Raw genomic sequence first — 72,089 nt, 5'->3', positions numbered from 1 at the left:
TTATAATTCATAATCTTGTTATTTATCAAAGCCTATTTATTAATATTAGTTTAATATCAAAACGTTTTATGACTAATTTAAATTAAAATTTATAATCTTATACATATTTTTGAAATATTTATCTAATAACATACTAGTTATCCTTTCAAAACTAATTATATAATTTAAGTTCATTTACATAATCGAAAATCCTATAACGTTTGTGCTTTAAAACTTAATTTTTGATTTCATTCTTTTATGTGTAAAAGTTTAGTTTAATTTTCTTAACTATTTAAATAATATATCTTAATATAACATATCAAATGAGTTTATCTAGTTAACGAATCTTATCCCGATTATTCCTTCTATATGACAAATCGAGTATTATGAAATTCGATTCTCCACTAACTTTTGTCTAACTCCCAATAAGTGATACTTTGTTCTTACTTGTAAATCACTTTACCATTTATTCCGAATACCGTTAAAAAAGTAAGGGTTTCCTAATTCAAAGTGGACCTCATAACAGAGACTCATAATCATAGTTCAATGTATCCGATAATTTAATCATTTGATATTATCTTTTAATCTCCTCGATAAACTTACATCAAACAAATACGTTTATGTAACATATTATTCATTCAATACCTTGATAGCATTTACAAGTTCATAAAATAGATCTCATAGCATATATTCATATTAACTAATCCGTTTAATGTTTTATTAATATATCTAATACCTTGTTTACGTTTTCAACTGATGAATATATATTATATATACACATAAATGTTCGTGAATCGTTAGGCATGGTCAAAGGGTAATTGATTTACATAAATATAGATTTCAAAACTTTCGAGACTCAACATTACAAACTTTGCTTATCATGTCGGAAACATATAAAGATTAAAGTTTAAATTTGGTTTGAAATCTCCGGGTCATCACAGCAACCATATAAGGTTCAAGTTTAAATTTGGTCGGAAATTCCCGGGTCATCACAGTACCTACCCGTTAAATAAATTTCGTCCCGAAATTTGAGTGAGGTGGTCATGGTTAACGATAAAAATGTTTTCATGATGAAAATGAGTTGATAAATAGAGTTTTTTTTTTTTTTTTTTTTCATTATTAGTTAATATAGATAAAACAATTCGATTATTCGTAGCGTATGAGTGAAGTTATCACAAAAGATTGAAATGAGAAATAAAGATTTGCCTTAATTTTGACGTAGTCACAGTTAAATTCCGGAATTCAAGGGATTTAAAAGAAAATCTTGAAGATCTTTAAGATCTGATTCTTCGGCGAATATGGAAATTAAGATCTCTTGAATTAAATGCGGTGATCTGCTTCAATTACTCTGTCTGATATTTCCATTATAAATTAAACTCTTCCGTTCCATTATTCTCACCATTCCTATACTTTCCTTCTTGTTTCATATATTCAAAGGATTTTGAGAATGCTTAATCCAGTTCTGATCCTTGTCCTCATCCTTATTATCGCAACAATCATTCTCATTTTCCAACTTCCACCAGAGGAATCTGCTTTCTTCTACTTCGCCCTCGGGATTATAATGTTTTTAATTCTCCCGTGTCTTTATGTTGCGATAAATATTGATATACACGGTTTGTAATTTATGTGTTGTTATCGGGCTTTTTATTCTCTCTTATATTTCAAAGCTCTATGCTTTTGTTTTCTCTTCCCGATTTCAAGTCAAGCGATTAATGGTCCAGAATTTGTAGATATAGAGTCTCGAATGATGATACTGTTCTAAGCAGGAAGGAACGTGATAGCACAATTTGATTTTCAAATTTATCAACATCACGGAAGATAGAACCATCAAGAATACATTTTCTTGATTTGTTCCGGAGTTAAGTAGGATGAAAGAGTTATGTAACATGGCACATGATGACGTTATGATCTGTGAATCATCACGTTTCATTTAGAAACTCAGTATGACTTACTGTAATATAATCACGTTGATCAAGTGTCATTATATTATACTAATTCATGCATCAGTTCCCAACATTACTTCAATAACATTCATATTTTAAACTCGAAAGTTTACAGAATATAGAAACTAACAGTTTCTATATGATGTAATACTGATTGCACGAAGAGATTTATGATTTCAAATAAGAATAGCTATGAAAATATCTTCAGAAATATGGAGGATATTTATAATGAAAGATACGATAATATCTCAGAATATCTAAGATCGGAGGATGATAGAAACTATTGTCTGCAAAGGTTTAGAGTAAGGAGCAAGATATTCACTAAAGACTTTGGCAGACATTGAATCATTTGGATTCTTTGAAGTCAAACTTATTCTTTATGATTTGTCCACGGCTTCCTTCATAGTTTCGCATGATCCGCTTTTCGGTACTAAATTTTCTATTGAATGTTTCCAATATAATGTTACACAGGAAGCACGAAGAGGTATATAATTTCGGATGAGAATATTTATGAAAATATCCTCAGAAATAAGATATTGATGATGATATTTTGAAATTTCTAAGTTCGATGGTTGATGGAGAGAGATTTTCCGCAAGATTTTAACATGACTTCGGAACAAGATATTCTCTAAAGATTTCAACGGATCTAGATTTATCTGGGTTCTATGAATTTAGGGTATGTTACTTGTATTTCTCCTTGGTTTCCTTTATGGTTAGCTCAATCTGCTTTTCAGTACCAAATTTTCTATCGAGCGTTCCTAACACTCCCTTATTTATCATCAAACTTTTGGACGTTTAGACCATCTACAATTTTTCTGTTTCCTCTGCATTTAATGCTACGATATCTGAATCATCGGTTATCAATCCGAGGTGGTTTCAGGAGAATTGTGTTTTTAGATGATTAAACGCTGATGGTAATATGATGGAGTATGAAAGGTTCCCTGATAACAATAAAAGAGCACGCGTATATATCAAGATTATAATAAGGTTGTTTCGAGCGAAAAGTCGAAGTTGACTTGCTGGAGCTGTGACAAAATTGACTAATTTTGAAAAGGAATTGCAAAGTTATTTTCGGTAGTAATAACGCTAAAGGAATTAGCACAACTACGCGTTAAACGTTTACTCAGTTGCCGATAGTTTCTCAGGTGTATAACTATACGCATCAATCTTTTCTTTCTGTAGCTGAAGTGTGGTTGGTTCATCTTCTCGATTGAGATGTTTTCAAGAATCATGAAAGGTTTGAACGCAGATTGTAATCGTCAAGATACAGATGAGGTTTAAGATGAGATCAAGTGGCAAACTTGAAGATATGTTTAGTTTCATATGTTATAATCAATATTTTAATTCATTTTAATTGTCCAATGTTGATAGTCCTCAGTTGATAATCCACAGTTAACAGTCCAATAATTCATATATAGTTTAGTATATAATATTTGATTTAATTAATATGTATCGTGACCCGTATACGTCTCAGACTCGATCACAACTCAAAGTATATATATATTTTGGAATCAAACTCAACCCTGTATAGCTAACTCCAACATTTGCATATAGAGTGCCTATGGTTGTTCCGAAATATATATATAGATGGGTCGATATGATATGTCAAAACATTGTATATGTGTCCCGATATTTAAAATGCGTAGAATAAATAACAAAAATTAAATGACAATAATTAAGTGCGTAAAGTAAATAACAGAAATTAAATGACGATAAATAAAATTTGCGAGAATATAAATTGCGATAACTAAATTGCGATAAAAAAAATGTAATACGGAATTAACAGTTAGCTAGGAACAGTTAGCTAGGATTTTGTTAGCGTGGTTTCTTAATAAAATTTAATATTGTTAATTAGTCTGTTTCTAATCAATTTTTATTGTGTCCATTTTTCTTTATTATGCCACTTGTTGGATTCTGATATGTCAAAATCCTAATATGAAATTGAATTTGAATGAAAATAGTTATTCTTTGGTGAACGGATACGTATATCGGTGGATGTAAGTAGGATAGTATATGACTGTTGAAACAGATTCGAAGAACGTACAATGTGACTTATTAATGTGACATTTAAATATTCCTTGGGTATTACCTACCCGTTAAAATATTTTCACCATTAACAGTTTGTACAAGAGAATTTTTAATTACAATCTTTATGAAAACATATATACATATATATTTTCTTCAGATGTATTCATGGATTTAATGAGTTAATATGATATTAAACTCATTTGCTTTACCGTTTGAACAAGAATATATAATCTCTAAATCATTAGAGTTTACATAATCATCATATCGAACGAAGATAAACGATGTAGAATGTCATGTAGAACGATGATTATACTCGAGGTACAGAATGAGATGTCGAAGCTGGTGATGCGGATGTTGTTGTTGGTGGTACTAGTGCTGTTGGTGCTAAGGTTGGTGATGTTACTGGTGTTGGTGATACTGCTGGTGATTGCAAATTGTGTACCGTGCTCTCTAAAGTTAACACTCGAGCTCGGAGTTCTTTAACTTCTTCTACTAACCCTGGTTGGTTATCAGTGTGAGGTAGAGATCGGATATCTCCTCTATTTCCATTAATGGTAGCCTCAAGACGAAAAATTCTTGCAAAAAGGGTATAAACGGTGTTGCGAACGGGTTCGCCGGTGAGCGGGTCAAGTACTCCAAGGTTAGGTGGTAGATTCGGTTCATGATATGGAGTACCTTCTTCCCTTCTCCATAGGGTGAGTATGTCGCGAACCCACCCCCATTTTCTCCAGTAATCACGATAGTTGATTGGTTGGTGAGCTCCTGTCATGCTATCTTCGGAGTCAGATGAACTTGGTTGGTTCGTAGAGGCCATCTTACGCGATCTCAGAAAAAAAAAAAAAATTTGGTATGAAAAGTTTAGTGACAGCAATTGATAGTTGGATGGTATTCTCAATGCATAATATGCATAGATATATAGTACCAGGTTCCCTTAAATTACGGAGAAATTTACGGAAGATATCAGGCAAGATCTACAGTAACAGATACGCTAAGATATGAATTTTGTCTATACACTATTTATGCAGTCAATGCAGTAAAACGTGTCTAGACTAAGAATGATAAACAAGTGATTCTCTAAGAATGATAAGCAGGTAATTTTTGACACGAAATGATAAGCAAAACTTTTGATATGCAGACACGGTCGAAGTCCAGACTCAATAATGCATCCTAACGACTTATCAATTAGACACACTAATGCAGACATGGTTCGCTAAGACCACCGCTCTGATACCAACTGAAATGCCCCGTCCTAATCCATCCGGACGAAGTCCATATCGATTATAAATGATTCACATCAGTTGATTACATCGCGAGGTACTTGACCTCTATATGATACATTTTACAAACATTGCATTCGTTTTCGAAAAGACAATCTTTCATTACATCGAAATTTGACGGCATGCATATCATTTCATAATATATCTAACTATAATCGACTTAATAATAATCTTGATGAACTCAACGACTCGAATGCAACGTCTTTTGAAATATGCCATGAATGACTCCAAGTAATATCTTTAAAATGAGATAATGCACAGCGGAAGATTTCTTTCGTACCTGAGAATAAACATGCTTTCAAGTGTCAACCAAAAGGTTGGTGAGTTCATTAGTTTAACATAAATAATCATTTCATAGTTTTAATAGACCACAAGATTTCATATTCCCATTTCTCATAAACATACGTCTCATGCATAGAGACAAAAATATCATTCATATGGATTGAACACCTGGTAACCGACATTCACAATATATATATAAGAATATCCCCATCATTCCGGGATCCTCCTTCGGACATGATATAAATTTCGAAGTACTAAAGCATCCGGTACTTTGGATGGGGCTTGTTGGGCCCGATAGATCTATCTTTAGAGTTCGCGTCAATTAGGGTGTCTGTTCCCTAATTCTTAGATTACCAGACTTAATAAAAAGGGGCATATTCGATTTCGATAATTCAACCATAGAATGTAGTTTCACGTACTTGTGTCTATTTCGTCAAACATTTATAAAAGCATCGCATGTATTCTCAGTCCCAAAAATATATATTGCAAAAGCATTTAAAAAGGGAATAATGAAACTCACATACTGTATTTTGTAGTAAAAATACATATAACATCATTGAACAAGTGTAAGGTTGGCCTTGGATTCACGAACCTAAATTATTCATATATATTTATGTATTTGTCAATATTTTTCTAATACATTAAGTTAAGTCATAGTGTACCACAATCCTAATGCTCGAGTCTAATATGCAAAGGTCGACAAAAATTAGTTTGACTCAAAATGATTTCCAAAATTTAAAAATGATTATTATATAATTTTAAATATCGTCGTTTTATATTTTTTTTTTTTTTTAAAAATTTTAAAAGATTTACTAGAGTAAATAATATAATTCATTTATTAATAAATACAATTTTATATATCTTAAGTAATAAAATTTATAAAGTGCATTTAATATCATAAAATATTGTGATAGATTCTATTGAGGTAATTATATAATTTTATTATATTTTTATTTGATAAACTTGCATTTATAACAATAATAAGTAAAAGTTGTGTTATTTTGTAATAATAATTATTATAAACATCAATATTTATATTTACTAAAAATGATATTATGGTAAAATGATAATTCTGATTATGATATCTTTAATATTTACGATACTTTTTAATATTACTTTAAAGTAATAATTTTTATTTATAATGATAATAATAAAAATAAGAATAATGATAATAATAATAATAATAATTAAATAAAATTTAGAACGACGATAATGACGACGATAATAATAATCATTTTTACACAATTTCACGTGACTATAACTTCTAATCTGTTCATCGGAACGATTCGACATCTAAAGGAAAAGTTCTTAATTTTTCGCTAGCTTCCCAATGACATACATATCTATACCTTATCTTAACCGCATGTATATCTAACTTCAAGATTCAGGCTATCCTAACTAAAGGCAATATCAAAAGTACAAGCATGCATAATCCTATTTTCTCGAGCACTAGTCAGGGATACACTATTAGTATGTAAAAATTAAATTATGAGTACTCACGTATCAATATTGAGATTCAATATTGCAGGAAAGGTACGTAGATGCAACGGAGATGATAAACACTAAATTGACCTCACGGGCATACCCATGAACCATACCCATCACCTCCATAGCCATAACTCATAATTTCCTTAGCCCTATCCTACTCGTAAAACTTGTCTTGAAATAATTCACTCATGACCTCGTCGTAGTATTTTATGTAATTACTAATATTAATAATACTCCTAATATTAATATTTATCCTAATATTAATAATAATAAATAATTTAAATAATATACGTAGTATATATGTTAGATGGAGAGATAGGTGAATTAAATCAAACATAATGAAATGGTCGAGCTTTATAGGCGTTTTTAAATTTTCATATCTCCGTAATTGCGGAGGATTATAGTCTTCACATGCCAAGATTGAAATGTGTCCAAATCCAGCTCATAAAGTTAAAAAAGAAAAGAAAAAAAACGTGGGATTGCCATTCATTATATTATATTTTAATATATAATATATTTAATTTATATAATTAATTAAATATTATATTATATTTACGTTCATGGTAAAAATATAATTTTTACAAAAATGACACGGACGTGGTCTCACGACTCATGTATCACTTTCGGTTTTTCGGGCGCACTTTCGTACGTTTAGAAAACTAGCCTTTTACATTACGTGACGTGTACCTTTTACAAAAATTATACTTACTCAACAATAAATTACCTTTATAAAAATATAACTTATAAAATTGAGTGTTGTGGTCATTTGCTTCTATAAATTAAAGTCTCGTTGTTTGTCAAAATATTTTATTTTAAATTAAACATTTTGTGACACGTACCTTTATTAATAACTAGACTTAAATTAATTAAAAACTAACCCACTCAAAGTGTAACTTAATATTTGGAGTGTTTTGGTCATTTACTTTTATAATTCATAATCTTGTTATTTATCAAAGCCTATTTATTAATATTAGTTTAATATCAAAACGTTTTATGACTAATTTAAATTAAAATTTATAATCTTATACATATTTTTGAAATATTTATCTAATAACATACTAGTTATCCTTTCAAAACTAATTATATAATTTAAGTTCATTTACATAATCGAAAATCCTATAACGTTTGTGCTTTAAAACTTAATTTTTGATTTCATTCTTTTATGTGTAAAAGTTTAGTTTAATTTTCTTAACTATTTAAATAATATATCTTAATATAACATATCAAATGAGTTTATCTAGTTAACGAATCTTATCCCGATTATTCCTTCTATATGACAAATCGAGTATTATGAAATTCGATTCTCCACTAACTTTTGTCTAACTCCCAATAAGTGATACTTTGTTCTTACTTGTAAATCACTTTACCATTTATTCCGAATACCGTTAAAAAAGTAAGGGTTTCCTAATTCAAAGTGGACCTCATAACAGAGACTCATAATCATAGTTCAATGTATCCGATAATTTAATCATTTGATATTATCTTTTAATCTCCTCGATAAACTTACATCAAACAAATACGTTTATGTAACATATTATTCATTCAATACCTTGATAGCATTTACAAGTTCATAAAATAGATCTCATAGCATATATTCATATTAACTAATCCGTTTAATGTTTTATTAATATATCTAATACCTTGTTTACGTTTTCAACTGATGAATATATATTATATATACACATAAATGTTCGTGAATCGTTAGGCATGGTCAAAGGGTAATTGATTTACATAAATATAGATTTCAAAACTTTCGAGACTCAACATTACAAACTTTGCTTATCATGTCGGAAACATATAAAGATTAAAGTTTAAATTTGGTTTGAAATCTCCGGGTCATCACAGCAACCATATAAGGTTCAAGTTTAAATTTGGTCGGAAATTCCCGGGTCATCACACGAGACCTCTAGCTTAACACCTAACACTCCAAACCATCGAGCTGTTTATTGTTTTCTATTTTTAATTAGCACATTAAATCTCTTAAACCTATTTATGTAAGCTGTCTTCTTTTTACAACCAAACAAGGAGACAATTAACAACAATAGCAGCGGTTCTGCGTTTGATTCTCGAACAGACAAACAATAGCAACATACACGATCATCATTCTCTCACAAGATCATCATCACTACGACTCATCATCATCTATATCATAGCCTAATTTATCATTGCGTCATTTTAAACTATCCCCATCTTCATGATAACACATCATCATCATACCAATCATCATTATCAATATCATAATCCTAATCATCTAACTACCTTCATCTATGTATCATCTCATACCATTTTAACATCATCACCGTCATCTAAACCGACATCATCGCTACTAAAACCAAACCCTAATAATCATAATAATATCATCATTAACATCTTTATTATCATAAATGTTCATGATCATAATACCTCATCATTATCATATATCATTAGGATCACGTAATAATCTCCATCCTACCTTACGTTTTAACATAAACAGCTTGAAAGATCTTGGCCCAACATGTAAGTCTAAATAATCGAGAACCGGCCCAATACTAATCTAATAGCCCAACAGAAATGTTTAGGTTTGATCTGTAACAGCGAAAAGGAAAAGAAAAACAAAAAAAGAGAATAATCATCGTTTATCTCGACTTTATCAAGTCAGAATGATTGAGTTTGTTGCGTGGGTCTTCAACTTTTCTACTGTCAAATTCATAATAATATTAGTATACTAGAATAAAGGAGCATAGTTCTAATAATTGTATAATTCGATCCACTATCCTGGTTTCTTATTTAATCGAGCATCAATCCACTTGCAAAAGAAATTTATCTTCAATAAAAAATCCTATGCTTTATCAAATTGTCAGCCAAAAGATCCCATCATGTACCACTTGCTCCATTTGTTTAATTTGATAAAGCACTAACTAATATTCTATATTTTCAATTTGACAAAACCCTCATTAAATATGTGGTACTACTTATGTGATGCCCCGTACAAAACCATCGTGTATGAATCATCAACAACAGGATCATTACAAGGTCAAACACTATATGCGTTTTCAAAACAAGTTTGCATTCATGATAAAATGTGACGTCATAACCAACGTCAAATCTTTTACATCAAAAGTATGCTCCTATGAATAGAGGCAAAGATAATAGTACGTGACCCTTAGGTTGTTACAAATCATAGTTTCAAAAGTATTAAAGTTATGAATGCAAGATAAACAGTTCATGCGGTGATAACTCTAGAGCAGCGGGTGTCTACATCAAGACTAGTACACAGTGGAAGCAACCTTAAGCACCTGAGAAAAACATGCTTAAAAACGTCAACACAAAGGTTGGTGAGCTATAGTTTAAGTATAACATTATGTAAGGTAGGCCACGAGATTCAGTGCTACAAAGAGCGTTTCAAAACAGTATGATAAAGTATATGTTTAACCGTGGGCACTTGGTAACTAACTTAACGTTTATACCCCCTGAAAGTACACTTCGAAAGTGCGTATGTATACGAAGTATTAAACACCCATTAAATGCTAGTGCTACTAGCCCGAGTGGGGATGTCAAACCCTATGGATCCATATCTAAGATTCGCGTTCACCGGTTCAAAAACCAATGAATAATCGTTACCGAGCTAAAGGGAATATTTATGCCGTTGTATAACCCACACATATATAAGTTTAAGTACTCGTGCCTAGTATGTAAAATGTAAAATGCGCATGTATTCTCAGTTCCCAAAATAGTTAAAGTAAAAAGGGATGCTATAACTCACAGTGGTAAAGTAGTGGTAAAGTCGAGTCGGGAAATAAGCAAGTACGTAGGTCCGGAAAGTCCTCAACCTAAGTCAAATAGTACTAAGTCAGTAAATCGTCTCAATAGGTTTAAATGTATGTAAATTAGGTCTTAAGGGTCATCATCATTCATCATCAAGCGAAAGGTGGAAAGTAAGTTTCGTTCATGAAAAGAGTTTAAAACAAAGGCTGACTTGGATCAGTCACCACGGCCTCAATACCTACTAAAATAAGGTGAGACCAGTGGACATGGCTCCGTATATGAGTCCTTTAGTTGTGGTAAAATTCCAGAAGTAAACGCGTCTTCATTTGACCGTGGCAACGGTCTAAGTGCGAGTAGGTCAGAATTTTCAGCACAACGTTAAAAGACATAGTGACACTCGGAGGGCCATAAATCCTAAACCGTAACTCGGATTAAGACGAGTCCTAAATGAAAAGTTATCTACTCGAACAGAGCTAACTGAAAATCATCTTTACAGTAGCCCAGGTCATACTGATCAGACCCAGTAACAGTAAACAGTAGGTTCCGGTGGTTCTTGGTGCTCGATGCTTATCACGGTTCTCATCCTTGATGCATATAGCTTCAAGTGTACAACTCGTTGATGTGTTTGCATCATCTTAACCAAGTTTTGACCATCATAACACATGTGCAAGTCTAAGATATGTAGCACAACTCAATTAAGTGTTGTATGTAGTTTGATGAACCAAAGTTACATCAAAGTCTTAGATTTAACACATACATGAAATGTAAAAGTAATATTGAACTACAAACTTGAAAGTAAACTAACTAATCAAGATCTTAAGATGTAGAACATAGTTCTTAGTTAAATCTTGAAGATCCAAGACCCAAAGGTCTAGATCTAAAGTTATTAAGTTAAATCTAACACAAGTGTATGAAGTTATAACTAAAAAGTTATACTTCCATGTTCTTGAACTTTTAAAGTTAACTTTTAGTTCCAAGAAGTATGAGATCAAGACTAACTAGTAATACTTGACCATTTAACAACAAACATGAATTTAAAATATGAACAAATGAAGAAATAAACTAAATAATCTAGTAACAAGTTCATGGTTCTCATACTTCTAAAGATTCAAGCCAAAGTCTTGATCTTTAAGGAAGTAAACTTTTAAGTTTACAACATGAACTTCAAGTATGATATTAACTCATGAACTTACAATCTTTTAAAACAATAAATGTAGAACATAACTAGTAAGTTAAGTTCTTGTGTGTTCTTGTAAATACAAGATAATATGAAGAATAAACTAAAGAGTTTGATTCTTGTAACATGTAAGTAATAATTAACAAAGACATGTAACAAAACAACAACAATGAACAAGTAATTAAACAATAACATAAAACAAGTGATGATGATGATGATGATGATGTGTGTGTGTTTCGGTTTTTGATGAAGAAAAAGGAGAGGAAAAAGTCTCATAATACTTAAAAGAATGTAGAGAAAAGAGAGAAAAGTTTGAAGTGAGATGAAGTGTGTAAAGAGTTAATGAAAAATACTAGTGATAAGTAATCAAGAAAAAAAATAAAACTTGAACCCTTCTACCCCTAGATGCCGTCGGTTTTTGGAAGAAGAGAGGGGGAAGGAAAAACCCACAAGTCACTTGCAGGCTAAAGTCTTAAAAGTTGGTTAATGAAGGGTGTATGCATGGAAACATGGTGTAACTAAACTAGTAACTAGATTCTTTATGTGTTAATCAACTAGTTAAGTTTGAAAGTAATACTTACATGTGGTAATGGGCTAATTAAGTCTATTAAGGTGTGTAGTGTGGGCTCTTAAGTCCATTAATCAAGAGTCCATTAATAAAGATCAAGTATGTAAAAAATAATCCAACAAAGCCCACGTAATTAACTAGTAATCATAGTTAATTAAAATGATTAATAAAACTTAATCATGAATGTAAATAATATCTGAAAATATTATTCGTATAATGTACGTGTGTCACAAAGACGTTTTGGGTATTCAAAAGTTAATCGCGGTAACAAGTAAATGTATATAAATAATACATTCAATAAAACACAAGTATTAATAATAATAATTATTAATAAATAAACGTTGGAAATTCCAGGGTCGTTTCATTACCCACCTGTTAAAGAAAATTTTATCCTGAAATTTTAAGCTGAGGTAGATGGAGTAGTCGAGAAAAGGTGAGGATACTTCTGCATCATTTGATCCTCTCGCTCCCAAGTAAACTCAGGTCCTCGTTTGGCATTCCATCGTACTCGGACGATCGGAATCTTGTTGCGTTTCAAAGTTTTGACCTCACGGTCCATAATTTCGACAGGTTCTTCCACGAAATTAAGTTTGTCATCAATAGTAAGTTCCTCAAGTGGTATGATAAGTTCGAGTGCAGCAAGATACTTCTTCAAGTTGGACACGTGGAAGGTAGGATGAACTGAGCTCAATTGTGCTGGAAGATCCAAACGGTAAGCAACGGGTCCAACACGTTCCAAAATTTCAAAAGGACCAATGTATCGTGGGTTCAACTTCCCACGTTTTCCAAAACAGATCACACATTTCCAAGGTGCAACCTTCAACATTACATGGTCACCTACATTGTATTCAAATTCCTTACGTTTACGGTCAGCATAACTCTTTTGACGATCGCGGGCCGTCTTAAGTCTCGCTTAAATCTAAGCAATCTTCTCCGTTGATTCATGGACTACCTCGGGTCCGGTGATTTGCTTTTCGCCTACTTCGGCCCAACAAATAGGAGATCGACACTTGCAGCCATACAATGCTTCAAAAGGTGTGGCATTAATACTCGAGTGATAACTGTTGTTGTAAGAAAATTCGGCGAGTGGCAAATGCCTTTTCCAAGCCTTTTCGAAATCAATAACGCATGCACGCAACATGTCTTCCAAGGTCTGAATCATTCGTTCACTTTGCTCTTCGGTCTGTGGGTGATAAGCAGTACTCATGTCGAGACGGGTTCCCATGGCTTCTTGTAAAGAACGCCAAAATCTAGAAGCAAAACGGGGATCGCGAACCGAGATGATCGATAAAGGTATACCATGATGAGATACAACCTCTTTGATGTATAATTGAGCAAGTATCTCCATTGTATCCGTTTCCTTCATCGCTAGAAAGTGTGCAGATTTAGTAAGACGGTAAACAATAACCCAAATGGTATCGTATCCGCCCACCCTCTTTGGTAGCTTGGTGATGAAATCCATCGTTATCCTTTCGAGCAAGTCAGACATTTCCCAACATAAGTTGCAACATCCTTCTTAAGATTCGGCCACCAATACTATTCCTTAAGGTCGTGGTACATTTTTCTCACTCCGGGATGAATCGAATATCTCGATTTGTGGGCTTCATCAAGTATAAGGTTCCGTAGATCTCCATAAAGAGGTACCCAAATTCTTCCGGCATAACATCGGAGCCCAGACTCCCTAACCTCGAATCGAGAGACAAGAATGTTCAAATATTCATGAGATATATTCTCCTCCTTGAGAGCCTCATCTTGGGCTACTCTGATCTGACTGTTGAGATTTGAATGGATGGTGATGTTCAGAGCCCTAACACGAAGAGGTGTCGTCCTCTCCTTTCGGCTTAAAGTGTCAGCTACAACATTGGCCTTGCCAGGGTGATAACGAAGTTCACAATCGTAGTCTTTCAGCATCTCGATCCTTCGACGCTGTCTCATATTCAGTTGCTTCTGATCAAAGATGTGTTGGAGACTTTTGTGGTCGGTGAAGATGGTGCTCTTAGTTCCATAAAGATAGTGTCTCCACAATTTGAGCGCAAAGACAACGGCTCCAAGTTCTAGATCATGAGTAGTGTAGTTCCGCTCGTAAATCTTCAATTATCGGGAGGCATAAGTGATAACCTTTGAGCGTTGCATCAGTACACAACCAAAACCACTCTTCGAAGCATCGCAATAAACGACGAAATCGTCACTACCTTCAGGAAGTGATAAGATAGGTGCGGTGGTTAACTTCTTCTTCAAAGTTTGGAATGCTGATTCGTGTGCGGGTTCCCAAATGAACTTCTTCCCTTTGTGAGTCAGTGCGATCAAAGGACGCGCAATCAGAGAAAATCCTTCAATAAACCTTCGGTAGTAACCGACGAGACCTAGGAATTGGCGAATGTGAGTTGGAGTAGTGGGGGTCTCCCACTTGCTGATAGCTTTAATCTTGGCGGGATCAACTTTGATACCCTGGTCGCTCACAACATGACCCAGAAACTGGACTTCCTTCAACTAAAATTCACACTTGGAGAATTTCGCATAAAGTTGCTCTTGCCTCAAGAGTTCAAGCACTAATCGGAGGTGTTGCTCATGCTCTTCTTCGCTCTTGGAGTAGATGAGGATATCATCTATCAAGACGATAACAAACTTATCCAAGTACGGCTTGCAGACACGATTCATGAGGTCCATAAATACGGAAGGTGCATTTGTCAAACCGAATGGCATCACGAGAAACTCATAATGACCATAACGGGTTTTGAATGCAGTCTTCATCACATCACTTTCCTTCACCCTCAACTGGTGATAACTGGATCGCAAATCGATCTTTAAGTAAACGCTCGATCCTTGTAGTTGATCAAAAAGATCGTCAATGCTGGGAAGAGGATACCGATTCTTGATCGTCAATTTGTTGAGTTCACGGTAGTCGATACACATACGGAAGGATCCATCCTTCTTCTTCACAAATAAAACAGGTGCTCCCCAAGGCGAGAAACTTGGTTGGATAAATCCTTGATCTAACAGCTCTTGTAGTTGACTCTGTAATTCTTGCATCTCGGAAGGTGCGAGTCTATAAGGTGCGCGAGCTACAGGTGCACCTCCTGGCACTAAATCAATCTGAAATTCTACCGCTCTCGGCGGCGGTAATTCAGGCAATTCTTCAGGGAAGACATCAGAAAACTCGTTCACAATTTGAACATCGTTCATACTCTTCACCTCGGTTTCTACCGTTTTCAAATGTGCTAGGACAGCAAGACATCCCTTCTTCATGATCTTTTGCGCTTTCACGCAACTAATGAGGTTCAGCTTCGAGGTACATCTCTCTCTATAAATGATCAGTGGCTCACCATCTCCTTGTGGTATACGAAGAGCTTTATCTCCGCAGATAATATCGGCCCTTATCTTGGTCAACCAATCCATACCGACGATCACGTCAAAACTTCCCAATTTGATAGGTATCAAATCAATTTCGAAATCTGCACCAGCTATGTTGATAATAGCTCCTCGACTAATGTGGTCAACTTTTTCAAGTTTACCGTTGGCTACTTCGACAAGCATACTCTCTTTTAACGGGACTAACGACCAATTAATCTTATCGCAAAAGTGTCTACATACATAACTTCTATCGGCACCAGTATCAAATAGGACAGAAGCTAAAAGATTGTTGATAGTGAATATACCTGTCACCAAGTCGGGATTCTCGCGTGCATCCCTTGCATTAACGTTGAAAGCTCTACCACGGGGTGGTCCGCTGTCCTCTCGCTTGTTAGGACACGCATTTCTGAAATGGCCCGTCTGTCCGCATTCGTAGCACTTTTTCGGTCCATTGGTGTTCGCCTTTACATTCAGGGTGGTGACCTTGGAGTCCTTTCCAATATACCCAGTCCATTGGCACTTTTCGCAAACAACATTACAATATCCAGTATGGTGCTTGTAGCACCGCTTGCATTATGGTAAGGTTCCTTTGTAGTTCGGGTTTGAGTTGGTGTTTGGATTGATGTTTCCACCATTGTTGTTTCCTCTGAAACCCTCATGTCGTTTCACCGGGTTTTGATCATAGGTCCTTCCCCTGTTGTTATTCCATTTGCGCTTCTCACTACTACCTGCTTCAGACTTAGCCTTCTCCGGTTCATCGATGATGATTTGGTTCATTAAATTATGTGCCATGCGCATCGCTTCCGGTATATTTAGTGGCTTGGACGAGGTGACGTTTCCCTTAATGCTCTTAGGAAGTCCCCAGAAGTACCTTTCCATATGCTTGAATTCCGGGGTGACCATTGTCAGACACATCAGGGCTAATTCCAAAAACCTCCGGTTGTAACTACCAAGGTCGTTCCCAACAGCCTTTAATTGCATAAATTCAATCTCCATCTTCTGGATCTCGGTCCTAGGGCAATATTCCTCAATCAGGGCCCCCTTGAACTCCTCCCATGGAGTAGCAAACGCCTCATCAATGCCTTTTGCTTGAGCCAACGTGTTCCACCATGTTAGTGCGCCGTCAGACAGAGTGCATGAAGCAAACTTGGTTTTATTCGCTTTCGAGAAGTTACTAACTCGAAACACAGATTCTAATTTCTCGAACCATCTAGTGAGACCAACCGGTCCCTCTGTTCCACTGAAGTTGTGGGGTTTGCAGCTTTGGAAATCTTTGTACGTGCACCCATTACGAATGGGCGGGATAACTGGTGGCGGTGGCGGTGGAGCTTGGCGGTTTCTTTCTACTAAAGCTGCGGTGACTCGCTCATTGATCATATCCTCGATTTGGGATGCGGTAGGTGTTGATCGTCCGTTGGCCATGATGTTCTAAACAAAAATTTTGACTCAAGTTAAAATCCAGTATTCAAATAGTAATAAAACAGTATATGATAACCAACATGGAATCAACACATTACATGTTTATTAAGTAATGCAATCCAGGTACAAATAACACAGAATCATCATACAGTAACGTAAATAGAACATCGTGCAAGAATTAAATAACGCAAAGTTCCATTCATTAATAATAAGTTGCATACATCTGTATAAGTACGTACAATACATAAGTGAAACATAAAACTACAGCTAGATTACATAATAAAATCTACTACAAAAGCCCTACGGTGATGGTGTGTAGTGACCCGAACTTTTCCATGTTTATATATATTAATTGAGATTGATATTTACATGATTAAATGTTTCCAACATGTTAAGCAATCAAACTTGTTAAGACTTGATTAATTGAAATATGTTTCATATAGACAATTGACCACCCAAGTTGACCGGTGATTCACGAACGTTAAAACCTGTAAAAACTATATGATGACATATATATGGATATACATATAGTTAACATGATACTATGATAAGTAAACATATCATTAAGTATATTAACAATGAACTACATATGTAAAAACAAGACTACTAACTTAATGATTTTTAAACGAGACATATATGTAACGATTATCGTTGTAAAGACATTTAATGTATATATATCATATTAAGAGATATTCATACATGATAATATCATGATAATATAATAATTTAAAATCTCATTTGATATTATAATCATTGGGTTAACAACATTTAACAAGATCGTTAACCTAAAGGTTTCAAAACAACACTTACATGTAACGACTAACGATGACTTAACGACTCAGTTAAAATGTATATACATGTAGTGTTTTAATATGTATTTATACACTTTTGAAAGACTTCAATACACTTATCAAAATACTTCTACTTAACAAAAATGCTTACAATTACATCCTCGTTCAGTTTCATCAACAATTCTACTCGTATGCACCCGTATTTGTACTCGTACAATACACAGCTTTTAGATATATGTACTATTGGTATATACACTCCAATGATCAGCTCTTAGCAGCCCATGTGAGTCACCTAACACATGTGGGAACCATCATTTGGCAACTAGCATGAAATATCTCATAAAATTACAAAAATATGAGTAATCATTCATGACTTATTTACATGAAAACAAAATTACATATCCTTTATATCTAATCCATACACCAACGACCAAAAACACATACAAACACTTTCATTCTTCAATTTTATTCATCTAATTGATCTCTCTCAAGTTCTATCTTCAAGTTTTAAGTGTTCTTCATAAATTCTACAAGTTCTAGTTACATAAAATCAAGAATACTTTCAAGTTTGCTAGCTAATTTCCAATCTTGTAAGGTGATCATCCAACCTCAAGAAATCTTTGTTTCTTACAGTAGGTTATCATTCTAATACAAGGTAATAATTATATTCAAACTTTGGTTCAATTTCTATAACTATAACAATCTTATTTCAAGTGATGATCTTACTTGAACTTGTTTTCGTGTCATGATTCTGCTTCAAGAACTTTGAGCCATCCAAGGATCCGTTGAAGCTAGATCTATTTTTCTCTTTTCCAGTAGATTTATCTAAGGAACTTAAGGTAGTAATGATGTTCATAACATCATTCGATTCATACATATAAAGCTATCTTATTCGAAGGTTTAAACTTGTAATCACTAGAACATAGTGTAGTTAATTCTAAACTGTTCGCAAATTAAAGTTAATCCTTCTAACTTGAATTTTAAAATCAACTAAACACATGTTCTATATCTATATGATATGCTAACTTAATGATTTAAAACCTGGAAACACGAAAAACACCGTAAAACCGGATTTACGACGTCGTAGTAACACCGCGGGCTGTTTTGGGTTAGTTAATTAAAAACTATGATAACCTTTGATTTAAAAGTTGTTATTCTAAGAAAATGATTTTTATTATGAACATGAAACTATATCCAAAAATTATGGTTAAACTCAAAGTGGAAGTATGTTTTCTAAAATGGTCATCTAGACGTCGTTCTTTCGACTGAAATGACTACCTTTACAAAAATGACTTGTAACTTATTTTTCTGACTATAAACCTATAGTTTTTCTATTTATATTCATAAAATAGAGTTCAATATGAAACCATAGCAATTTGATTCACTCAAAACGGATTTAAAATGAAGAAGTTATGGGTAAAACAAGATTGGATAATTTTTCTCATTTTAGCTACGTGAAAATTGGTAACAAATCTATTTCAACCATAACTTAATCAACTTGTATTGTATATTATGTAATCTTGAGATACCATAGACACGTATACAATGTTTTGACCTATCATGTCGACACATCTATATATATTTCAGAACAACCATAGACACTCTATATGTGAATGTTGGAGTTAGCTATACAGGGTTGAGGTTGATTCCAAAATATATATAGTTTGAGTTGTGATCAATACTGAGATACGTATACACTGGGTCGTGGATTGATTCAAGATAATATTTATCGATTTATTTCTGTACATCTAACTTTGGACAACTAGTTGTAGGTTACTAACGAGGACAGCTGACTTAATAAACTTAAAACATCAAAATATATTAAAAGTGTTGTAAATATATTTTGAACATACTTTGATATATATGTATATATTGTTATAGGTTCGTGAATCAACAGTGGCCAAGTCTTACTTCCCGACGAAGTAAAAATCTGTGAAAGTGAGTTATAGTCCCACTTTTAAAAGCTAATATTTTTGGGATGAGAATACATGCAGGTTTTATAAATGATTTATAAAATAGACACAAGTACGTGAAACTACATTCTATGGTTGAATTATCGAAATCGAATATGCCCCTTTTTATTAAGTCTGGTAATCTAAGAATTAGGGAACAGACACCCTAATTGATGTGAATCCTAAAGATAGATCTATTGGGCCTAACAAACCCCATCCAAAGTACCGGATGTTTTAGTACTTCGAATTTTATATCATATCTGAAGGGTGTCCCAGAATGATGGGGATATTCTTATATATACATCTTGTTAATGTCGGTTACCAGGTGTTCACCATATGAATGACTTTTATCTCTATGTATGGAATGTGTATTGAAATATGAAATCTTGTGGTCTATTATTATGATTTGATATATATAGGTTAAACCTATAACTCACCAACATTTTTGTTGACGTTTTAAGCATGTTTATTCTCAGGTGATTATTAAAATCTTCCGCTGTCGCATACTTAAATAAGGACGAGATTTGGAGTCCATGCGTGTATGATATTGTGTAAAAACTGCATTCAAGAAACTTATTTTGTTGTAACATATTTGTATTGTAAACCATTATGTAATGGTCGTGTGTAAACAGGATATTTTAGATTATCATTATTTGATAATCTACGTAAAGCTTTTTAAACCTTTATTGATGAAATAAAGGTTATGGTTTGTTTTAAAATGAATGCAGTCTTTGAAAAACGTCTCATATAGAGGTCAAAACCTCGCAACGAAATCAATTAATATGGAACGTTTTTAATCAATAAGAACGGGATATTTCAGTTGGTATCAGAGCGTTGGTCTTAGAGAACCAGAATTTTGCATTAGTGTGTCTTATCGAGTTTGTTAGGATGCATTAGTGAGTCTGGACTTCGACCGTGTTTACTTGAAAAATGATTGCTTAACAAATTTTGTTGGAAACTATATATTTTTAACATGTGAATATTATGTGATATATTAATCTCTTAACGCGTTTGATATTATGTGATAGATGTCTACCTCTAGAACAAGTCCCATTGACTCACCTAATAATAATGAAGAGTCAAATCTAAATTGGAATGATTCGTGGACTGATTCACAAGTTCCCGAAGAGGAACCGGAAGAAGAGTCGGAACCGGAAGAAGAATCGGAACCGGATGAAGAAATAGAACCGGTGGGGGAAATAATAAAACGGTTAAGTAAAAGAAAATCCTCAACCAACCGACCAAGGTTAATTATGGTCAATGGTGTTTCCGCCAAGGAAGCAAAATATTGGGAGGATTACCAATTCTCCGATGAATCGGATTCCCACGAGAATTCCGATGATGTTATAGAAATTACCCCAACTGAATTTAAAAAGGCAAAAGAAAATAATAAGGGAAAGGGCATAAAAATAGAGAAATCTAATTCCAACCCCGATGAACTTTATATGTATCGTCAACCCCCGAAGTCCTTAAGTTGTAACAATGACCCGGGAACCTCTAAACCACCAGGTTTTTCTAAACCAATGTGGAAAACGACGGCTCGTATTAGGGGAACATCATATATCCCTAGAAACTTGGCAAAACGAACCAAAACCGAAGAAGAAGAAGAAACAAGCGAGTCCGAATAAGATAGTTGTATTCGTGTGGTGTAATATATGTAATATAGTGTGCTTATGCTTTATGATATATGTAAAAATTGCTTGTATTAATAAGTATTTTTTTATGAATCTAACTCTTGTCTATTTTACAGTATAAAAACACAAAATTGATAGACAACCCAATATTTTAAGAGACCTACCGGGAGACATGATTGATGAAATCTTGTCTAGAGTCGGTCAGAATTCTTCGGCACAACTATTTAAGGCGAGATCAGTTTGTAAGACATTCGAAGAACGTTCCAAGAATGCCTTGGTTTATAAAAGGCTTTCGTTCGAAAGATGGGGGATATCACATTGGGAAATCCATAAGTTACGATGTGTTTACTTTGACGCATATATTGCGGGGAACCCAAATGCTATTTTACGCAATGGGTTAAGAAATTATTTTGACTCAATATATCCGAATATTGGACTTCGTGATTTAGAAAAAGCGGCTAACATGCAACATAAAGAAGCATGTTATGCTTATGGATTAGTAATGTTCGCTTCTCACCAAAGTGAGAACAAGAACATCAGGCTACAACTATTAAACAAAACATTCCCACAAGTGACGGAGTCAGTAATTGGGGTAAGAAATGAGGTTTTTAGATTGTTACGGGACTGTTGGACATTACGTAACCCTCGTCCCTTTGACAACGTTACAACACGCTGTCTTATCAACGGCCATAACGGTTATGTTCCACAAGACCAAGGATGGGAAGTAATCCTAGTAAAACCAGAATGCATGACTTGTTTCTGGACGTATGAATTACGTGTCTTTATTGCCTTTGCTGAATGACTTGTGTACTAGCTAGAATTATCTTCACAACCATCTTGTATCAAATTTATTGTGTGCTATATTTCATGCTATATGTAAAATAAGCCATATTGTAATTTTGTAAAATATTGTGTAAAAGTTTGAACGCGAAATATTATTATAATCAGTTTTTCATATAGAATTGTAGTAGTTGAATTGTATATTAGCTACTAAGTATGAACTTAACGGGTAGGTACTACCCGAATTTAAACTTATAAAACGCTAATATGAAGAAAAAGCTTTTATAAATGAATTCATATTATGCTACGAAATACTATTAACTACTCTTAATATTCTGTATGATTAACTTGTTCCATTTGACTATTTTGAAGGAAATGGCACCGACTACTCGACACACCGTGAATATGAATGAAGAAGAATTCCGTACTTTTCTAGCTTCAAACATAGCCGCAGTACAGGCTGCGCTACATACCAACAATAACCTTGGATCTAGCAGTACAGGAAATCGTGTAGGATGCACCTACAAAGAATTCACTGCTTGCAAACCTTTAGAATTTAATGGAACCGAAGGACCGATCGGATTGAAAAGGTGGACCGAGAAGTTCGAATCGGTGTTTGCCATAAGTAAGTGTACTGAAGTGGACAAAGTGAAGTACGCTACGCATACCTTCACAGGTTCTGCGTTAACATGGTGGAATACCTATCTAGAGCAAGTGGGACAAGACGATGCGTACGCACTATCGTGGTCAGCATTCAAGCACTTGATGAACGAGAAGTACCGTCCCAGAACCGAGGTCAATAAGCTCAAGACAGAACTTAGAGGGTTACGAACCCAAGGATTTGATATTACCACGTACGAAAGACGATTCACAGAATTGTGCCTATTGTGTCCGGGAGCATTCGAAGATGAGGAAGAGAAGATCGACGCGTTTGTGAAAGGATTACCGGAAAGAATCCAAGAAGATATAAGTTCACACGAGCCCGCCTCCATACAACAGGCATGTAGAATGGCTCACAAACTAGTGAACCAGATTGAAGAAAGAATTAAAGAACAGATTGCTGAAGAGGCCAATGTGAAGCAAGTCAAAAGAAAGTGGGATGAAAACAGTGATAAGAATCACCAATACAACAACAACAGCAATTACAACAATAATCGCAACAATTATCCCAACAATCGCAACATCAATCGCAACTACAACAAACGGCCCAACAACAACAACAACAACAATAACAACAACAACAACAGCAACTACAACAATCATCCCAACAACAATAATAACCGTAACAACAACAACAATCAGAAGCAGCTATGCCAAAGGTGTGAAAAGTATCACTCGGGGTTCTGCACCAAATTTTGCAACAAGTGTAAAAGAAATGGTCATAGCACGGTGAAGTGTGAGGTCTATGGACCAGGGGTTAATAGAACGAAAGGAACAAATGGTGTCCGAACGAGTAATGGCGGAGCAAGTAGTGTCGGAGCAAGTTATGCCAATGTAGTTTGTTATAAATGTGGAAAACCGGGCCACATTATTAGAAATTGCCCGAACCAGGAGAACACGAATGGACAAGGCCGCGGAAGAGTTTTCAATATTAATGCGGCAGAGGCACAGGAAGACCCGGAGCTTGTTACGGGTACGTTTCTTATTGACAATAAATCTGCTTACATTTTATTTGATTCGGGTGCGAATAGAAGCTATATGAGTAGAGATTTTTGTGCTAAATTAAGTTGTCCATTGACGCCTTTGGATAGTAAATTTTTACTCGAATTAGCAAATGATAAATTAATTTCAGCAGATAATATATGTCGGAATCTAGAAATTAAACTGGTTAGCGAAACATTTAAGATTGATTTGATACCAGTAGAGTTAGGGAGTTTTGATGTGATAATCGGTATGTACTGGTTGAAAGAAGTGAAAGCAGAGATCGTTTGTTACAAAAATGCAATTCGCATTATACGAGAAAAAGGAAAACCCTTAATGGTGTACGGAGAAAAGGGCAACACGAAGCTACATCTTATTAGTAATTTGAAGGCACAAAAACTAATAAGAAAAGGTTGCTATGCTGTTCTAGCACACGTCGCGAAAGTACAAACTGAAGAAAAGAGCATCAATGATGATCCCATTGCAAAAGAATTTCCCGATGTATTTCTGAAAGAATTACCGGGATTACCCCCACATCGATCCGTTGAATTTCAAATAGATCTTGTACCAGGAGCTGCACCAATAGCTCGTACTCCTTACAGACTCGCACCCAGCGAGATGAAAGAACTTCAAAGCCAATTACAAGAACTTTTAGAGCGTGGTTTCATTCGACCAAGCACATCACCATGGGGAGCTCCTGTTTTGTTTGTCAAGAAGAAAGATGGTACATTCAGGTTGTGTATCGACTACCGAGAGTTGAACAAACTTACCATCAAGAACCGCTACCCACTACCGAGAATCGACAACTTATTTGATCAACTACAAGGCTCGTCTGTTTATTCAAAGATTGACTTACGTTCCGGGTATCATCAAATGCGGGTGAAAGAAGATGATATTCCAAAGACTGCTTTAAGAACACGTTACGGTCATTACGAGTTTATGGTCATGCCGTTTGGTTTAACTAATGCACCAGCTGTGTTCATGGACCTTATGAACCGAGTGTGTGGACCATACCTTGACAAGTTTGTCATTTTTTTCATTGATGACATACTTATTTACTCAAAGAATGACCAAGAACACGGTGAACATTTGAGAAAGGTGTTAGAAGTATTGAGGAAGGAAGAATTGTACGCTAAGTTTTCAAAGTGTGCATTTTGGTTGGAAGAAGTTCAATTCCTCGGTCACATAGTGAACAAAGAAGGTATTAAGGTGGATCCGGCAAAGATAGAAACTGTTGAAAAGTGGGAAACCCCGAAAACTCAGAAACACATACGCCAGTTTTTAGGACTAGCTGGTTACTACAGAAGGTTCATCCAAGACTTTTCCAGAATAGCAAAACCCTTGACTGCATTAACGCATAAAGGGAAGAAATTTGAATGGAATGATGAACAAGAGAAAGCGTTTTAGTTATTGAAGAAAAAGCTAACTACGGCACCTATATTGTCATTGCCTGAAGGGAATGATGATTTTGTGATTTATTGTGACGCATCAAAGCAAGGTCTCGGTTGTGTATTAATGCAACGAACAAAGGTGATTGCTTATGCGTCTAGACAATTGAAGATTCACGAACAAAATTATACGACGCATGATTTGGAATTAGGTGCAGTTGTTTTTGCATTAAAGACTTGGAGGCACTACTTATATGGGGTCAAAAGTATTATATATACCGACCACAAAAGTCTTCAACACATATTTAATCAGAAACAACTGAATATGAGGCAGCGTAGGTGGATTGAATTATTGAATGATTACGACTTTGAGATTCGTTACCACCCGGGGAAGGCAAATGTGGTAGCCGATGCCTTGAGCAGGAAGGACAGAGAACCCATTCAAGTAAAATCTATGAATATAATGATTCATAATAACCTTACTACTCAAATAAAGGAGGCGCAACAAGGAGTTTTAAAAGAGGGAAATTTAAAGGATGAAATACCCAAAGGATCGGAGAAGCATCTTAATATTCGGGAAGACGGAACCCGGTATAGGGCTGAAAGGATTTGGGTACCAAAATTTGGAGATATAAGAGAAATGGTACTTAGAGAAGCTCATAAAACCAGATACTCAATACATCCTGGAACGGGGAAGATGTACAAGGATCTCAAGAAACATTTTTGGTGGCCGGGTATGAAAGCCGATGTTGCTAAATATGTAGGAGAATGTTTGACGTGTTCTAAGGTCAAAGCTGAGCATCAGAAACCATCAGGTCTACTTCAATAACCCAAAATCCCGGAATGGAAATGGGAAAACATTACCATGGATTTCATCACTAAATTGCCAAGGACTGCAAGTGGTTTTGATACTATTTGGGTAATAGTTGATCGTCTCACCAAATCAACACACTTCCTGCCAATAAGAGAAGATGATAAGATGGAGAAGTTAGCATGACTGTATTTGAAGGAAGTCGTCACCAGACATGGAATACCAATCTCTATTATCTCTGATAGGGATGGCAGATTTATTTCAAGATTCTGGCAGACATTACAGCAAGCATTAGGAACTCGTCTAGACATGAGTACTGCCTATCATCCACAAACTGATGGGCAGAGCGAAAGGACGATACAAATGCTTGAATACATGCTACGAGAATGTGTTATTGATTTCGGAAACAGTTGGGATCGACATCTACCGTTAGCAGAATTTTCCTACAACAACAGCTACCATTCAAGCATTGAGATGGCGCCGTTTGAAGCACTTTATGGTAGAAAGTGCAGGTCTCCGATTTTTTGGAGTGAAGTGGGGGATAGACAGATTACGGGTCCGGAGATTATACAAGAAACTACCGAGAAGATCATCCAAATTCAACAACGGTTGAAAACCGCCCAAAGTCGACAAAAGAGCTACGCTGACATTAAAAGAAAAGATATAGAATTTGAAATTGGAGAGATGGTCATGCTTAAAGTTGCACCTTGGAAGGCGTTGTTCGATTTGGTAAACGAGGGAAATTAAATCCAAGGTATATTGGACCATTCAAGATTATTGATCGTGTCGGACCAGTAGCTTACCGACTTGAGTTACCTCAACAACTCGTGGCTGTACATAACACTTTCCACGTCTCGAATTTGAAGAAATGTTTTGCTAAAGAAGATCTCACTATTCTGTTAGATGAAATCCAAATCAACGAAAAACTTCAATTCATCGAAGAACCCGTCGAAATAATGGATCGTGAGATTAAAAGACTTAAGCAAAACAAGATACCAATTGTTAAGGTTCGATGGAATGCTCGTAGAGGACCCGAGTTCACCTGGGAGCATGAAGATCAGATGAAGAAGAAATACCCGCATCTATTTCCAGAAGATTCGTCAACACCTTCAACAGCTTAAAATTTCGGGACGAAATTTATTTAACGGGTAGGTACTGTAGTGACCCGAACTTTTCCATGTTTATATATATTAATTGAGATTGATATTTACATGATTAAATGTTTCCAATATGTTAAGCAATCAAACTTGTTAAGACTTGATTAATTGAAATATGTTTCATATAGACAATTGACCACCCAAGTTGACCGGTGATTCACGAACGTTAAAGCCTGTAAAAACTATATGATGACATATATATGGATATACATATAGTTAACATGATACTATGATAAGTAAACATATCATTAAGTATATTAACAATGAACTACATATGTAAAAACAAGACTACTAACTTAATGATTTTTAAACGAGACATATATGTAACGATTATCGTTGTAAAGACATTTAATGTATATATATCATATTAAGAGATATTCATACATGATAATATCATGATAATATAATAATTTAAAATCTCATTTGATATTATAAACATTGGGTTAACAACATTTAACAAGATCGTTAACCTAAAGGTTTCAAAACAACACTTACATGTAACGACTAACGATGACTTAACGACTCAGTTAAAATGTATATACATGTATTGTTTTAATATGTATTTATACACTTTTGAAAGACTTAAATACACTTATAAAAATACTTCTACTTAACAAAAATGCTTACAATTACATCCTCGTTCAGTTTCATCAACAATTCTACTCGTATGCACCCGTATTCGTACTCGTACAATACACAGCTTTTAGATATATGTACTATTGGTATATACACTCCAATGATCAGCTCTTAGCAGCCCATGTGAGTCACCTAACACATGTGGGAACCATCATTTGGCAACTAGCATGAAATATCTCATAAAATTACAAAAATATGAGTAATCATTCATGACTTATTTACATGAAAACAAAATTATATATCCTTTATATCTAATCCATACACCAACGACCAAAAACACATACAAACACTTTCATTCTTCAATTTTCTTCATCTAATTGATCTCTCTCAAGCTCTATCTTCAAGTTCTAAGTGTTCTTCATAAATTCTACAAGTTCTAGTTACATAAAATCAAGAATACTTTCAAGTTTGCTAGCTCACTTCCAATCTTGTAAGGTGATCATCCAACCTCAAGAAATCTTTATTTCTTACAGTAGGTTATCATTCTAATACAAGTTAATAATCATATTCAAACTTTGGTTCAATTTCTATAACTATAACAATCTTAATTCAAGTGATGATCTTACTTGAACTTGTTTTCGTATCATGATTCTGCTTCAAGAACTTCGAGCCATCCAAGGATCTGTTGAAGCTAGATCCATTTTTCTCTTTTCCAGTAGGTTTATCCAAGGAACTTAAGGTAGTAATGATGTTCATAACATCATTCGATTCATACATATAAAACTATCTTATTCGAAGGTTTAAACTTGTAATCACTAGAACATAGTTTAGTTAATTCTAAACTTGTTCGCAAATAAAAGATAATCCTTCTAACTTGACTTTTAAAATCAACTAAACACATGTTCTATATCTATATGATATGCTAAATTAATGATTTAAAACCTGAAAACACGAAAAACACCGTAAAACCGGATTTACGCCGTCGTAGTAACACCGCGGGCTGTTTTGGGTTAGTTAATTAAAAACTATGATAAACTTTGATTTAAAAGTTGTTATTCTGAGAAAATGATTTTTATTATGAACATGAAACTATATCCAAAAATTATGGTTAAACTCAAAGTGGAAGTATGTTTTCTAAAATGGTCATCTAGACGTCGTTCTTTCGACTGAAATGACTACCTTTACAAAAATGACTTGTAACTTATTTTTCCGACTATAAACCTATACTTTTTCTATTTAGATTCATAAAATAGAGTTCAATATGAAACCATAGCAATTTGATTCACTCAAAACGGATTTAAAATGAAGAAGTTATGGGTAAAACAAGATTGGATAATTTTTCTCATTATAGCTACGTGAAAATTGGTAACAAATCTATTTCAACCATAACTTAATCAACTTGTATTGTATATTATGTAATCTTGAGATACCATAGACACGTATACAATGTTTCGACCTATCATGTCGACACATCTATATATATTTCGGAACAACCATAGACACTCTATATGTGAATGTTGGAGTTAGCTATACAGGGTTGAGGTTGATTCCAAAATATATATAGTTTGAGTTGTGATCAATACTGAGATACGTATACACTGGGTCGTGGATTGATTCAAGATAATATTTATCGATTTATTTCTGTACATCTAACTGTGGACAACTAGTTGTAGGTTACTAACGAGGACAGCTGACTTAATAAACTTAAAACATCAAAATATATTAAAAGTGTTGTAAATATATTTTGAACAAACTTTGATATATATGTATATATTGTTATAGGTTCGTGAATCAACAGTGGCCAAGTCTTACTTCCTGACGAAGTAAAAATCTGTGAAAGTGAGTTATAGTCCCACTTTTAAAATCTAATATTTTTGGGATGAGAATACATGCAGGTTTTATAAATGATTTACAAAATAGACACAAGTACGTGAAACTACATTCTATGATTGAATTATCGAAATCGAATATGCCCCTTTTTATTAAGTCTGGTAATCTAAGAATTAGGGAACAGACACCCTAATTGACGCGAATCCTAAAGATAGATCTATTGGGCCTAACAAACCCCATCCAAAGTACCGGATGTTCTAGTACTTCGAATTTTATATCATATCCGAAGGGTGTCCCGGAATGATGGGGATATTCTTATATATGCATCTTGTTAATGTCGGTTACCAGGTGTTCACCATATGAATGACTTTTATCTTTATGTATGGGATGTGTATTGAAATATGAAATCTTGTGGTCTATTATTATGATTTGATATATATAGGTTAAACCTATAACTCACCAACATTTTTGTTGACGTTTTAAGCATGTTTATTCTCAGGTGATTATTAAGAGCTTCCGCTGTCGCATACTTAAATAAGGACGAGATTTGGAGTCCATGCTTGTATGATATTGTGTAAAAACTGCATTCAAGAAACTTATTTTGTTGTAACATATTTGTATTGTAAACCATTATGTAATGGTCGTGTGTAAACAGGATATTTTAGATTATCATTATTTGATAATCTACAAAAAGCTTTTTAAACCTTTATTGATGAAATAAAGGTTATGGTTTGTTTTAAAATGAATGCAGTCTTTGAAAAACGTCTCATATAGAGGTCAAAACCTCGCAACGAAATCAATTAATATGGAACATTTTTAATCAATAAGAACGGGACATTTCATGGTGGGTGTAGGATGTCCAATACATGGGTCATCTTGTAACATCCCGCCTTTTTCCATTTACTTTTCCGTTATACTAATATAAAGTCCGTTATATGTTTATAACATCTCCCGTTGATACGCGTTTTAAATTATCTCGTTTAGGTAATTCCCGCACCCGAATGAAAGTTGAGGGACTAAACTTGACAAGGGATCAAACCCTTGACTAGGTCAAAGGGTCAACCCCTTTCACCCATTCATTTCCACCTCCATCTCTCTCTCTTTCTCTCTAGCAAGAACACACACCCAAAACCAAATTCATTCAATCATCATCTAAATCCGATCTAGGAGGCTTACAACAAAATAAATTACATATTCGTGATCCTCTCTTCATCCTCTTCATTTTGGTACCAACTTCATCTCGTTTGGGTAACATTTCTAAAACTCTAGTTTTCTCTAAATTCGTGTTTTTGACTTGAAATGGTGTTAGTTAGTGTCTATGGCTCATTGTGATGTCGTGTATGTAATTTGTATGCTCGATCTCGTTGTTTTAGTGTAACTAGCATGAACTTGAATTTTGGTGTGTTGTTCTTGAATTTTGGATGATCATATGTTGTTAGATGTTAAAAGTTGATGTTTTAATTGTGTTACTAGCATCACTAGCTTCAATTTGATGTGTAGGTTGCCTTAGAAAACTTCATGAACTTGATTAGTGATTTTGGTGAATTTGGGTTAGGGTTTGATGAACTTGAAATGGACTTGTGATGCATTGAATGCCATGGATTATTATTGGTAAGTGTTTAGTTGGATTGTATGCTTGATTACCTTCGAAACGGCATATCATTCATGTAAATTGGTTGCCCGAATCATTGAATTGCATTTATGAACTTGTATGCGGTCAATGTTAAGCATTAGATGCGGTTTTGGTTGTTGTAATAGGTAGATTGATTGATGAAATGTGTTTAGTTGTTTTCCTCGTCAAATTACCTTCCCAACGGTATAAGGTACTTGTCTTGATTGTTTGCGGATCATAAATGGTGATTGTTTGAAGTTAGGTTCGTGCATAAAACTTAAAAACTGCCAGAATTCTCTGCACAGGTACCCGCGCGGCGCGCCATATACCCGCGCGGCGCGCCGTTTGGGTCTGTCCAACTTGGTCAATTTTCGAATAATGTTTGCTATGCTACGCACCTCCGATTCACATGTAACTTGTCCTAGCATGTTCATACATGATTAAAAACCTCAGAAAAATAGTTCGGGACACGACCCGAACGTGTTGACTTTTTCGTTGACTTTGACCGACCAAAGTTTGACTTTTTGTCAAACTTAACCAAATGATTTTGCAACCTTCCTAACTTGTTTATATACTTGTATCTTGCATGAAACTTGACAATTTGATTTCACATGCTCAATAATCGAGTCGTAACGAGCCATAGGACTAATTGAACATCTTTGACCTATCGTGTTTACCGTTATTGATACAAACCTATTGTTTAGGTCAAGACTAGCATTGTTCTTTGCACACGTTTACTTGTCGAAGTACTTTACTACTCGTGCATTCAAGGTGAGATCATAGTCCCACTTTTACTCTTTTTGAACTTATATTGGGATGAGAAAACATAAACGATTCTTTTGAACTAAGTGAACACAAGAACGGGAAAACAAACATTCTACATACGAGTTTAGAACAAAAATCCTCAATTCGATTATCATTAGTTACACTTGCCGGGTGTAAGCGAGAACTTATGTTATATGGCCATATGGGTTGACAACCCTCATCTTTGACGGTTCGCTACCGTCTACGGATGAAATATATTTTCGAGAATCAGTGTTTGTTCTAGCACTAAGTGATGGGGTATACAATGGAAGGAATGTTAAGCTTTGATAATTGGGTGCTCGTGAAACAAACTTTTGGAATGTATTACTATTATTTCATTGATGCAAATCTTGTGGTTCACTTGTACTTACTTACTTAAACCTATGATTTCACCAACGTTTTCGTTGACAGATTTCTATGTTTTTCTCAGGTCCTTGAACGATACATGATACATGCTTCCGCTCATTATTTTGATACTTGCATGGGATGTCGAGTATATATGCATACATGGAGCGTCTTTTGGATACTTTTAAATTGTGTCGCATAAGTTTCAATTGTACTTAAAACTTTGTATCGTAACTTGTGGTGGAACAATTCTTGTAAACTTGAACAACCTTTACATTTGAAATAAATGCGACATATCTTTTGGTCAACGTTGTTTTAAAGACTTATGACCACGTAACGGGACCTAAGTAGACGGCGCCGTCAATGACGATTTGGTCGGGTCGCTACAGATGGTATCAGAGCGTTGGTTGTAGGGATTTAGAGTTCATTGGTGTCAACCTCGAGTCATAGGGTACATTGGTGAGTCTAGACTACAACCGGCATATAGACTTGAAGTAGGAATTACTTGACTACTTGTGCATTTATACTCGAACGCTTCTACTCATATCTACTCTTAGTTCATCTTAATCTCACGTTGTTTAATTTGATTGACGCGCCACCTTGACTATATGAAATGATGTCGAATGCACATACGAATCAGGGTAATATAATTTCCGGGATTATATTACGGTGACTCATATGAACGTTCCGACATTATGACATAAAGAATTTAAGGCGAGTCGAGGAAAAACTTCTCTTTATCTTTATTCTATATCACGGTTAGTATTATTGAGAATACTAATCAATGATATTCTTGTGTCTTGAAGGAACAATGGCTCCTCGTCGTGTACGCCGCAATGAAACTCCCGAACAAGCTCTCGAACGGATGATAGCTACCGCCGTAGATGCGGCCATGGCCGGTCACTCATCCAACAACAATAATAATAACAACCACAACAACAACAACAACAACAACAATGGAGCCGGAAACTCAAACGAGGGATGCTCCTATAAAGCTTTCATGGGGTGCAAACCTCACACTTTTGATGGAACCGGGGGACCGGTCGTGCTCACCCAATGGTTTGAGCAAACGGAAGCCGTCTTTAGCATAAGCGGTTGTCGGGACCAAGACAAGGTCAAATACTCCACTCACACCTTCGCCGGTGTCGCTCTTACATGGTGGAATACTTATGTACAATCGGTGGGTACCGATGAAGCTCATGCCCTCTCTTGGGCCGATCTAAAGGAAAAGATGATTGTTGAATATTTTCCGCGCGAAGAAACCCGAAAGCTTGAGGAAGAACTAAGAGCTTTGAAAGCGGTCGGAAACGATCTTAAAGCTTATAATCAACGCTTCGCCGAACTATCCTTGATGTGTCCTAATCTTGTTAACCCCGAATCTCAAAGGATTGAGCTCTACATGCTCGGTCTTCCAAAAAGCATCAAACAAGGGGTGATGTCATCCAAACCCACTACTCATCAAGCCGCTATGAACATGGCTCGCCAACTAATTGAAACGGTTGACGAAATCGTAGTTCCGGCACCTAAGGCCGAGGATAAATCGGGCGGCAACAAAAGAAAGTGGGAACCCTCCCAATCAAGCAACAACAACTTTGCCAAGAAATCTTTCACTTCCGACGGCAAGAGGGGTTATGCCGGGAACCTACCTCTTTGCAACAAATGCAACAAACATCACTTTGGTGAATGTGGCAAGTTAATTTGCCACCGGTGCCAAGGAGTTGGTCATAAGGCCAACGATTGTAAAAGTGCCACTCCCGTTGCTCGAAAGTGGCCCAATGCACCAAAGACGGGCACTTGTTACGAATGTGGCCAAACGGGTCATTATAGAAATGCATGCCCAAAGAAGAAAGATAACCCCAATACGCGCGGCCGAGCTTTCAACATCAACACCGAGGAAGCCCGGGATGACACTGAACTAGTCACGGGTACGTTTCTTCTCAACAATTCTTATGTCTCTTGCTTATTCGATTCAGGTGCCGATAAATGCTTTGTATCCAAGACTTTGACTCATTCTTTTAGCACTCCACCTCTTCCATTATATACCACTTATACCATTGAAGTGGCTAACGAGAAACTATTAAGTGACAACACATATTACCGGGGGTGTACGTTAAACATTTTGGGTAAGGAATTTGAAATTGACTTGATACCCATGGAACTAGGAAGCTTTGATGTAATAATCGGTATGAATTGGTTAGTCAAAACGAAATCTCACATTCTTTGTGATCTTAACGCAATCCGAATTCCTATCGAGAATGGTGAACCTTTGATTGTCTATGGCGATAAGAGTTGCACCAGACTCAACCTCGTTTCGTGCCTTAAAGTTAGAAAACTGCACCGTAAGGGTTGTTTTGCGATCCTTGCCCACGTTAAGAAAGTCGAGTCCGATGAGAAGCATATCGATGATGTGCCAATTGTTAGTGACTTTTCCGATGTATTTCCCGACGAATTGCCGGGTCTTCCACCTCATCGACCGGTTGAATTCCAAATCGATCTTATTCCGGGAGCCACACCCGTAGCACGTGCACCATATAGACTCGCTCCATCTGAAATGCAAGAATTGCAAAGTCAAATCCAAGAACTACTTGATCGTGGTTTTATCCAACCTAGCCATTCACCTTGGGGCGCTCCGATTTTGTTTGTTAAAAAGAAAGACGGATCCCTACGAATGTGCATTGATTATCGTGAACTAAATAAATTGACGGTTAAGAACCGATATCCTCTTCCTCGCATCGATGACCTCTTTGATCAACTACAAGGGTCTTGTGTATATTCGAAAATCGATCTCCGCTCGGGTTATCATCAATTAAGGGTTAAGGGGGAAGATGTCTCCAAAACCGCTTTCCGAACTCGTTATGGTAGTTATGAATTTCTTGTAATGCCATTTGGTCTCACTAACGCACCGGCGGTGTTCATGGATCTTATGAACCGCGTGTGCAAACCGTATCTTGACAAATTCGTTATCGTGTTCATCGATGATATTTTAGTCTATTCAAAAAGCGAAGAAGAACACGAGGAACACCTCCGACTTGTGCTTGAACTTTTAAGACAAGAACAACTCTATGCCAAATTCTCCAAGTGTGAATTTTGGTTAAAGGAAGTTCAATTTCTTGGTCATGTTGTAAGTGATCAAGGTATTAAAGTCGATCCCACGAAAATCGAAGCCATTAATAAATGGGAGACTCCTACTACTCCTACTCACGTTCGTCAATTCTTGGGTCTCGCCGGGTACTATCGTAGATTCATCGAAAATTTCTCTTTGGTTGCACGTCCTCTAACCGCATTGACTCACAAGGGAAAGAAATTCATTTGGGCGACCGAACATGAATCCGCATTCAAAATCTTGAAAACGAAGCTAACCACCGCTCCTATCTTGTCACTTCCCGAAGGCAATGATGACTTTGTTGTATATTGCGACGCCTCGAAACATGGTTTTGGGTGTGTATTGATGCAACGAACGAAAGTCATTGCTTATGCTTCTCGACAACTCAAAATTCATGAACGAAACTATACGACACATGATCTCGAACTCAGAGCCGTCGTCTTTGCACTTAAAATGTGGAGACACTATCTTTATGGAACCAAGAGTACTATCTTTACCGACCACAAAAGTCTCCAACACATTTTCGATCAAAAGCAACTAAACATGAGACAACGACGGTGGATTGAAACTTTGAACGATTACGATTGCGAGCTTCGTTACCATCCCGGGAAGGCAAACGTAGTAGCCGATGCCTTAAGTCGAAAAGAAAGAGCGGTGCCTCTTCGTGTCCGAGCCTTAAACATCACCATTCACACCAACCTTAATAGCCAAATTCGGGTAGCCCAAGATGAGGCTCTCAAGGATGAAAACATCTCTCTCGAACACTTGAACGTCCTCACCTCTCGATTCGAAGTTAAAGAAACCGGACTCCGATATTTCGCCGGAAGAATTTGGGTGCCTAGTTATGGGGATCTACGAAGCCTTATTTTAGATGAAGCCCATAAGTCACGATACTCGATTCACCCCGGTGCCAATAAGATGTACCACGACCTTAAACAACTATATTGGTGGCCGAACATCAAAAGGGACGTAGCTACTTATGTTTCCAAGTGTTTGACATGTTCCAAAGTCAAAGCCGAACACCAAAGACCGTCCGGACTACTTCAACAACCCGAGATCCCGCAATGGAAGTGGGAAAGGATAACGATGGATTTTATCACCAAACTACCAAAAACGACGGGCGGTTATGATACCATTTGGGTTATTGTTGACCGTCTCACCAAATCCGCACACTTCCTTGCCATGAAAGAAACGGACAAAATGGAGAAACTTGCACAACTTTACATTAAGGAGATCGTAGCCCGACACGGTGTACCTTTATCGATTATCTCCGACCGAGATGGCCGTTTCGTTTCTAGATTTTGGCGTACTTTGCAAGAAGCGTTGGGAACGCGTTTAGACATGAGCACCGCATATCATCCTCAAACCGATGGACAAAGCGAACGTACAATTCAAACCTTAGAGGACATGTTACGAGCTTGCGTGGTTGATTTCGGAAAAGCTTGGGACAAGCACTTACCTCTCGCCGAGTTCTCTTACAACAATAGTTATCACGCGAGTATTAAAGCCGCACCTTTTGAAGCGCTATATGGCCGCAGATGTCGTTCACCTCTTTGTTGGGCCGAGGTAGGCGACGTGCAAATCACCGGACCCGAACTCATTCACGAAACCACCGAGAAAATCGTTCAAATCCGAGATAGGCTTAGGACGGCCCGAAGTCGTCAAAAGAGCTATACCGACAAACGACGCAACGATCTTGAATTTCAAGTCGGTGACCGAGTAATGTTAAAAGTCGCACCTTGGAAGGGTGTAATCCGTTTTGGGAAACGCGGGAAGCTAAATCCGCGGTATATTGGTCCTTTCGAAATCTTGGAGCGTATTGGAACCGTTGCTTATCGTTTAGATCTTCCGCCTCAATTGAACTCCGTTCATCCCACCTTCCATGTATCTAACTTGAAAAAGTGTCTTGCCGAACCCGATATCGTCATCCCTCTCGAAGAACTTACAATTGATGACAAATTTCATTTTGTGGAGGAACCGGTTGAAATTGTGAACAACTCCGTCAAGACATTGAAACAAAGCCGAATTCCGATTGTTAAAGTCCGTTGGAACGCCAAAAGGGGACCCGAGTTTACTTGGGAAAGACAAGATCAAATGCAAAGGAAGTATCCTCATCTATTCGTGAATTCGGAAACGCAAGATCTCGAGGAAGAAACAACGACTACTACGCCTACTTAAATTTCGGGACGAAATTTCTTTTAAGGAGTAGGTAATGTAACATCCCGCCTTTTTCCATTTACTTTTCCGTTATACTAATATAAAGTCCGTTATATGTTTATAACATCTCCCGTTGATACGCGTTTTAAATTATCTCGTTTAGGTAATTCCCGCACCCGAACGAAAGTTGAGGGACTAAACTTGACAAGGGATCAAACCCTTGACTAGGTCAAAGGGTCAACCCCTTTCACCCATTCATTTCCACCTCCATCTCTCTCTCTTTCTCTCTAGCAAGAACACACACCCAAAACCAAATTCATTCAATCATCATCTAAATCCGATCTAGGAGGCTTACAACAAAATAAATTACATATTCGTGATCCTCTCTTCATCCTCTTCATTTTGGTACCAACTTCATCTCGTTTGGGTAACATTTCTAAAACTCTAGATTTCTCTAAATTCGTGTTTTTGACTTGAAATGGTGTTAGTTAGTGTCTATGTCTCATTGTGATGTCGTGTATGTAATTTGTATGCTCGATCTCGTTGTTTTAGTGTAACTAGCATGAACTTGAATTTTGGTGTGTTGTTCTTGAATTTTGGATGATCATATGTTGTTAGATGTTAAAAGTTGATGTTTTAATTGTGTTACTAGCATCACTAGCTTCAATTTGATGTGTAGGTTGCCTTAGAAAACTTCATGAACTTGATTAGTGATTTTGGTGAATTTGGGTTAGGGTTTGATGAACTTGAAATGGACTTGTGATGCATTGAATGCCATGGATTATTATTGGTAAGTGTTTAGTTGGATTGTATGCTTGATTACCTTCGAAACGGCATATCATTCATGTAAATTGGTTGCCCGAATCATTGAATTGCATTTATGAACTTGTATGCGGTCAATGTTAAGCATTAGATGCGGTTTTGGTTGTTGTAATAGGTAGATTGATTGATGAAATGTGTTTAGTTGTTTTCCTCGTCAAATTACCTTCCCAACGGTATAAGGTACTTGTCTTGATTGTTTGCGGATCATAAATGGTGATTGTTTGAAGTTAGGTTCGTGCATAAAACTTAAAAACTGCCAGAATTCTCTGCACAGGTACCCGCGCGGCGCGCCATATACCCGCGCGGCGCGCCGTTTGGGTCTGTCCAACTTGGTCAATTTTCGAATAATGTTTGCTATGCTACGCACCTCCGATTCACATGTAACTTGTCCTAGCATGTTCATACATGATTAAAAACCTCAGAAAAATAGTTCGGGACACGACCCGAACGTGTTGACTTTTTCGTTGACTTTGACCGACCAAAGTTTGACTTTTTGTCAAACTTAACCAAATGATTTTGCAACCTTCCTAACTTGTTTATATACTTGTATCTTGCATGAAACTTGACAATTTGATTTCACAAGCTCAATAATCGAGTCGTAACGAGCCATAGGACTAATTGAACATCTTTGACCTATCGTGTTTACCGTTATTGATACAAACCTATTGTTTAGGTCAAGACTAGCATTGTTCTTTGCACACGTTTACTTGTCGAAGTACTTTACTACTCGTGCATTCAAGGTGAGATCATAGTCCCACTTTTACTCTTTTTGAACTTATATTGGGATGAGAAAACATAAACGATTCTTTTGAACTAAGTGAACACAAGAACGGGAAAACAAACATTCTACATACGAGTTTAGAACAAAAATCCTCAATTCGATTATCATTAGTTACACTTGCCGGGTGTAAGCGAGAACTTATGTTATATGGCCATATGGGTTGACAACCCTCATCTTTGACGGTTCGCTACCGTCTACGGATGAAATATATTTTCGAGAATCAGTGTTTGTTCTAGCACTAAGTGATGGGGTATACAATGGAAGGAATGTTAAGCTTTGATAATTGGGTGCTCGTGAAACAAACTTTTAGAATGTATTACTATTATTTCATTGATGCAAATCTTGTGGTTCACTTGTACTTACTTACTTAAACCTATGATTTCACCAACGTTTTCGTTGACAGATTTCTATGTTTTTCTCAGGTCCTTGAACGATACATGATACATGCTTCCGCTCATTATTTTGATACTTGCATGGGATGTCGAGTATATATGCATACATGGAGCGTCTTTTGGATACTTTTAAATTGTGTCGCATAAGTTTCAATTGTACTTAAAACTTTGTATCGTAACTTGTGGTGGAACAATTCTTGTAAACTTGAACAACCTTTACATTTGAAATAAATGCGACATATCTTTTGGTCAACGTTGTTTTAAAGACTTATGACCACGTAACGGGACCTAAGTAGACGGCGCCGTCAATGACGATTTGGTCGGGTCGCTACACATCTGGTCCTCGAGCTCAGTTACCCGAGCACGGAGGATCTCCACCTCCCTCATCTGTTCCTCGACAGAGGGAGTGGGTGGGGCAGGCAGTGCAGTCTGTACGGGTGGTGCTGGTGGTGCTGGTGGAGCTGGTGGTGCTGACAGTCCGGCTCCAGAAGTAGAGGCTGCGAGGAGATAAGGCTTACGGATGAAAGGATCAGCAGGATACAGCACAAGCTGCTTACGGGCGGTAACCCTACGACGCCGACCAAATGCGTCAGTGAATGCTCGACCTCCATTTATCCCTGGAATGATGGTACCATCGAAACGGTACCACTTCTTCGGCGGGGTGGAGGGTGGCTGAACAGGTGTATCATCAAGGTCCTCCTCGTCGGAGTCATCGTCACTAGAGTCGTATGTGGAAGAGTCGTCGGATGAAGGGTCATCAGAATCATGTAGAGGTGGCTGCACGGGTGGCTGTACTGGCTCTCCTCGAGCGACCATCATCTGTCGGTATCTAAAAGGCGCGATCGGAATGAGGCGTCCATCAGGAGCGCGTCGGCACCAATGACGATACTAATTACGGAATGGACCTTCCTCAAATTCTGCGGGAATCACAACATCACCGGAGCGAGGCTGTGACCCCGAGGGTCCTGGGGCAGATGGAGCTGGAATCTTCCGGAGGTCCTGGGCTCCGTCAGAAGTAGCCACTGGGGCGGGAGTATGGCTGCTAGCTTCGAAAGTCGAAGCTCCTGGGTCACTAGAGTGTGTCGCTGACGGGATCAGGGGATCGGCAACAGTGGTAGGAGAAGTGGCTGATGTGTCTGAACTGCCCAAAATGATAGCAGGTGGAGTATCCGACATCTGAACAAGGAAAAATAAATTTTCCATGTCAGTAAGTCATAAAGCAAGCACGTATTAGGCCAAGTAACTACAACAGTCTAAATCATGTGTAACAGTAAGTAGCATGGCAATAACGACAAGTATCATGCAATCGAAAGCAGATAATAGCATGCAGTTGTGAAATCATGTAATAGCATACGGCATATAGCAGTAAAAGTAAGCAGCAGCATGCAGTAAGTTCAGCGGAAACCAGTAAACTAGCAAGTTGTAGATTAGTCCTATTAGTGAATCCTACTCGGGTCGGTCTTAGACTCACTAATGCAACATAATTCCCTAAAATTAATGCTCTGATACCAAATGTGATGCCCCGTACAAAACCATTGTGTACGAATCATCAACAACAGGATCATTACAAGGTCAACACTATATGCGTTTTCAAAACAGGTTTGCATTCATGATAAAAGGTGACGTCATAACCAACGACAAATGTTTTACATCAAAAGTATACTCCTATGAATAGAGGTAAAGATAATATTACGTGACCCTTAGGTCGTTACAAATCATAGTTTCAAAAGTGTTAAAGTTATGAATGCAAGACAAACAGTTCATGCGGTGATAACTCTAGAGCAGCGGGTGTCTACAGCAAGACTAGTACACAGCGGAAGCAACCTTAAGCACCTGAGAAAAACATGCTTAAAAACATCAACACAAAGATTGGTGAGCTATAGTTTAAGTATAACAGTATGTAAGGTAGGCCACGAGATTTCAGTGCTACAAAGAGCGTTTCAAAACAGTACGATAAAGTATATGTTTAACCGTGGGCACTTGGTAACTAACTTAACGTTTATACCCCCTGAAAGTACACTTGGCAAGTGCGTATGTATACGATGTATTAAACACCCATTAAATGCTAGCGCTACTAGCCCGAGTGGGGATGTCAAACCCTATGGATCCATATCTAAGATTCGCGTTCGCCGGTTCAAAAATCAATGACTAAACGTTACCGAGCTAAAGGGAATGTTTATGCCGTTGTATAACCCACATATATATAAGTTTAAGTACTCATGCCTAGTATGTAAAATGTAAAATGCGCATGTATTCTCAGTTCCCAAAATAGTTAAAGTAAAAAGGGATGCTATAACTCACAGTGGTAAAGTAGTGGTAAAGTCGAGTCGGGAAATAAGCAAGTACGTAGGTCCGGAAAGTCCTCAACCTAAGTCAAATAGTACTAAGTCAGTAAATTGTCTCAATAGGTTTAAATGTATGTAAATTAGGTCTTAAGGGTCATCATCATTCATCATCAAGCGAAAGGTGGAAAGTAAGTTTCGTTCATGAAAAGAGTTTAAAACAAAGGCTGACTTGGATCAGTCACCACGGCCTCAATACCTACTGAAATAAGGTGAGACCAGTGGCCATGGCTCTGTATATGAGTCCTTTAGTTGTGGTAAAAATTCCAGAAGTAAACTCATCTTCATTTGACCGTGGCGACGGTCTAAGTGCGAGTAGGTCAGAATTTTCAGCACAACGTTAAAAGACATAGTGACACTCGGAGGGCCATAAATCCTAAACCGTAACTCGGATTAAGACGAGTCCTAAATTAAAATTTATCTACTCGAAAAGAGCTAACTGAAAATCATATTTACAGTAGCCCAAGTCGTACTGATCATACCCAGTAACAGTAAACAGTAGGTTCCAGTGGTTCTTGGTGCTCGATGCTTATCACGGTTCTCATCCTTGATGCATATAGCTTCAAGTGTACAACTCGTTGATGTGTTTGCATCATCTTAACCAAGTTTTGACCATCATAACACATGTGCAAGTCTAAGATATGTAGCACAACTCAATTAACTGTTGTATGTAGTTTGATGAACCAAAGTTACATCAAAGTCTTAGATTTAACACATACATGAAATGTAAAAGTAATATTGAACTACAAACTTGAAAGTAAACTAACTAATCAAGATCTTAAGATGTAGAACATAGTTCTTAGTTAGATCTTGAAGGTCCAAGACCCAAAGGTCTAGATCTAAAGTTATTAAGTTAAATCTAACACAAGTGTATGAAGTTATAACTAAAAAGTTATACTTCCATGTTCTTGAACTTTTAAAGTTAACTTTTAGTTCCAAGAAGTATGAGATCAAGACTAACTTGTAATACTTGACCATTTAACAACAAACATGAATTTAAAATATGAACAAATGAAGAAGTAAACTAAATAATCTAGTAACAAGTTCATGGTTCTCATACTTCTAAAGATTCAAGCCAAAGTCTTGATCTTTAGGGAAGTAAACTTTTAAGTTTACAACATGAACTTCAAGTATGATATTAACTCATGAACTTACAATCTTTTAAAACAATAAATGTAGAACATAACTAGTAAGTTAAGTTCTTGTGTGTTCTTGTAAATACAAGATAATATGAAGAATAAACTAAAGAGTTTGATTCTTGTAACTTGTAAGTAATAATTAACAAAGACATGTAACAAAACAACGACAATGAACAAGTAATTAAACAATAACATAAAACAAGTGATGATGATGATTATGTGTGTATGTGTGTTTCGGTTTTTGATGAAGAAAAAGGAGAGGAAAAAGTCTCATAATACTTACAAGAATGTAGAGAAAAGAGAGAAAAGTTTGAAATGAGATGAAGTGTGTGAAGAGTGAATGAAGAATACTAGTGATAAGTAATCAAGAAAAAAAATAAAACTTGAACCCTTCTACCCCTAGATGCCGTTGGTTTTTGGAAGAAGAGAGGGGGAAGGAAAAACCCACAAGTCACTTGCATGCTAAAGTCTTAAAACTTGGTTAATGATGGGTGTATACATGGAAACATGGTGTAACTAAACTAGTAACTAGATTCTTTATGTGTTAATCAACTAGTTAAGTTTGAAAGTAATACTTACATGTGGTAATGGGCTAATTAAGTCCATTAAGGTGTGTAGTGTGGGCTCTTAAGTCCATTAATCAAGAGTCCATTAATAAAGATCAAGTATGTTACAAATAATCCAACAAAGCCCACGTAATTAACTAGTAATCATAGTTAATTAAAATGATTAATAAAACTTAATCATGAAGGTAAATAATATCTAAAAATATTATTCGTATAATGTACATGTGTCACAAAGACGTTTCGGGCATTCAAAAGTTAATCGCGGTAACAAGTAAATGTATATAAACAATACATTCAATAAAACACAAGTATTAATAATAATTATTATTAATAAATAAACATTGAAAATTCCAGGGTCGTTAGAACTTATTCCTTCCTTTTGTTTTGTAAAAATCGTGAATCAAACAAACCTACTCTTCTTTTTTTTACTTCGTCAACCAAATAGAAAAGAAACAGCAAAAAGTTGCAACATGTACTCGGGTTTCATGGCTAAAAACCGAAAGAGTAATTCCAGGAAAATAGTGACCGTTGGTGGTGGTATAAGGGTGGATTTTTAAAGTGGTAATATGGGTGATTAAAAGTAGTACTCTGATGGTTGTGTTTTACATCGAAAAATAGAAAGAATGTAGAAGGTAGTCGTGGTGGTGGCTGTAATGGGTGGAGATGGCTGAAGGTGTTTGATGGAGGTGGTGTAGGTGATTGTTTGCAGATGGAATGTGACCTTCATCTAACAATAACAGAAACAAGAATGATTCGATGATGATGATGAATGTAATTCTATAACTCTCTCTACTTCTATGTGCTTTGTATATGTAATTATTTGTATATATAGTGAGTGATATCGTAACAATAACTGATCACATTTTGTTTTGTAGGATTGATGGTGGTCGACAGAAATATTCAAGGCCAGAAGAAACAAACAAAAATATATAAAGCAGAAAATGAAGTGTAACCGATTCGTACGATATATACAGCACAAGATTTGATTACAGTCTGTTTCGTAGCTTTGATTGGGTCGACAGAAGAATATAGAGCAGGAAGAAGGTAATAAGAAAATAGAAATAGATAGGGACTTGAAATAGATTCATACGCTTTAACTGTTATTGACAGCTAACAAATTTTGTACATGTCTGATTGATTTATTTGCTCATTGAATTGCAGAAGGATTTTATATGGAATGGTTGTTTGTAGTGTAGATATTGAATCGACACGAATCTTGAGCAGAAGAAGAAATCAAGAGAAAAATATAAAATTGAATAAAGCTGATCACGATGTCTAACTGAATTGTTTCTGTAGTTGTTTTGTAGTGAATTGGAGTCGACATATGGAATCAATTTGAATCAGAAGAAGAATAAAATAGATACAGATTGCTTGTACAAATTAAAGATTTTGTTATCAATTAAGTAATTAAGCAAGATCGTGATACATAACATAATTAAATCATGTATATTTGCTATTATATATTTAATGTTAATACATTCATAATAATAATAATAATGCAGTTTTAAATATTAGAATTAGTAAAAATACTAATAATAATAATAACAATAGAAATAATAATAATAATGAAATAATAATATCTAACATCAAAATTTTATTACTAATTATAATAATAATGTTATTAGTAATGATAACAATAATATTTGTAATAATAATAATAATATAATAAATCAAATGTATATAATAATTTTAATAATTTTTATAAAATTGATTAATAATAATAATAATAATATAACAACTATAATTAAACTTGTAATTACATTTAATTTATAAATATTACAATATAATAATTATTAATAGAAATCATTTATATATATATATATTAATAATATCATATATATACATATATATATATATATATATATATATATATATATATATATATATATATATATATATATATTCCTTTTAATAATAACTTAATTATTATGTTTATCATTTTACATTTTTAATTCAAATTGGTTAAAGTGTATTTTATAAATTCATAGTAGGATATATACACTTATATTTGTATATATATATATATATATATATATATATATATATATATATATATATATATATATATATATATATATATATATGTATATATATATGTATATACATACATACATACATACATATTTATTTACACATAATTGTTCGTGAATCGTCGGAGTAGTCAACAGTTAAATGAAACCATGTAAATAGTTCAAAAATTTTGAGACTCAACATTACAGACTTTGCTTATCGTGTTAGAAATATTAAATCGTATCGAGAGTTTGGTTTAAAATTAGTCGAAAATTTCCGAGTCATTACAGTGAGGTCCATGTTGATTTGAGAAATCGTTTCCTTTTAACGGTATTCGGAATAAATGGTAAAGTGATCTACAAGTAGGCATAAAGTGTCAAATAATGAAAGTTAGACAAACGTTAGTGGAGAATTGAATTTCATAATATTCTATTGATCTATTTTCAAACGTGCGAAAATGTTTTTTGATACAATAGGAATTGATTATTAAAATGTTTTTGTTTGAATAACTTAATTTGGATATATACAATAAGTTATAATATTAACTATTAGAATTAGATATTTAAATTACTCACAACGAGTATTATATTGGATATATATATGATTTCAAATTAGTTAAGTAAACGATAGTAACATTTATTTATTGATTCGACTGATAATTAAATATATTAAGTAGAATATTTGAGAAATTAAAATAAACATTGGCGCATAAAGGAATTTTATCAATTTAAGCTTTAAAGTGTAAACGTTACGTGTTATAATAATTTCTATTATTTTAACAATTTTAAAATAAACTTTGAAATATAATTGATTTTGAAAAAGTAAATAAATATTTCAATAATATATAATATGTACAAATTTATTTCTAAATGAAAATATATTTTATATTTTACAAAGTGATAAAATATAATATTAACTTAGTCATAAAATGTTTGATTTAAAATAATATATTTTGATAACTAACGAGACATTGATTTATAGAAGCAAATGACCACAACACTCAAATGTAAAGGTTTTACTTTGGGTAATATAGTCTATCGATGACTAAGTCTAATTATTGATAAAGGTACATTGTAGTGACCCGAACTTTTCCATGTTTATATATATTAATTGAGATTGATATTTACATGATTAAATGTTTCCAACATGTTAAGCAATCAAACTTGTTAAGACTTGATTAATTGAAATAGGTTTCATATAGACAATTGACCACCCAAGTTGACCGGTGATTCACGAACGTTAAAACTTGTAAAAACTATATGATGACATATATATGGTTATATATATAGTTAACATTATATTATGATAATTAAACATATCATTAAGTATATTAACAATGAACTACATATGTAAAAACAAGACTACTAACTTAATGATTTTGAAACGAGACATATATGTAACGATTATCGTTGTAACGACGTTTAATGTATATATATCATATTAAGAGATATTCGTACATCATAATATCATGATAATATAATAATTTAAAATCTCTTTTGATATTATAAACATTGGGTTAACAACATTTAACAAGATCGTTAACCTAAAGGTTTCAAAACAACATTTACATGTAACGACTAACGATGACTTAACGACTCAGTTAAAATGTATATACATGTAGTGTTTTAATATGTATTTATACACTTTTGAAAGACTTCAATACACTTATCAAAATACTTCTACTTAACAAAAATTCTTACAATTACATCCTCGTTCAGTTTCATCAACAATTCTACTCGTATGCACCCGTATTCGTACTCGTACAATACACAGCTTTTAGATGTATGTACTATTGGTATATACACTCCAATGATCAGCTCTTAGCAGCCCATGTGAGTCACCTAACACATGTGGGAACCATCATTTGGCAACTAGCATGAAATATCTCATAAAATTACAAAAATATGAGTAATCATTCATGACTTATTTACATGAAAACAAAATTACATATCCTTTATATCTAATCCATACACCAACGACCAAAAACACCTACAAACACTTTCATTCTTCAATTTTCTTCATCTAATTGATCTCTCTCAAGTTCTATCTTCAAGTTCTAAGTGTTCTTCATAAATTCCAAAAGTTCTAGTTTCATAAAATCAAGAATACTTTCAAGTTTGCTAGCTCACTTCCAATCTTGTGAGGTGATCATCCAACCTCAAGAAATCTTTGTTTCTTACAGTAGGTTATCATTCTAATACAAGGTAATAATCATATTCAAACTTTGGTTCAATTTCTATAACTATAACAATCTTATTTCAAGTGATGATCTTACTTGAACTTGTTTTCGTGTCATGATTCTGCTTCAAGAACTTCGAGCCATCCAAGGATCCATTGAAGCTAGATCCATTTTTCTCTTTTCCAGTAGGTTTATCCAAGGAAATTAAGGTAGTAATGATGTTCATAACATCATTCGATTCATACATATAAAGCTATCTTATTCGAAGGTTTAAACTTGTAATCACTAGAACATAGTTTAGTTAATTCTAAACTTGTTCGCAAACAAAAGTTAATCCTTCTAACTTGACTTTTAAAATCAACTAAACACATGTTCTATATCTATATGATATGCTAACTTAATGATTTAAAACCTGGAAACACGAAAAACACCGTAAAACCGGATTTACGCCGTCGTAGTAACACCGCGGGCTGTTTTGGGTTAGTTAATTAAAAACTATGATAAACTTTGATTTAAAAGTTGTTATTCTGAGAAAATGATTTTTATTATGAACATGAAACTATATCCAAAAATTATGGTTAAACTCAAAGTGGAAGTATGTTTTCTAAAATGGTCATCTAGACGTCGTTCTTTCGACTGAAATGACTACCTTTACAAAAACGACTTGTAACTTATTTTTACGACTATAAACCTATACATTTTCTGTTTAGATTCATAAAATAGAGTTCAATATGAAATCATAGCAATTTGATTCACTCAAAACGGATTTAAAATGAAGAAGTTATGGGTAAAACAAGATTGGATAATTTTTCTCATTTTAGCTACGTGAAAATTGGTAACAAATCTATTCCAACCATAACTTAATCAACTTGTATTGTATATTATGTAATCTTGAGATACCATAGACACGTATACAATGTTTCGACCTATCATGTCGACACATCTATATATATTTCGGAACAACCATAGACACTCTATATGTGAATGTTGGAGTTAGCTATACAGGGTTGAGGTTGATTCCAAAATATATATAGTTTGAGTTGTGATCAATACTGAGATACGTATACACTGGGTCGTGGATTGATTCAAGATAATATTTATCGATTTATTTCTGTACATCTAACTGTGGACAACTAGTTGTAGGTTACTAACGAGGACAGCTGACTTAATAAACTTAAAACATCAAAATATATTAAAAGTGTTGTAAATATATTTTGAACATACTTTGATATATATGTATATATTGTTATAGGTTCGTGAATCAACCAGTGGCCAAGTCTTACTTCCCGACGAAGTAAAAATCTGTGAAAGTGAGTTATAGTCCCACTTTTAAAATCTAATATTTTTGGGATGAGAATACATGCAGGTTTTATAAATGATTTACAAAATAGACACAAGTACGTGAAACTACATTCTATGGTTGAATTATCGAAATCGAATATGCCCCTTTTTATTAAGTCTGGTAATCTAAGAATTAGGGAACAGACACCCTAATTGACGCAAATCCTAAAGATAGATCTATTGGGCCTAACAAACCCCATCCAAAGTACCGGATGCTTTAGTACTTCGAAATTTATATCATATCCGAAGGGTGTCCCGGAATGATGGGGATATTCTTATATATGCATCTTGTTATTGTCGGTTACCAGGTGTTCACCATATGAATGATTTTTATCTCTATGTATGGGATGGGTATTGAAATATGAAATCTTGTGGTCTATTGTTACGATTTGATATATATAGGTTAAACCTATAACTCACCAACATTTTTTTGTTGACGTTTAAAGCATGTTTATTCTCAGGTGAATACTAAGAGCTTCCGCTGTTGCATACTAAAATAAGGACAAGATTTGGAGTCCATGTTTGTATGATATTGTGTAAAAACTGCATTCAAGAAACTGATTTCGATGTAACATATTTGTATTGTAAACCATTATGTAATGGTCGTGTGTAAACAGGATATTTTAGATTATCATTATTTGATAATCTACGTAAAGCTTTTTAAACCTTTATTTATGAAATAAAGGTTATGGTTTGTTTTAAAAATGAATGCAGTCTTTGAAAAACGTCTCATATAGAGGTCAAAACCTCGCAACGAAATCAATTAATATGGAACGTTTTTAATCAATAAGAACGGGACATTTCATACATGTCGCGTAATGTAAAGTGCAAGTTTTCTAAGCATACGAAAGGACGTTCGAGAAACCGGAACCGAGACGTTAGTCGAGCGACAACGTACAAATTATCAGAATTAAAGTTACAAGTCAACTATGCTCGTGATTATAATATAATATATATAATTATATAAATTAAATAAATATATATATTAAATATTAATAAAACTGTCGGCAGGAAAATGTTAAACGAATGTGAGCTGTCAGGACTCCCCATGCGATCACATGAGGAATGAACTGTGAAGTCATGCGATCGCATGGCAGCTGAATGCTGGCAACATCTATAAATTGAGAAAAAATGATTCAGTTTCGTGCATTCATTCTTTCTCTTCTTTCTCTCTACTCTCTCTACATATATATTTATATTATTGTTATTATTATTATTATTATTATTATTATTATTATTATTATTATTATTATTATTATTATTATTATTATTATTATTATTATTATTATTATTAGTATTAAGATTAATATTATTATTAAGAACTCTCTACATATATAATTATATTATTATTATTATTATTATTATTATTATTATTATTATTATTATTATTATTATTATTATTATTATTATTATTATTATTAGTATTAAGATTAATATTATTATTAATCTTAGAAGTATTATTATTATTATTTATACATAAAATACTACGACAAGGTTCTGCTCGCATGTTTACAAGACGGGTTTTCAAACGGGTTAGAGATAAGGAAATTATGGGTTATAGCTATGGAGGTTATGGGTATGGATCAGGGGTATAGCTCGTAAGGTCAATCTAGTGTTTATCATTTCCGTTGCGTCTACGTACTTTTCTGCAATATTGAATCACAATATTGATACGTGAGCATTCATATCTTATCTTTTATATACTAATAGTGTATCCCTGACTAGTGCTCGAGTATATATGATTATGCATGCTTGTATGCTTAATTTCTTCGTTATATAGTTTATGATAAATCACGAATTTGATACACTTGCTACTGAGATAAGGTATATGATATGCATGTCGTTAGAAAGCTGGCAAAAAATTAATAACTTTTCATTTAGAAAGCGTATGGTTTCGATAATCGGATTAAAAGATATATTCAATTGAATTATCGTTAATTTTAGTATTATTATTAAAATGATTATTATTACTATCGTTGTTACTATTACTATCTAATAATAATTATTTTTATTATTATCGTTATCGTTATTAATATAAGTATTATCATTAAAAATTGTTATTGTTATTATTATTACTATCGTTATTATCATTAAGATTATTATTAATATTATTATTATTATTATTATTATTATTATTATTATTATTATTATTATTAATAATATTATTATTATCATTATAATAATTATTAGTATTGTCATTAGTATCATTATCATTAAAACTAATATTGGATCATCTAATTATTATGATTACTATTATTATCATTATTATGAATGCGATATAAAAGAAGAATAAAAACTATTAAACATGTCGATTAGGCAATAATAAGTATACGTATCATGATTCAGTTAAAATATTGTTAAGATTATGATTTAGATAAAAATATCGTTTTCATTATTTTTATCATTATTAGTATTATTATTATGACATTAGTATTACTACAAAAAGATTATTATTTATTATCAAAATTATTATTATCATTAGTAAATCTAAATAATGTTATTATTATTATTATTATTATTATTATTAAAATAATTAATATTATTATTATTACAAAATAATACAACTTTTGGCTCATTATTATGATTATCAATATTATATTATTTAATTAAATAAAAATTTGATACAAATATATATTTTTGATACACATCACTACATTTTTATCATTAAAATGATACTAGGTAAACTATATATAAATTATATTACTTAATATATAAAAATATATATTTACCATATGTTAACATAATTTTTATCATTAACACATTATAATAAATGATGAAATAATTTAAGAAATATTTTCTATATAAATATTAATTACTTAAAATATGTAGAATAAATATAAGTTATTTAATTATTAAGATAACATATAATTCATTAAAATAACATGTAGATTACAAATATATATATATATAAACTAGTTACATTGATGTATCTAAATATTTTTGAATATGACAATTTAGTCAGTTAGGTGATAATTTGAGTTTGTAAATTATCGATTCATTCAACTATCAAGACTTATACGTTGATAATATACTTATATAATAAACACGTATAGATTTTGAAAGTCATTTTTGGATTAGATGACTTTTGTTGACTCTTGCATGATAATCTCGAGCATTAGGATTGTGATACACTACGACTTGACCTAAATTGATAGACAGATATTGACCAACATATATATATATATATATATATATATATATATATATATATATATATATATATATATATATATATATATATATGCTTAATATAGGTTCGTGAATCCGAAGCCAACCTTGCACTTGTTCAGTGCCGTCATATGAATAATTGCTACGAAATACAGTATTTTGAGTTTCATTTGCTCCCTTTTTAAATGCTTTTGCAATATATATTTTTGGGACTGAGAATACATGCGCTGCTTTTATAAATGCTTTACAAAATAGACACAAGTACTTGAAACTACATTCTATGGTTGGATTATTATACTGGATATCACCTCTATTAGCTTGGTAACATAAGAATTAGTGTTTATTATAATTGCCACTAATTGAAGCTAATGATAGATCAATTCTCTAACAGACGAGTGGTTCTATTCTCTACAGACGAGTGGTTCTGTCGATCTATCCTCTACAGACGAGTGGTTCTGTCGATCTATCCTCTACAGATGAGTGGTTCTGCTGATCTATTCTCTACAGACGAGTGGTTCTGTCTCTACAGACGAGTGGTTCTGTTTATCCTTGGGGATATTTTGATGCATTTTGTTAATATGGGTTATCAGGTGTTCAATTCATATGAATGATTTTTATACACAGGTTATGTGTATTGATTAAACGAAAATCTTGTGGTCTATTAAAATTATGAATTGATTATTGATAATAAACTAATGAACTCACCAACCTTGTGGTTGACACTTTTAAGCATGTTTATTCTCAGGTATTAAAGAAATCTTTCGCTGTGCATTTGCTCATTTTAAAGATATTACTTATAGTCATTCATGTCATATTTCAAAAGACGTTGCACTCGAGTCATTGAGTTCAACAAGATTATCATTAAGTCATTTATAGTTTGGATATATTATGAAATGGTATGAATGTCTGTCAACTTTCGATGTAATGAAAGTTTGTCTTTTAAAAACGAATGCAATGTTGGTAAAATGTATCATTTAGAGGTCAAATACCTCGCAATGAAATCAATTATTATGTAACATTTATAATCGATATAAACGGGGCATTTCAGTTGGTATCAGAGCGGTGGTCTTTGCGAACCAGGTCTTGCATTAGTGTGTCTAACGGATAGTTTTTAAGATGCATTAGTGAGTCTGGACTTCGACCGTGTCTGCATATTAAAAAGTTTTGCTTATCATTCCTTGTCGGAAGTTACATGCTTATCATCCTTAAGTCTAGACACATTTTCCTGCATTTATTGCATAGATAGTGTACAGACGAATTCATATCTTAGCAAATCTATTACTGTAAACTTTTCTTGATATCTTCTAAAGATTTCCTCCGTGATTTATGGAAATTTGGTATTATATATACATATGTAAACTATGTATTGAAGAATACCAATCTAAATCCTATAATCTATCTCATATCAAAAATCATTTTCCTGATTATACAAGATGGATCACGTATCTAGTTCAAATTCTTTAGATTTCGACAACTATTCCGGTATGGATTTTCACTCGAACTCCGAAAGCAGTGTGACCGGAATGGATCAACCAATTAGCCATCATCTATTCTGGATGAATTGGAGATAGGTTCGTAGCCTACTTAATCATTGGAGATGAGAAGAAGGTGATCCCTTCCATCCACCACATTCCCCTCTTGGTGACGAACTTGAAGCACTTAACGGCGAACCTGTCCGAAACACCATCTTTTCTCTCATCTCCAGAGTATCTTGTCACGATTATATACTATCTAAAATTCTAGATCTCATTCATCAGCCCGTCCGAACCGCCAACCATACCGGTGTAATAGAAGAAGTCAACAAGCTCCAAGCTCGGGTAGTGGCTTTAAAGAATATGGTGCAAAGATTACAAGCTCCATCGATAACACCAGTACCACCAACGAAATCCACCACGCAAGCCTCAATACTACAAGCACCAACAGCATCACCAGCATCAACAGTATCACCATCAGCAACATCAGCAGTACCATTACCACCACCAACAACAACATTCGCATCCCACACCTCAACATCACAATCTGTATCTCGATCATCAACGTCATACGCACCGTAAATAACAAGGAGTACCAACAAAAATAACCGATGAAGTATTAATTCATAACTTCATTGGAAAAACATTCTGCGGCGATTATGTAATCTCTAAAGTCTTAGAGATTATCTACTCTAACCTTAACCATAAATCAAATGAGTGAACCAAAAACCGAGACAAGAATGGTGCGTGATTTACATGCTAGACTTGTTATACAAGTGCCACCATTAGTACCACCAGCATCACCATTAGTGTCACCAACACCAGCAATATCTGTAGCACCACAAGCTACATCAGCTCCATAACCATCAATGATATCAACACCACAATCATCAACGGATCTATTGTATCAACGATTTATGAAGTGTTAACTCATTTACTCTGAAGAATTTATATGTATATTTTATATATATATGAGTTTTGAAACCACAATAGATCTTTTCGTACTAAGTTATTACGTATGGATTTTAACTAATAATTACTACTTGGTTAATTCATATTACTAATATGCTATGATGTACATCCTTCGTTAACGACTTAACCATCGTTAACTACAACCTCTGTTTCAACTCAATGAAATCCATGTCATAATAAACCAAGTGTACTATTCAAATACATGTTTGATATTACACTTTCATTTTCGCTATACTCGAAACTTTCTAGAAAACATCATTCATATCTTGCGAAGTTCGCAAGAATTCCACGAGCACCAATATCATTCACCGAGTAAATATCAATAAAAATGAATAATGAAGTATTGATTTATAATTTCATTTACGTTGAATAAATAATCCACGAAGATTATGTAATTTATAAAGTTTTAAAGATTATTCATTTCTAGTTCTATCCGAAAATCAAAGGAGTTTAATTTAATATTAACTCATTAAATCTGTATTACACCTGAAGGAAATATACATATATTTTCATAAAGAGTGTAATAAAAATTCTCTGGTACAAAACATTACTTGTGAAATTTTTAACGGGTTGGTAATACTCGAGAGATATATAAATTCACAATTAATATGTTACATTCTTCGATTTTGATTCAGCAATCATCTACTATACTCACTACCTACACAACGATATACATTCTTTCATAAAAATCAGAACAACCATTCTCATCCAAATTTGATTAGATATTCTGATTTTGACAAATCAAAATTCAAGTCAAGATTTAACAGAAGACATCACTCTTAGATTCATACATCTTTCAAAGCTATACTTTGACTTCAAAACTGTGTTAGAACATCACTTTTATTCATAACATTCAGAAAGATATTAGAATTATTCAAAATTCACGACGATTTCATCATTTGGATATTGACAATGACAATCTACATTTAAACCCTTCAAAATTCCTGAAGACACTTCAAATAATAAACAATCGAGAAGATGAACTAACCACACGTTACCTACGAAAAGAAAGACTTATGCATATAGTGATGCACCTAAAAAACTCTCGAAACTAAAGTCGTAGCTTAACACATATCCGTGTCAGATCCTTTGGCATTTATTACCAAAAATAACTTTGCAATCCCTTTCTAAAGTAGCCAGTTTTTTCACAGCTCCAGCAAATCAACTTCGACTTTTCAGTCGAAATAGTCTTATTATAACCTCGATATATAAGCTGCCCTTCGTCATCGTTACTAGGGAACCGTTTATATTCCACCACATTAGTAGTAAACTTACCAGCAACTTTATTGATCTTGACTTTCCAAAAAAAAACCATTATATTTATTCATTAAAACCCTATCATATACTTATCCACATCTTATAATGAGAATTGCCATACCAATTACTGAGAATTAGCAATCAGTATTTTGAATCTTGTAGCTTTACTACATCAACAGTTATATGTATACATATAACATTTATCTCCTAGAATTATGATCTTCTATTCCAACTTCTAAAAAGCATCCAGTCTATGAATTGATACTCAGAATGTTGAAAAAGTTGAATAAAGCAGCAGAAACTATAAACGACCTTAACAGCCAAAATTTTGACGATAAAGAATAGCGTGTTGGCAAAGCTCAGAAAAAAGAAGATTTGGTACTGAAAAACGGATTGAGCAAACCATGAAGGAGGCTGTAGACAAATCACAAAGACTAAACCTGCCTTCAAAGAATCCAAATGATTCAGTGTCTGCTGAAGTCATTAACGAATATCTTACTCCTGACTCTAAACCTTTACGGATAAATCTTCTTCATCATCCTTCAATATTAGAAATTCTAAGATACCATCGTATCTTTCATTATAAATATCCTCGATATTTTTGAAGATATCTTCATAACTATTCTTATCTGAATTTAATTATCTCTTCGCACTATCTGTATTACATCATAAAGGAAACTGTTTAGTTTCTATATTCTGAGAACATTTGAGTTTAAATTATGAATGTTTTTGAAGTAGTGTTGGGAACTGAAGCATGAGTTAGTATAATAATATAATGACACCTGATCAATATAATTATATTACAGTAAGTCATGCTGAGTTTTTAATAGAACGTGATGATTCACAGATCATAACGTCATCATGTGCTATGTTACACGACTCTTACATTCTATCTAATATATAAACATATCAAGAACATAATTTCTTGATAGTTCTATCTTTTCTCTTGAATTCTGGTAATTTAACCAATCAAGATCGCGCTATTACAATTTCTCTCTTAGAACATTAGTCATGTTCATTCGAAACTCCATACCCTACGAATTCTGGACCATTACTTGCAAAAAGAAAACAAAATCATGAAGCTTCGAAATAGAAATGGGAGTATAAATCGCAGCAAATAAGAGAGAACATTAACTGTGGATGTAAATGATTATAAAAAGACAGAAGCAGGGACATCGAAATATAAAGGAAGATATAAAACCCAACAACAACCCAGAAATTACAAACCGTATATATCGATGCATATAGCAATATAAAGATAGGGGAGGACTAAAAACACTATAAAATCAAGAGTATAATAGAAATGAATAGATTCTTCTGGCAGCAGATGAAAAAGAAGAATGACGGATATGAAAGTCAGGAGTATATAAAGAATCAGAACTGGATGGAGCATATTGACGAATGCTTTAAAGTATGAATTGAGGAAGAAGGAATAGAAAGTGTGAGTTATGGAAATAAGGAAACGAAGGGGGTGGATTTATAGTGAAATATCCGACAGAGCAATAAATGTAGATTATTTCATTTAACCAAAGAAGATCCTAATTTCCTTAATTACCGAAGAATCAATCTTATTACAAAGATTTCCTCTAAATCCCTTGAATTCCGGAAATCAACCATGACTACGTCACCAGTTAAGTCAAACCTACATTTATTCATATCACTCTTTTGCGATAGCTTCACTCGTACTCTTCACATAAATGAATTGTTTTATCCATATTACTCATTGATGATAAAACTCTAATTTCCAACTCGTATGCGTCATGAAAACATACTTATTGTCAGCCTTAACCATCCCAATCAAATTTCGGGACGAAATTTTTTTAACGGGTAGGTACTGTGACAACCCGAAAATTTCTGACCAAATTTAAACTTAATCTTTGTATGTTTCCGACATGATAAGCAAAGTCTGTAATGTTGAGTCTCGAAAACTTTCTAACTATGTTCATATGTTCAATTACCCTTCGACTATTCCCAACGATTCACGAACAATTATATTTAACTTGATGTGCATATATAATTATATAAATATAGTTATATTAATTGAAAACGTTAAGAAAGTATTAAATGTATAATACTTTACATGCACGTATTTGTTTCAATATATTTATCGATGAAATTAAAAGATAATATCAAATGATTGAATTATCAGATACATTGTGATATGAATAGGGATCTCGGTTGTGAGGTCTATGTTGATTTGAGAAATCGTTTCCTTTTAACGGTATTCGGAATAAATGGTAAAGTGATCTACAAGTAGGCATAAAGTGTTAAATAACGAAAGTTAGACAAACGTTAGTGGAGAATTGAATTTCATAATATTCGATTGATCTATTTTCAAACGTGCGAAAACATTTTTCGATACAATAGGAATTGATTATTAAAATGTTTTTGTTTGAATAATTTAATTTGGATATATACAATAAGTTATAATATTAACTATTAGAATTAGATATTTAAATAACACACAACGAGTATTATATTGAATATATATATATATATATATATATATATATATATATATATATATATATATATATATATATATATATATATATATATATATATATATATATATATATATGATTTCAAATTAGTTAAGTTATCGATAGTAACATTTATTTATTGATTCGACTGATAATTAAATATATTAAGTAGAATGTTTGAGAAATTAAAATAAACATTGGCGCATAAAGGAATTTTATCAATTTAAGCTTTAAATTATAAACGTTACGTGTTATAATAATTTCTATTATTTTAACGATTTTAAAATAAACTTTGAAATATAATTGATTTTGAAAAAGTAAATAAATATTTCAATTATATATAATATGTACAAATTTATTTCTAAATGAAAATATATTTTTTATATTTTACAAAGTGATAAAATATAATATTAACTTAGTCATAAAAAGTGTGATTTAAAATAACATATTTTGATAACCAACGAGACATTGATTTATAAAAGCAAATGACCACAACACTCAAATGTAAAGGTTATAATTTGGGTAATATAGCCTATCGATGATTAATTCTAATTATCGATAAAGTACATGTCGCGTAATGTAAAGTGCAAGTTTTCTAAGCATACGAAAGGACGTTCGAGAAACTAGAATCGGGACGTTAGTCGAGCGACAACGTACAAATTATCGAAACTAAAGTTACAAGTAAACTATGCTCGTGATTATAATATAATATATATAATTATATAAATTAAATAAATATATATATTAAATATTAATAAAACTGTCGGCAGGAAAATGTTAAACGAATGTGAGCTGTCAGGACTCCCCATGCGATCGCATGAGGAATGAACTGTGAAGTCATGCGATCGCATGGCAGCTGAATGCTGGCAACATCTATAAATCGAGAAAAAATTATTCAGTTTCGTGCATTCATTCTTTCTCTTCTTTCTCTCTACTCTCTCTACATATATATTTATATTATTATTATTATTATTATTATTATTATTATTATTATTATTATTATTATTATTATTATTATTATTATTATTATTATTATTAAGATAAATATTATTATTAATCTTAGTAGTATTAGTATTATTATTTATACATAAAATACTACGACGAGGTTCTGCTCGCATGTTTACAAAATGGGTTTCCAAACGGGTTAGAGCTAAGAAAATTATGGGTTATAGCTATGGAGGTTATGGGTATGGATTGGGGGTATAGCTCGTGAGGTCAAACTAGTGTTTATCATTTCCGTTGCGTCTACGTACTTTCCTGCAATATTGAATCACAATATTGATACGTGAGCATTCATATCTTATCTTTTATATACTAATAGTGTATCCCTGACTAGTGATCGAGTATATATGATTATGCATGCTTGTATGCTTAATTTCGTCGTTATATAGTTTATGATAAATCACGAATTTGATACACATGCTACTGAGATAAGGTATATGATATGCATGTCGTTGGAAAGCTGGCAAAAAATTAATAAATTTTCATTTAGAAAGCGTATGGTTTTGATAATCGGATTAAAAGATATAGTCAACTGAATTATTATTAATTTTAGTATTATTATTAAAATGATTATTATTATTATCGTCGTTATTATCGTCGTTACTATTACTATCTAATAATTATTATTTTTATTATTATCGTTATCGTTATTAATATAACTATTATCATTAAAAATTGTTATTATTATTATTATTACTATCGTTATTATCATTAAGATTATTAATATAATCATTATTATCATTATTATTATTATTAATATTATTATTGTTGTTGTTATTTTTATTATTATTATTATTATTATTATTATTATTATTATTATTATTATTATTATTATTATTATCATTATAATAATTATTAGTATTATCATTAGTATCATTATCATTATCATTAAAACTAATATTGGATCATCTAATTATTATGATTACTATTATTATCATTATTATGAATGTGATATAAAAGAAGACTAAAAACTATTAAACAAGTCGATTAGGAAATAATAAGTATACGTATCATGATTCAGTTAAAATATTGTTAAGATTCTAATTTAGATAAAAATATCGTTTTCATTATTTTTATCATTATTAGTATTATTATTATGACATTAGTATTACTACAAAAAGATTATTATTTATTATCAAAATTATTATTATCATTAGTAAATCATAATTTTATTATTATTATTATTATTATTATTATTATTATTATTATTATTATTATTATTAAAATAATTAATATTATTATTATTACATAATAATACAACTTTTGGCTCATTATTATGATTATCACTATTATATTATTTAATCAAATAAAAATTTGATACAAATATATATTTATGATACATATCACTACATTTTTATCATTAAAATGATACTAGGTAAACGATATATAAATTATAATACATAATATATAAATTATAATACATAATATATAAAAATATATTTTTACCATATGTTAACATAATTTTTATCATTAACACATTATAATAAATGATGAAATAATTTAAGAAATATTTTCTATATAAATATTAATTATATATGTAGAATAAATATAAGTTATTTAATTATTAAAATAACATATAATTCATTAAAATAACATGTAGATTACAAATAAATATGTATAAACTAGTAACATTGATTTATCTAAAAATTTCCGAATATGACAATTTAGTCAGTTAGGTGTAATTTGAGTTTGTAAATTATCGATTCATTCAACTATCAAGGCTTATACGTTGATAATATACTTATATAGTAAACACGTATAGATTTTGAAAGTCATTTTTGGATTAGATGACTTTTGTTGACTCTTGCATGATAATCTCGAGCATTAGGATTGTGTTACACTACGACTTGACCTAAATTATTAGACAGATATTGACCAACATATAAATATATATGCTTAATATAGGTTCGTGAATCTGAAGCCAACCTTGCACTTGTTCAGTACCTTCATATGAATAATTACTATGAAATACAGTATTGTGAGTTTCATTTGCTCCCTTTTTAAATGTTTTTGCAATATATATTTTTGGGACTGAGAATAAATGCGCTGATTTTATAAATGCTTTACAAAATAGTCACAAGTACTTGAAACTACATTCTATGGTTGGATTATTATAACGGATATCACCTCTATTGGCTTGGTAACATAAGAATTAGTGTTTATTATAATTGCCACTAATTGAAGCGAATGATAGATCAATTCTCTAACAGACGAGTGGTTATGTTCTCTATAGAAGAGTGGTTCTGTCGATCTATCCTCTACAGACGAGTGGTTCTGTCGATCTATCCTCTATAGACGAGTGGTTCTATCGATCTATTCTCTACAGACGAGTGGTTCTGTCTCTACAGACGTGTGGTTCTGTTTATCCTTGGGGATATTTTGATGCATTTTGTTAATATAGGTTATCAGGTATTCAATTCATATGAATGATTTTTATACACAGGTTATGTGTATTGATTAATCGAAAATCTTGTGGTCTATTAAAATTATAAATTGATTATTGATAATAAACTAATGAACTCACCAACCTTGTGGTTAACACTTTTAAGCATGTTTATTCTCAGGTATTAAAGAAATCTTTCGCTGTGCATTTGCTCATTTTAAAGATATTACTTGGAGTCATTTGATATAATGAAAGTTTGTCTTTTAAAAACGAATGCAATGTTTGTAAAATGTATCATTTAGAGGTCAAATACCTCGCAATGAACTCAATTATTATGTAACGTTTATAATCGATATGAACGGGGCATTTTATGAATCAAAGCGCCGGTAGTGCCATAGCATGTACGAATGTACTATGATGTGAACCAAAGCGCCGGTAGCATCATGGTATATATATATATATATATATATATATATATATATATATATATATATATATATATATATATTGTAGTGTGAACCAAAGCGCGGGTAGCACTAAAACATAAATTGTTAGGGTGTGAACCAAAGCGCCGGTAGCACCTTAGCGTCGATAGTTAGAGTGTGAACCAAAGAGCTGGTAGCACTTTAACACAAGTATGACTCAAGTCGTGATGTGAACCAAAGCGCCGGTAGCATCATGACTAATGCGTGTGGTGTGAACCAAAGCGCCGGTAGCACAATGACGCATGTATGGTTAACCATATGGTTGTGTATGTGTTGTAGTATAGCATATTTATATTGTTCGACTATATGCTATTGGATATGCTAGTTGCGATATTGGAGGTTAGTAGCTTTGTACTTGTGATGATAAGCTAATTATATTGCTAGCATGTATGCGGTATGTGAGTAAGTGTTGCAAGTAGGTATATTATATATGTATGTGTATAACTATTGCATTCACTAAGCGTTTTGCTTACCCTCTCGTTGTTTATCTTTTTATAGGTTTCGGCTTGGACAAGGGAAAGGGTATTCGTTTGGACTAGTGATCCCGCTTCGTTATGTTAGGAGAAGCTTTTTGGGAGTATTAGCTTTTGAAGTTTGACCGAGATTTGTGTAGTTTAACCCCAAACACCATGCTCATAGTGTCGTTTGGAATTTAAACTAATTTGGTCGAAACTTATATTTTGTATTAAACTCTTAATTCGGGTCGATGTGGGCCCGGTGTCTTAAAACTTGTTTTATTATTGAATCGTGTGAGTTTTACATATTATAATGTGTTGTGAAAAGCATTTTGTCTACAGGTGTCGGGAAGTGGGAGATCATTAGGCGAACAATGCAAAATTCGGACAGAAGCTGAAAGAGCTTGTGCGTGCACCGCATCCTAAGGCGCTGCGCACCGCGCACTGTACTGTAAATAAACAAAAAAAAAATTTGTTTGCTGTTTACGGGTTGGGTCGTTACAATTCTGGCCAGCAAGGAGGTACTCGTTTGTTTCTTTTTTCGATCGCACCTCTGCCATTACTGTTGTTGCTACCATGAATGGGTCTGCAGTGTTTGGACGCCCGATTTTTGTGGGGTGGCCGATACGTCGGGCCAAACGAACATTTTCCGGCCAGGTTCCTCATTCTCAGTTAAAAAAATTCCGTTGCAAACTTGCTCCGAACAGGAATGTTGAGGAACATTTGAGCTTATGTGTTTTGGTGGTTGATTCCACTCCCTTATCAGTTATCAAACTCCAGGCTTTCTTGATTAAGCATAAAGTGTTAGATAATAAAGTTTGTAACTTTGGAAGATTTGGATGTATCCTGATGTGCGCGGATCAGGAAAGCTATGATCGTGTTTTAGTCAGTAAAGATGAGGAGTTCGCTTTGGTTCCCCCATTCCAGAACCTTGCCCGAAAGTTTTTTCGTTTTGTTTGGGTAGAGATTAAGGGTATCCCCGTTACACATGCTTTCTCCGATAACTATATTAAGGTTCCCAAGTTTTTTGGAGAGGTTATATCTTTGGCCAAATCCCCTTCTTCGCTCACTGATGTAGGTTCCTCCTTCGCATTTATCAAAACATGAGGAGTTAAACATATTCATGAATTGGTTGAAACCGATCTCGATCTCGATGATGATGTTTACTCGGTCTCCCATGTTTGGGTTAATGAAATTAGCTCGTCGTCGGATTTTGGATCCTTGTTTATCGAAGATTTTCCTTCCGATTTGTTGTCTATATCAAATCGTATCGTTATGGCAGGTCATCTGTGTGAAGACCCTTCCTAATCCATCTGGACGAAGTCCATATCGATTATAAACGATTCACAACGGTTGATTACATCGCGAGGTACTTGACCTCTATATGATACATTTTACAAACATTGCATTCGTTTTTGAAAAGACAACCTTTCATTACATCGAAAGTTGACGGCAGGCATACCATTTCATAATATATCTAACTATAATTGACTTAATAATATTCTTGATGAACTCAAAGACTCGAATGCAACGTCTTTTGAAATATGTCATGAATGACTCCAAGTAATATCTCTAAAATGAGCAAATGCACAGCGGAAGATTTCTTTCGTACCTGAGAATAAACATGCTTTCAAGTGTCAACCAAAAGGTTGGTGAGTTCATTAGTTTAACATAAATAATCATTTTATAATTTTAATAGACCACAAGATTTCATATTTCCATTTCTCATAAACATACGTCCCATGCATAGAGACAAAAATATCATTCATATGGATTGAACACCTGGTAACCGACATTCACAATATGCATATAAGAATATCCCCATCATTCGGGGATCCTCCTTCGGACATGATATAAATTTCGAAGTACTAAAGCATCCGGTACTTTGGATGGGGCTTGTTGGGCCCGATAGATCTATCTTTAGGATTCGCGTCAATTAGGGTGTCTGTTCCCTAATTCTTAGATTACCAGACTAAAAAGGGGCATATTCGATTTTGATCATTCAACCATATAACGTAGTTTCAATTACTTGTGTCTATTTCGTAAAACAGTTATAAAAGCAGCGCATGTATTCTCAGTCCCAAAAATATATATTGTAAAATCATTTAAAAAGGGAGCAAATGAAACTCACTATACTGTATTTTGTAGTAAAAATACATATAACGACGTTGAACAATGCAGGGTTGGCCTCGGATTCGCCAACCTATTTCAGTAATATATATATTAAAACACATAATGAACACATAATGGTATTGAAATCAGTTTATATATATATAAATATATATATATATATATATATATATATATAAATCAGTTTATATATATATATATATATATATATATATATATATATATATATATATATATATATTAGTTATAAACTATATTACTTATTAAAAATATATATATATATATTAGTTATAAACTATATTACTTATTAAAAATATTAATATATTTATTATTTCAAATTTATATATATATATATATATATATATATATATATATTAAATTAGTAAGCTAAATATACTTATGATATAGGTAATAGTTATATTTTTAAATAATTATCTTTTGTTCGTTAAAATAAAAATTATGATAATACCGATAATATAATAATAATAATTATAGTAATAATAAAAATAATGGTAATAATAATAATAATAATAATTTTTGATAAATGTAATAATAATAATAATTTTAGTAATAATAAAAATACATATACAATAATAATAATGATAATTCTAATGATACTTGTATTAATAATTATTACTAATAATCATAATAATAATAATTTTATAAAAATTTATACTTTTAAGATAATGTTATTAATAACACTAGTTAGATAATAGTAATCATAATAATAATAAAAATAATAATAATAATAATAATAATAATAATAATAATAATAATTATATTTATCTTATAATTCTACCTAAATGACATATCTGAGTGTGTGTGCTGTCTTCCCCAATTTAGATCGAGAGTATCCAAGACCAGAACAATACGCATAGAAAAGGTATCATCATCGAGTAACCAATCAACAATCATCCCCATCATCATCAACCGAGTTATCATCATCAGTCATCGATGACTCGCAAGTACTTAATTCGTCCTCTTCGATCTCCTTCATCTTCGTTAATCGCCATACTTTCCTAATCGATCAATTCATCCATTAATTAGGTAAATTATCGATTCTTTATAGAAGTATCAGGTTTATCAATTAATCAATAAGTCATCAGTTCTCTCAAGGTTTAATAAAGGATTTAATTTGTTTGCCTTTTTAATTCTTGTATTATTTCAATGGTATGATTACTATACAAAGGCGATTGCTTTTATGGGAATTCGGTTTCTTTGAGTATTACAGGTTGAAGGTTGTGGTTTTATTGTACTCGCGTGTGTATATAAATACTTATGTATGCTATGGATATTCTATGTATATAATCCAGTGGGTTTGTATAGCTGCAATGGTTGTTTGGTTGGTTTTAATGGTTAAACAGGATTAAGTTGCAGCAGCAACAATGATGGTTTACAAAGATCTCAGCAGCATTAAAAGTCAAGCAGTAGGTAAGCAATTGTTTGTAGCTGTGATGGTATTGTGGTAATCAAACAGGTAATGGTTTGGAGTTGGTTGATCAGTGAGCAGTAGCAGTCTCCATCAAGATCCAATTACGAAAGAAAACAGATTGGCAGATAGTTTACCTAAAGTACCTAGCTGAAACAGAAAGATATAAGTTGTATAGCAGCTGCAGCAGTAGCTGAAGTGAATGATGGGAGTCCGGGTTGTTCAGTGGTAATCTATTTTTGGGTTGTATTTTTTGTAGGTGATGTTTTCGATTGAAACATAAAATGTTGCAATGGTTGACGGAAGATTAGAAGGGATTCCTCAATCCTGTGTTGTGCTGTTCGAGATAGAAGTATAACACAGTAGCAGTAACATGTTGCAGGACAGTAGCAATTATGTGGTGTTTGGCTTTGGTTTGCTTGATCAAAAACAATAAACAGAATGCAGAGGTGCAGCAGCAAGATGAGGGTCAAAGGTGAGTTGATTGTGGTAAATAGAGATGGTGATAGATAATGGGTCACGAATAAGTAACCAAGAACACAATGTGTTTCAAATAAGTGTCTGTGATTACATGTATATGTATACTTTATATAAAAGTATTAGATAGATGGTTTGTGTATTGGTAGATCATATGATGGTTTGATTAGAAGTATAATAGAAAAGTTGTATATTTTTGTAGATAGTGGAGTTGGTTTACTGAGGTCACGAGCATAGAAAAGGAAAAAGAAGATAGGGATATAAAGGAGATACAACGAATTTATATATGTCTTCTTGTCTTGAATCATAGAAAAATCATCAGAATATAAGAAAGAAAGAAAAATAAATTAAAAAGCAATTTATAACTTTAGTTGATTGGTACGAACGAATTGATGGTTAACAAATTCTGATTCAAGACAAAAATCATATACAGTAAATCACAATTTGTAACAAACATAAGGAAGAAACAAAAATTCAAACAGTTGTTGATAGATACCATTAACAAATTCGTAGGATTTATAATTTTATATAATTTATATAATTTATATTAATAATTAATAATTATATTAATAATTATATTAATAATTATATTACTAGTAAAAATAAATGAACAAATAATAATGACATAAAAATGATAATAATTATATTTATTAATGGTTATAATAATATATAATATTTTTTTCCAATGATTATAATAAAAATGATAATATCACTAATATTATTAATACTAATATTATTAACAATATTAATAAGAGTAATAATAATGATAACTATAATAAATTGATATTATCACCATAACAAACCATTGTATCAATCTTCATATTTATGTAATTTAATTAAATATCCATTCTAATAATAGTAATGAGAGTGATAATATTATTTGTAAAGATAACAAACTAAATACATTAAATTACGTATCTTTATGTTATCTGAAATAATATAACTACTACTGATTTTTAATGAAAGTAATAATAGTATTACTATAACAACTATATTTTAACTTATAACTAAATTCTAATATATTAAAATTTATAAATTTGATCTTATTCACTAATTATAATATATTATATAATAAATTATATTAAATATTTAATGTTCACAATTTACAATATATATAATATTACTCATGTTTAGAATTCATATATACACACACACACACACACACACACACACACATATATATATATATATATATATATATATATATATATATATATATATATATATATATATATATATACATCTTTAATTACACTCAATTGTTCGTGAATCGTCGGATGTAGTCAAAGGTTTAATGGATCCATGTAAATAATTTAAAAAAAAAAATTGCAGACTCTACTTACAGTCTTTGCTTATCGTGTCGAAATTACATATAGATCAAGTTTAAATTTAGTCGGAAATTTCCGGGTCGTCACAATCTGTTTTATAGTCAGCACGTCGAAAACGTTCAAGATGCTTTGGTTGTTGATAGCGATTTCGGAGATCGAGGGAATTAGTGGGCGATGAAGGGGTAACCGGAGAAGAAGAGATTGAAGAGGTAGTAGTAAAAGACGCGGATGTAGATTTCAACTTATTATTCGGAACTATTGGTGTTGATGATCTTGCCGTTTCGAATACACACTTTATTTCGGACCCTGAGTTGGGTATTTCTGATCCTGATGCTCACGAAAATTTGGTCCCCGACTTGGGTATTTCTACTCCTGAGGTTCATTTGTTTGTGGCTCCACTTGATACACCTCCTGCTGCGTTTATAAGTAAAGGTAAGGGTACAATTGGGTCTAAAGCACCAAGGTCAAAGAAACGTAATCAGAAGGTTCATGGGGCAAACGGCGTTTTCACTCTGGGGGATGAAGACGAGGCGGGTACTTCGGATGTAAATCCTAAAGATTTTTCTCATGATCTAGCGAATCACGGTACTACGGGTATAAGTTCGGGTAGTGATGCATTGGCGATTTCGGATGACGATCGTGGTGTTGATGAGGAGCAGAATGTCGGCTTTTTTCAGGCTCTTGAGAAGGAAGGTTCGCTTCCTCCTCGTGTGCCGGGTATTAGGATTGGTGTTTCTTCGACAAAGGTTTCTTCTTACGAATTACAAATCGGAAGGGAAAGTTATTTAATCGACTGAAGTTTGACGGTGTGGTTGTTAAGCCGATCATAAAGACTCCGAAAGGTAAAAGGCGTGTCGAGTAGGTTGTGATTGGTTTGTTGTTTTTGTGATGTTGGTCATTTGTTAGTTAGAATTGCCTTATTGATTTGGTTCTAATTTTAGTTAGGGTCCTAGATCGTTATAAGTTAGATTTTGGTCTTTGGTTAGGGTTAAGGATTGTTTATTGCTTCCGAGCCTTGAAGCGTTGTTGCTCCGATTGTATATTTGTTCGTCTTTTCATCTATTGGTGAAAACACTTTTTTATAATGTTATCGTTAGTTTTGCCAAAAAAAATAAAAAATAAAAAAAATAATGATAATAATAATAATAATATATAATAATTATAATTATAATATTTATTATAATGACTATAATTATAATTATAATAATAATTATTATAATAAGATGTTTACCAATATAATAATGATAATATGAGAATGCAAAACGTAGTGTTAGAGTTATGTTTAATTTTAATATATTTAAGTTTATAAACTCGGATTAATAACTTGTAGAATGATAATTATTTTTTACATCGACTTTCTTTTCAAATTTGATGTCGATATCTATTCATTGTATGATTGAGTTATAAATGAGAAAATTAAATTATTATATATACTGTAATAAAATATTAATATAATAATACGTAATAGTAATAATTTACATTTGGATTAGTTCGAATAACGCTATATATAGTTAAAATCCAATTAACAAGATTCTCTGCAAAAGTTGTCATTATTATTCGATAAAGCTCTTAAAGAGTCGAAAGGTTCTTAAAATATATATATTCATGAGGTAATATTCTTATGTATAAGATATCCAAAGAAGCAAAAATATCGTCGAATCTACAAAGAAGACAACTGATGACTAATTCGGAAATAATCACTTTACTGGTCGATTGGTATTTGCTGAATCGGACATTATAGTCTACAAATTTTGTGACATTTGACTTGATTGATGATCGATTTTGTTGGTGTTGTAATTGTTTAGCAAAGGCATCAGTACCTCTTGTCCTTAGAATGTAAAAACAATATGACATCACATTATATTATTCATTATTCGTATTTTTTTTTTTTTTTTTTAGATGTGAAGATTTCAGAAGCAATGGAATACTTTAGAAAAAACCATACTGTGCATCATTGATAATCATGAAAGATTTATATATATATATATATATATATATATATATATTTATTTATTTATATTTATTTATTTATATTTATAGGGAGAAGATCCAGTGAGAACTCAAATTGAGTGAGAACTCTGAAAACTCCAATTAGAGCAAAAAAAGTGGCGGGCGAGCAAAAAAAGTGGCGGGCGAGCAAAAACAAGAGAAGTCGAGCAAAAAAACACGCGGGCGAACAAAAAAGCAGGCGGGCGAACAAAAAAAGGTGTTCGAGCAAAAATCTAGGTGCATTTTATCACATGTTCTACATTTTTTGTTTGGTTCTACAAAATTGTAGAACGAAAATGCGTTCGAATTAGGCAAAATTTCAGACAAAATGAAATTTTGCCTAATTCGAACGCATTTTCGTTCTACAATTTTGTAGAACCAAACAAAAAATGTAGAACATGTGATAAAATGCACCTAGATTTTTGCTCGAACACCTTTTTTTGTTCGCCCGCCTGCTTTTTTGTTCGCCCGCGTGTTTTTTTTGCTCGACTTCTCTTGTTTTTGCTCGCCCGCCACTTTTTTTGCTCTAATTGGAGTTTTCAGAGTTCTCACTCAATTTGAGTTCTCACTGGATCCTCTCCCTATAAATATATATATATATATACATATATATATATATATATATATATATATATATATATATATATATATGTATATATATATATATATGTATATATATTTATATTTATAGGGAGAGGATCCAGTGAGAACTCAAATTGAGTGAGAACTCTGAAAACTCCAATTAGAGCAAAAAAAGTGGCGGGCGAGCAAAAACAAGAGAAGTCGAGCAAAAAAAACACGCGGGCGAACAAAAAAGCAGGCGGGCGAACAAAAAAAGGTGTTCGAGCAAAAATCTAGGTGCATTTTATCACATGTTCTACATTTTTTGTTTGGTTCTACAAAATTGTAGAACGAAAATGCGTTCGAATTAGGCAAAATTTCAGACAAAAATTCGGGCGAACGAACAAAAAAGTAGGCGCACGAACATAAAAAAGGTATTCGAGCAAAAATTTCAGTTGCATGTTCTACAATTTTGTAGAACGGCATGTTCTACATGTTGTTCTACAAAATTGTAGAACATACAACTGAAATTTTTGTTCTCCCTTCAAAATTTTTGTTCGTCCGCCAAATATTTTTGTTCGCCCGCGTCTTTTTTTTATTCTCTCTTTCATATTCACATTTTTACAAATTACCTATTCTGTTCATGTATTGATAATGAACGGATTTTACCTTGAGCTTCCCATTTACAATTTATAGTTTCCTTCAAAACTTCCTCTTTACGACTAACCGCACTCTATTTTTTCTCTCATGAACCTATTTACTTTCCATTCATCACCATCAATTGATTCCAACCAATCTCGGAGTAAACTTCAAATTTTCATTTCACGAAGTCACCATTTGATCATTGCAGATCAAATCATTCATATTTTTAAAATTAAATTATATTTGTGTGACTGGATGTCCATCTATCGTGCATATGCAAAGTCTTATATGAGATTAAGTACTTATTAAAGTCAAAGCATGAAACGACCACAAGCCATTACTCGAAAACGATAATTTTTTTTAACCAACACGTGCGCTTTGCGCACCACCAAGTATCAGTTTTCAACCAAATTAACACCTGACCCGTATCAAATTTCAACAAACAAC

This window comes from Rutidosis leptorrhynchoides, chromosome 1 (assembly GCF_046630445.1).
Source record: "Rutidosis leptorrhynchoides isolate AG116_Rl617_1_P2 chromosome 1, CSIRO_AGI_Rlap_v1, whole genome shotgun sequence".
In the NCBI taxonomy this organism is placed as follows: domain Eukaryota; kingdom Viridiplantae; phylum Streptophyta; class Magnoliopsida; order Asterales; family Asteraceae; genus Rutidosis; species Rutidosis leptorrhynchoides.
Note: the sequence above shows the minus strand (reverse complement) of the source record.